Source organism: Zea mays, chromosome 9 (genome assembly GCF_902167145.1).
Source record: "Zea mays cultivar B73 chromosome 9, Zm-B73-REFERENCE-NAM-5.0, whole genome shotgun sequence".
Taxonomy (NCBI): domain Eukaryota; kingdom Viridiplantae; phylum Streptophyta; class Magnoliopsida; order Poales; family Poaceae; genus Zea; species Zea mays.
This window is the reverse complement of record NC_050104.1, coordinates 99,007,779-99,079,867: the sequence shown is the minus strand read 5'-3', so window position 1 is coordinate 99,079,867 and position 72,089 is coordinate 99,007,779. Positions and strand designations below refer to the sequence as shown.

The 72,089-nt window shown below is 46.6% G+C and overlaps 1 long non-coding RNA gene across 1 annotated transcript; it reads left to right on the top strand.

The window, feature by feature from the left end:
* The first annotated feature begins 16,838 nt into the window (after window positions 1-16,838).
* LOC103638721 (uncharacterized) lies at window positions 16,839-42,250 on the top strand. Its single transcript, XR_002264903.1, has 7 exons — window positions 16,839-16,853; window positions 26,785-26,849; window positions 38,381-38,441; window positions 40,494-40,576; window positions 41,157-41,238; window positions 41,963-42,025; window positions 42,161-42,250. It is a non-coding gene; the product is annotated as an uncharacterized lncRNA (long non-coding RNA).
* Window positions 42,251-72,089: the final 29,839 nt, after the last annotated feature.

Genomic DNA, 72,089 nt, shown 5'->3' with positions numbered 1-72,089 from the left:
GAGCACCATCGACGCGACCGTCGAGCCCACCTCGACGAAAGGGTGCGCCGAGGCTACCACCCCAGGCGTGGGGGGCGCTACGACAGCGGGGAGGATCGGAGTCCCTCGCCCGAACCACCCGGTCCGCAGGCCTTCAGTCGGGCCATCCGACGGGCGCCGTTCCCGACCCGGTTCTGACCCCCGACTACTATCACAAAGTACTCGGGGGAAACGAGGCCGGAACTGTGGCTCGCGGACTACCGCCTGGCCTGCCAACTGGGTGGAACGGACGACGACAACCTCATCATCCGCAACCTTCCCCTGTTCCTCTCCGACACTGCTCGCGCCTGGTTGGAGCACCTGCCTCCGGGGCAGATCTCCAACTGGGACGACTTGGTCCAAGCCTTCGCCGGCAATTTCCAGGGCACGTACGTGCGCTCCGGAAATTCCTGGGACCTTCGGAGCTGCCGGCAACAGCCGGGAGAGTCGCTCCGGGACTACATCCGACGATTCTCGAAGCAGCACACCGAGCTGCCCAACATCACCGACTCGGATGTCATCGGCGCGTTCCTTGTCGGCACCACCTGCCGCGACCTGGTGAGTAAGTTGGGTCGCAAGACCCCCACCAGGGCGAGCGAGCTGATGGACATCGCCACCAAGTTCGCCTCTGGCCAGGAGGCGGTTGAGGCTATCTTCCGAAAGGACAAGCAGCCCCAGGGCCGCCCATCGGAAGAGGCTCCCGAGGCGTCTACTCCGCGCGACGCCAAGAAGAAGGGCAAGAAGAAGTCGCAATCGAAACGCGACGCCGCTGACGCGGACCTTGTCACCACCGCCGAGTACAAGAACCCTCGGAAGCCCCCCGGAGGTGCTAACCTCTTCGACAAGATGCTCAAGGAGCCGTGCCCCTACCATCAGGGGCCCGTCAAGCACACTCTCGAGGAGTGTGTCATGCTTCGGCGCCACTTCCACAGGGCCAGGCCACCCGCGGAGGGTGGCAGGGCCCACGACGACGACAAGAAAGAAGATCACCAAGCAGGAGAGTTCCCCGAGGTCCGCGACTGCTTCATGATCTACGGTGGGCATGCGGCGAATACCTCGGCTCGGCATCGCAAGCAAGAGCGCCGGGAGGTCTGCTCGGTGAAGGTGGCAGCGCCAGTCTACCTAGACTGGTCCGACAAGCCCATCACCTTCGACCAGGCTGACCACCTCGACCATGTGCCAAGCCCGGGGAAATACCCGCTCGTCGTCGACCCCATCGTCGGCAACGTCAGGCTCACCAAGGTCCTGATGGATGGGGGCAGCTGCCTCAACATCATCTACGCCGAGACCCTCAAGCTCCTGCGCGTCGATCTGTCCTCCGTCTGAGCAGGCGCTGCGCCCTTCCACGGGATCATCCCTGGGAAGCGCGTCCAGCCCCTCAGACGACTCGACCTCCCCATCTGCTTCGGAACGCCCTCCAACTTCCGAAGGGAGACCTTGACGTTCGAGGTGGTCGGGTTCCGAGGAACCTACCACGCGGTACTGGGAAGGCCATGCTACGCGAAGTTCATGGCCGTCCCCAACTACACCTACCTGAAGCTCAAGATGCCGGGCCCCAACGGGGTCATCACCATCGGCCCCACGTACAAACACGCGTTCGAATGCGACGTGGAGTGCGTGGAGTATGCCGAGGCCCTCGCCGAGTCCGAGGCCCTCATCGCCGACCTGGAGAACCTCTCCAAAGAGGTGCCAGACGTGAAGCGTCATGCCGGCAACTTCGAGCCAGCGGAGACGGTTAAGGCCGTCCCTCTCGACCCCTGTGGCGACACCTCCAAGCAGATCCGGATTGGTTCCGGGCTCGACCCCAAATAGGAAGCAGTGCTCGTCGACCTTCTCCGCGCAAACGCCGACGTCTTTGCGTGGAGTCCCTCGGACATGCCCGACATACCGAGGGATGTCGCCGAGCACTCGCTGGATATTCGGGCCGGAGCCCGACCCGTCAGGCAGCCTCTGCGCCGATTCGACGAGGAGAAGCGCAGAGTGATAGGCGAGGAGATCCACAAGCTAATGGCAGCATGGTTCATCAAAGAGGTATTCCATCCCGAATGGCTTGCCAACCCTGTGCTTGTGAGGAAAAAAGGGGGAAATGGCGGATGTGTGTAGACTACACTGGTCTCAACAAAGCATGTCCGAAGGTTCCCTACCCTCTGCCTCGCATCGATCAAATCGTGGATTCCACTGCTAGGTGCGAAACCCTGTCCTTCCTCGATGCCTACTCAGGGTATCACCAGATCCAGATGAAAGAGTCCGACCAACTCGCGACTTCTTTCATCACGCCGTTCGGCATGTACTGCTATGTCACCATGCCGTTCGGTCTGAGGAATGCGGGCGCGACGTACCAGCGATGCATGAACCATGTGTTCGGCGAACACATCGGTCGCACAGTCGAGGCCTACGTCGATGACATCGTAGTCAAGACAAGGAAGGCTTCCGACCTCCTCTCCGACCTTGGAGTGACATTCCGATGTCTCAAGGCGAAAGGAGTCAAGCTCAATCCTGAGAAGTGTGTCTTCGGGGTGCCCCGGGGCATGCTCCTGGGGTTCATCGTCTCCGAGCGAGGCATCGAAGCCAACCCGGAGAAGATCGCAGCTATCACCAGCATGGGACCCATCAAGGACTTAAAAGGCGTACAGAGGGTCATGGGATGCCTCGCGGCCCTGAGCCGCTTCATCTCACGCCTCGGCGAAAGAGGTCTGCCTCTGTACCGCCTCTTAAGGAAGGCCGAGAGTTTCGCTTGGACCCCTGAGGCCGAGGAAGCCCTCGGGAACCTGAAGGCGCTCCTTACAAAGGCGTCTGTCTTGGTGCCCCCAGCTGATGGAGAAGCCCTCTTGGTCTACGTCGCCGCTACCACTCAGGTGGTTAGCGCCGCGATTGTAGTCGAGAGGCAAGAAGAAGGGCATGCATTGCCCGTTCAGAGGCCAGTCTACTTCGTCAGCGAAGTATTGTCCGAGACCAAGATCCGCTACCCACAAGTTCAGAAGCTGCTGTATGCTGTGATCCTGACAAGGCGGAAGTTACGACACTACTTCGAGTCTCATCCGATAACTGTGGTGTCATCCTTCCCCCTGGGGGAGATCATCCAGTGCCGAGAGGCCTCGAGCAGGATCGCAAAGTGGGCAGTGGAAATCATGGGCGAAACGATCTCGTTCGCCCCTCGGAAGGCCATCAAGTCCCAGGTGTTGGCGGACTTCGTAGCTGAATGGGTCGACACCCAGCTGCCGACGGCTCCGATCCAACCGGAGCTCTGGACCATGTTTTTCGACGGGTCGCTGATGAAGACGGGAGCCGGCGCGGGCCTGCTCTTCATCTCACCCCTCGGGAAGCACCTACGCTACGTGCTACGCCTCCATTTCCCGGCGTCCAACAATGTGGTCGAGTACGAAGCTCTGGTCAACGGGTTGCGGATCGCCATCGAGCTAGGGGTCAGACGCCTCGACGCCCGCGGTGACTCGCAACTCGTCATCGACCAAGTCATGAAGAACTCCCACTGCCGCGACCCGAAGATGGAGGCCTACTGCGATGAGGTTCGACGCCTGGAAGACAAGTTCTTCGGGCTCGAGCTCAACCACATCGCTCGGCGCTACAACGAGACTGCAGACGAGCTGGCTAAAATAGCCTCGGGGCGAACGACGGTCCCCCCGGACGCCTTCTCCCGGGATCTGCACCAACCCTCCGTCAAGGTCGACGACACGCTCGAGCCCGAGGCACCCTCGGCTCAGCCCGAGGCGCCCTCGGTTCGGCCCGAGGTACCCTCGGCCCCAGGGGCCGAGGCACTGCACGTCGAGGAGGAGCAGAGCGGGGCCACGCCTGATCGAAATTGGCAGGCCCCGTACCTGTGATATCTCCGCCAGGGAGAGCTACCCCTCGACCAAGCCGAGGCTCGGCGGGTAGCTCGACGCGCCAAGTCGTTCGTCTTGCTGGGCGACGAGGAGGAGCTCTACCACCGGAGCCCCTCGGGCATCCTCCAGCGATGCATCTCCATCGCCGAAGGTCAGGAACTCCTGCAAGAAATACACTCGGGGGCTTGCGACCATCATGCAGCGCCTCGAGCCCTTGTCGGGAATGCCTTCCGGCAAGGCTTCTACTGGCCAACGGCGGTGGCTGACGCCACTAGAATTGTCCGCACCTGCGAAGGGTGCCAATTCTATGCGAAGCAGACCCACCTGCCCGCTCAGGCTCTGTAGACGATACCCATCACCTGGCCCTTCGCTGTATGGGGTCTGGACCTCGTCGGTCCCTTGCAGAAGGCGCCCGGGGGCTACACGCACCTGCTGGTCGCCATCGACAAATTCTCCAAGTGGATCGAGGTCCGACCCCTGAACAGCATCAGGTCCGAGCAGGCGGTGGCGTTCTTCACCAACATCATCCATCGCTTCGGGGTCCCAAACTCCATCATCACCGACAACGGTACCCAGTTCACCGACAGAAAATTCTTGGATTTTTGCGAGGATCACCACATCCGGGTGGACTGGGCTGCCGTGGCTCATCCCATGTCGAATGGGCAAGTAGAGCGTGCCAACGGCAAGATTCTACAAGGGCTCAAGCCTCGGATTTACAACGGCCTCAACAAGTTCGGCAAGCGATGGATGAAGGAACTCCCCTCGGTGGTCTAGAGCCTGAGGACAACGCCGAGCCGAGCCACGGGTTTCACGCCGTTCTTCCTGGTCTACGGGGCCAAGGCCATCTTGCCCACTGACCTGGAATACGGCTCCCCGAGGACGAGGGCCTACAACGATCAAAGCAACCAAGCTACCCGAGAAGAATCGCTGGACCAGCTGGAAGAGGCTCGGGACAAGGCCTTACTACACTCGGCACGGTACCAGCAGTCCCTTCGACGCTACCACGCCCGAGGGGTCCGGTCCCGAGACCTCCAGGTGGGCGATCTGGTGCTTCGGCTGCGGCAAGACGCCCGAGGGAGGCACAAGCTCACGCCCCCCTGGGAGGGGCCATTCGTCATCGCCAAAGTCCTGAAGCCCGGAACATACAAGCTGGCCAACAATCAAGGCGAGATCTACGGCAACGCTTGGAACATCAAACAGCTACGTCGCTTCTACCCTTAAGATGTTTTCAAGTTGTTCATATACCTCGCACCCACGCAAAGTTTAGTCATCAAGGAAGGGTCGGCCTCGCCTCGGCAAAGCCCGACCCTCCCTCGGGGGCTAAAAGGGGGGAGACCCCCTCCGCGTCGAAATTTTCCTCGAAAAAGGATCTCTTTTTAGCAGAATTTCTTTCGTGCTTTTTGACTACTTCGAAAAGCGGATCCTGGAAACGACGGAGTACACGTAAGCAGCCAAGGCTGACCGAGCCGAGGGACTCCTACGCCTCCGGGATACGGATACCTCACTCATCACCTTCTGCGATAAGTAACTCGCGTTCGGATAAAGTGATTCCGCGGACCGAACAAGTCTTCACGTTCGGAAGCTCTTCTGCCGAGGCGGTCCTTCAAGCCTTCTCGACTGAATCGGTGACAGGGCCTCATGGACGGCCGAAAGTACGTGTAAGCGGCAAGGCCGACCGAGCCGAGGGACTCCCACGCCTCTGGGATACGGATACCTCACTCATCACCTTCCGCGAGAAGCAACTCTCGCCCACACAAACATCCCTGTTACCAACGGAAAGTCCAGATGCTCGAAATAAGAGGAAAGGAGACGCGGCTTTACGACGCAGCGAGGGTGTGTTTTCTGGCCTCGGCGGCCGCAGAAGGCACACGCTACAAGATAATCTGATCCTGCAGGCTCGGGTCTTCACGCTGGAAGGGGGCTGTAGCACCCTCGGCATCGACGACGCCTTCAGCGAGATCCGACCCAGCCTCGGACGGCGACGCGGCCCGGGGACTTCTCCGGGAATCCGGCCCGAGCAGGCGGCTCAGCCGGTTACCCCTGGGGCCTCGGCCAACCATCTTCCAAGGGCGCCAGCCCGACCCGAGGCCTCGGCTGATCGACTCCGGCGTCGGCCCCGCTGACGGGCAACCCGGCTAGGCTCCGACCAACCAGGTTCCCATTTTCGAGCCAACTTCGCCTCTGTTCATACTGATATCGCTACCCCTGGCCTCGGCTCATCGAAGAGCGGCCAAGGGGTCCCTTTAACTAAGCTAGAGGAGCCTCAGACAACAAGGCTGATCGAGCCGAGGGACTCCTACACCTCCGGGATACGGATACCTCACTCGTCACCTTGACATGGGGCGACTCATGCTTGGTGAAGCGTTTTAGATAATCAACAGGCGAGACTTAGCGCTCGAAAATAAAGAAAAAACACGGCTCCATGCCGAAATTACATACATGTTCAGGCCTCGACAGCCACAATGAACAAAAACACTGGCATTCGAAGTGCCATTACAAACGGAACTCCGGTTCCCCCTCCGCAGGAACGAACAACCCCACTCCGAGGGGGAAGGCCTGCGGAGCAACGGAAGGTCGACGAACGGCGCGCCGTCACCTGCTCCAGCAGCGGCGACGACGACGACTTCTGCTCCGGGGGGTCGGACAGCGGCAGCACTGACCTCAGGGCGAATGCCGCTGCCAGGAGGCCCCCGCCCATGCCAAAACTCGTGAGGCAAGGACGGGCAGAAGGCCGTAGAGTTGGAGGTCAGCCCGTGGCCGGCCCCGGCTATCGCGCCGGTGGAAGAACCTCTTCCAGCTGCCGTGGCAGACGCCGGCGCCGCGAGCGGCTCCGAAGCCACTCGCGCCTGAAGACCGGGCACACTGCAGCTGCCAGCGCCACGGACAACAACCGCTCCTCCCCCCCATCACTGAGTGAAGGAGCGGGCCACCGCCCGCGCAGGAGCCGACCCCAACTCGGCACTCTCCCCTCCCCAGCCTTGGTGATGAAAATCCTTGAGGCTGAGGGAGGGGCAGAGGCCGCAGCCCGGCTCGCTTTCCCCCACAATCAAGCTGGAGGTCACCATCTTGGGTGACCGCCAGCGGGGGGAAGCGACCGGGCTGCATGATGAAAATCCTTGAAGCCGAACGATGGCTGAAAGGTACCAACTCCCACGGAGTTGCGTTCCTCCAACGAGGAGGCGGAAAGACGGCGGATACCCCCCATCCGGGGGCTTGGAAGATGGAAAGACACGACGCATAAGGGAGGAAGAAGACATGGTTGCCTTCCGAAAGGGGTCGCCCTCCTTTTAAAGGCAACTCTCCCTACGTGCGCCCCCAAATGCCACGGGCTGAGTCTTCTCCAACACGCTCCAAGGCCCTCCCCTGCGGCTCGGGGGCTGGGTCCCGCATGTCATGCAAACCGGCTCAGAGCAGAAGAAGCCAAACCGCCGCGCGCGGTGCACGCGACCGCCCAGCGGTTACAAGCGACCCCCCACTTTTGCCCAGACCAACGGGCGGAAGGGGCAGGCAGCCATGCAGGCGGCATGCAACCACGCCAGGTGGACGCGCTTCTCCGACTTCTAACACGCCAGCTTGGAGGCCCAGGCCCACGCGTCACGCAACCAGCGCGCCAGTTGCTGCATGCAAGCAACCGCACCGCCACTTGCACCACCGTCGCACCTCTTCGGTTGCGGAACCTATGCCGCGACTCGAGGCGACCCAGCGCACGACCCAGCAGCGCCAGCCTGGCGCGACGGTCAATGCGGCCGAAAGTGGGCCGGCAGTAATGACGATGGCAGGCGGGCGGGAGCAGCAGTCACATCGTCAGCCAGGCTCACGTCCCATCCAGGGACAGCAAGAGAGCCTCCTCCCACGGCGTGAAGACGGTGCGCCCGTGATCCGTTCCTCGAACGGCTCGCGCACGCGCAACGGCCGCCCCGCCAACCACTCGCCCCGTCGCATTAACTCCGCGGCGGGACAGGCGGCGCCTCTGGCAGGAGCAGCGGGCGACGCTTCGCCTTCGCCGTAATAACCGCGCCAAAAAAGGTACGCCACGTCGTTCGATTTCGTATCCTTTTCCTTTTTTCCTCTTTCTCTATCTCTTGCAACAGGGACTGGGAAAGGGGGATACCCCGAAAAGGATCCTTCTCTGTGAAGGAACCAGGCTCCGAGCCCCCCCTACTGATCAGAGGTTCGAAGGCTGGCCCTCCGAAGGGTTCAACAGTCGCCTCAGATCGCGTGGGCCCGACACCCACTACTGGTCAGGGGTTCGAAGGCTAGCCCCCCGAAGGGCTCCATGGCCGCCTCAGGCTACTCGGGCTCCGCGCCCATTACTGATCAGGGGTTCGAAGGCTGGCCCCCGAAGGGTTCACAGTCGCCTCAGACACCGAGCGAGGGATGACCAGGGGTACGTTCGATACATAACCGAGGCTCGGGCTGCGCTCCCGAGGTACCCTAGGACATTTCCGAGACCAGCGGGAACGATCTTGTAACAGAATCCCATCGGAGGGAGGCATCGAGCCCTCGGACCCCGTCGCCAGGGGACCGGGTCCGGCAGATCACCCGCAGGTACTTTTGGGCGTGCCTCTGGGCCCCTAGCCGACCCCCAACGAACGGGGCACGGACGTCGACTCGGATCACCCGCTTGCAGCTCACCGGAGACACCATGTTCGGTGCCCATCGAGGGTAACATGGCGCTCTCCCCCCTCCTCCTTGTGGAAAGGCGACGCAGGGGCGTATGTAAAAAAGCCGAGTCTGTCCCTGATCGTCCTCTCGCCCTGTGCGGAGGCTCGGGGGCTGCTCTCGCAAACCCGGCTCCGGCCAGACCGTTGACAGCGTCAACATACCAGCCCGAGAGCTTGGGCCCCGACCGTGCACCCGGGCTACGGCCAGTTCGCATGAGGGAACAACCAGACCAGCCGAAGCATTACGCAAGGCATTAAGACCTCGAAGGAGTGAAACCACTCCTCCGAGGCCTCGGGGGCTACACCCGGCGGGTGCGCTCGCGCGCACCCACCGGAACAAAATGCAACCGAGAAAGGCTGGTCCCCTTGCAAAAAAGTGCGACGAAAGCCTCCAAGCGAGTGCTAACACTCCCTTCGAGGCTCGGGGGATACTGTCGGGGACCATAATTAGGGGTACCCTCAAGACGCCTAATTCTCAGCTGGTAACCCCCATCAGCATAAAGCTGCAGAGGCCTGATGGGTGCGATTAAGTCAGGGATCAGTCCATACGAGTGACTCGATCACGCTTCGCCCGAGCCTAGCCTCGGCCAAGGGCAGCCGACCTCGAGGGACTTCCGTCTCGCCCGAGGCCCCCCTTTTTAACGGCGGACGCATCTCCGGCTCGCCCGAGGCCTTGGCTTCGCTAAGAAGCAACCCTGACTAAATCGCCGCACCAACTGACCGAGTTGCAGGAGCATTTAACGCAAAGGTGGCCTGACACCTTTATCCTGACGCGCGCCCCCCGGCAGAGCCGAAGTGACCACCGTCACTCCGCCGCACCACTGACCGGCCTGACAGAAGGACAGCGCCGCCTGTGCCACTCCGACTGCAGTGCCACTCAACAGAGTGAGTCTGACAGGCAGTCAGGCCTTGCCAAAGGCGCCATAGGAAGCTCCGCTCCGCCCGACCCAGGGCTCGGACTCGGGCTAAGACCCGGAAGACGACGAACTCCGCTCCGTCCGACCCCAGGGCTCGGACTCGGGCTAAGACCCGGAAGACGACGAACTCCGCTCCGCCCGACCCCAGGGCTCGGACTCGGGCTAAGACCCGGAAGACGGCGAACTCTGCTCCGCCCGACCCCAGGGCTCGGACTCGGGCTAAGACCCGGAAGACGACGAGCTCCGCTTCGCCCGACCCCAGGGCTCGGACTCGGGCTAAGACCCGGAAGACGACGAACTCCGCTTCACCCGACCCCAGGGCTCGGACTCCGCCCGGGCCTCTACCGAACGATCTCCGCCTCGCCCGACCCGGGGGCTCGGGCTCGGCCTCGGCCACGGAAGACAGACTCGACCTCGGCTTCGGGGGAGCCCCCACGTCGCCCGACCTAGGGCACAGGCCCGCCACGTCAACAGGAAGCGCCATCATCATCCTACCCCGAGCCGACTCGGGTCATGGAGAACAAGACTGGTGTCCCATCTGGCTAGCTCCGCCAGATGGGCAATGATGGCGCCCCACAAGCTCTGTGACGACGGCGGCTCTCAGCTCTCTTACGGAAGCAGGTGGACGTCAGCAAGGACTCGACCGCTCCGACAGCTGTCCCTCCGCTAGGCTCCGTTGCTCCTCCGACAGCCACGACATCACGCCAGCAGGGTGCCAAGATCTCTCCGGCTGCCACATTGGCATGTACTTAGGGCGCTAGCTCTCCCTTCGCTAGACACGTAGCACTCTGCTACACCCCCATTGTACACCTGGATCCTCTCCTTACGCCTATAAAAGGAAGGACCAGGGCCTTCTTAGAGAAGGTTGGCCACGCGGGACGAGGACGGGACAGGCGCTCTCTTAGGGCCGCTCGCTTCCCTCACCCGCGTGGACGCTTGTAACCCCCCTACTGCAAGCGCACCCGACCTGGGCGCGGGACGAACACGAAGGCCGCGGGATTTCCACCTCTCTCACGCCCGTCTCCGGCCACCTCGCTTCTCCCCCCTTCGCGCTCGCCCACGCGCTCGACCCATCTAGGCTGGGGCACGCGGCACACTCACTCGTCGGCTCGGGGACCCCCCGGTCTCGAAACGCCGACAGATATCGCATGCCTCCTCCAAGTTGGGGAGTCACAAGGGTTCCCTGGTATGCCTGGTAATGTCGATTGCATGCATTGGGAGTGGCGTAACTGCCCAAGTGCATGGAAGGGAATGTTTATAGGTCATGGTAAACATCCATCCATGGTCCTGGAAACAGTTGCGTCGTATGACCTTTGGATATGACATTCATATTTTGGAATGCCAGGTAGCTTCAACGACATCAACGTTCTCCACCGTTCAAACCTTTTCGAAAGGCATCTCAGCGGTTACACACCACCTGTTTCATTCTTAGTTAATGGTCACACTTAAAATATAGGATATTACCTAGCAGATGGTATTTACCCAGATTGGCCAGCATTTGTAAAGACAATCCGTAATCCGTACGACGTTAGAACGCAACACTTTGCCACCATTCAGGAGTCAGCTAGAAAATATATTGAACGAGCTTTTGGTGTGCTCCGGAAGCGATGGGGTGTAGTCCATGGCCCTGCTTACGGTTGGAGTCCTGAACACATTGGGAACATAATGAAAACTTGCATCATCTTGCACAACATTATAGTAGAGGACGAAGGACCATTGGTGTTGAACACAAGTTTTGACAACATCGGAGTGGTGGCTGACACTACTCAAAGTTCAATGGAAGAGCACAACGATTTCGTCAATCAAAGGTATAACCAACTCATAGACCAAAACAAATATACTCAGCTTCAGGTTGATCTTATCCACCAACACTGGGCGCGTCTTGGCTCCGGAGTTGCATAGGCATCGACTGATCGCATGCTACTTAAATAAAATGATGGCATTGAACCAAAATGTCGTAGTGTCTGTCTTAGTCCTACTTTGTCATGTAAGATGATCGGTGTGAAACTATGCAAGTGTGTGTCATGTGTGTGCTAGTGTGTCATGTGTCCTAGTGTGTCATGTGTCCTAGTATGTGATGTATGTAGATGTGTGTGAAACTATGGTACTGTGTTTCATGTGTGGCATAAATGTATCCATGCGAAACTAGGATTGTCATGACACAACAACAACAACATCAATTCGACACATCAGACAATAAAAGACATTAAGTTTCTTAACAGCAGCCTGGCAGAAATCATAAGTCTGAAGACAAATTCCTCACACGAATAACAAGTCTCATAACAACATCTCACACAAATAAACTCTGGTACAAACATCGTGACACTAAAACCAACATGAAGTATGATAAGAACTTAAGCAAATTGTCAGGAGGAATCTCCCATTCCTTCTCGTCCGCCTCATCGCTCTCTCTCCAAGAGAGGACGAGGTTTTGGTCGGCTAGAAGGGGAGGGACCCTCGATGCCCTCACAACCCGCCCTCACCGAAGCACCTCCTTCGCAGGGTACGCTCCTTGCCAGGAGGAGGACGGAGCTTTTGACGATAAAGTCGATCCTCCGTCGTCCGACACTCTCCTCATCACCGGTCTCCACATGCATCCGGCGATCGTGTCCCAGGGACCTCATGAACCTCCGGTCGACTTCTCTTCGAAGGGAGTGTATTCCCTACAACGCTTAAGGTTCACGAATCCCACCCTCACACCTAGACATCCTGGTGTCCAGGACCCTCGGTTCTGGAACCTTTTCCATGCTGATTTTTATAATTATGTCATCATGTCCAAGAAGCACCCAGTCGTTCGACATCGTTTCATTGACTGGGAGGGGTGTGAGAGTATGGGGGAAGCTGACATGACGTCAGCTCTCTGTAACTGCGAGAGAAAGGGGTTAAAAATATAATGACTATGGAATACCCCTGGAACGACAAAATAATTGCTCAGTTCTATGCCACTCTCTGTGTAAAGAGAGTTGATGAAGAAGCTGATGGGTATGACTACCCAGTTATGTACTTCTTTATCCAAGGTGATTGGCATAAAGTTAGCTACCATTGTTTTGCCCATATCTTGGGCTTCTCTGATGAAGATATTCAGGGCGGCAACCTTAAAGTCCATGACATTAGGCTGCCAACGCGGGAAGAAACATAATTTATTCATATTTCTAAGGAGCGGGAGTTTTGGATAACTGCCAACATGCATAGGTACTATAGGTACCTTAACTCCTTATCTAGGATGACCATTCTCCCAAAGGGCAAAAATCAGATGAATGTCCTTAGGGAGAGTCGGATTCTCCTTCTTCTCCTTGCTCCTAATAGTCTTGCCCGCATAAATGTGTTTGACATGATCTAGGAAGAGATCCTTCGTGCTTCCTGGTCTCCTCTCAAGGGGTGTCTCCATGCACCCTGAAAGCATCTAGGCCCCTGGTTGCTTTTAGTGATTAATGACAACGTAATGTTATATGTGACTAATGTGTGTTTTGCAGAGACAAATGGTAAGTTAGGTCGCATTACAGGTAGAAGTACTACAACCGTGAAAACAATCCCGGAGATAAGAACTCAAAGCGACGGCTAAAACAACGAAACAAAAAGTGAAGGACTACGTAGTCCGAGTGTCAAGGAGTTGTGGACACTCGTGATTTAATTAGGTCTTTTATTCTGTTTTAGCCGTACTATAAATAGGGGTTATCGATGAGTAGTTTGACCAAGAGAGTTCTAGTGTAGTGTTGGTGCATATTCACACTCACATATAGTGCTAGGTGACACTCTAGAACATACACTCAAGTTAGAACGAAAACCGATTTGAAAAATAGCACAAAACAGAAAATAGGGTTTCTGGCCTTGGGGCACTGTTGGAGCGAAGGCGAAGACACCACCCTTCGCTCGATGCCTTCGCCATAGTCGTTGGTCCAACGGAGACAAAACAACGGGCAGGGACACCCTTTGCCCCACACGACATCGGACGAAGACCCATGACGAGGTCGTCCCACCTTGCGACCTCGTCCAGCATGGAGGCCCACGTGTAATCCGGCCCATTGTAACAGGCCCTGCGTGGCCGCTGCGCGTTACGGGCCTAATTTGCAAAGGCATCCCTATAATTACAGTCTATAACCCCGCTTTATGGGAATATTCCGGGGATAACCTAGGTGTCTGAGGGCACATGCGTCCTTAACACAGGACGCTGGGCACTCAGATACCTATAAATACCCCCGCACAGTGCCCTTGAGAGGCTAGATTAACAGAGCTTTTGCCATCTCGTGCGAGAACCCTGTTTACGTCAACTTTCACCCCCGTTGGATCCCCTTGCACCTGGTAGCAAGTTCCAACAGGCACCGAACTGTCCGGTGTGCACTGGACTGTCCGGTGCGCCCTCTGCTAGGTGGGGCCAGGCTGGCCCAGGGGAAGAGTTTCCCCACGCAGAAACCAGAGAGCGCAAGGTTCCCAAGTGGAATTTTAGTGGCGCACCGGACAGTGCATCGGACTGTCCGGTGTGCCATATGCCCAACGGCTAGCTGTCAGAACTAGCCATTGGAGTCGACCGTTGGCGCATCGGTGGCGCACCGGACAGTCCGGTGCGCCCATGCGCAGAACTTTGCTGGTAACGACTAGTTGGTGGGTGAGGGCTATTTATACCCCCTCCACCCACCATATTCAATGTCTTGCTGCCCACATTAATTCCAGCACATTGGTAGAGCATTGCAAGCACCAAAAGCCTAGTGAGGAGATTAGAGAATCTTAATCCCGCATTTGTTCATCATTAGCGCTCGCGAGAGCCACCTAGAGCACACACCACTTGCATTAGGCTTCTCTTGGTCAAGCGAAAGTCTACGACTTGTTACTCTTGGTGATCGGCATCACCTAGACGGCTTGGTGGCGTTAGGAGCTCGATGATCACTGTGAAGATCTTGTTGGTGACCCGACTCAAGTTTGTAAGCGGTCGTGAGGGATCCACCGCGCCGTAGTGGCAAAGGATCATCTCGTAGTGAGCACTTGGTTCTTGCGAGGACCAAGGGGGAGCGATACCCTTGCGCGGGTGCTCCAACGAGGACTAGTGGAGAGTGCCGACTCTTTGATACCTCGGGAAAAATTGGAGGAGTCTTCTAAACCTTGCTTTACATTCCGCACTTAATTCAAGCATTTTACATTGTGTATTTGTTTAGCAAGTATTTTAAGTATTGTTCTAGCATTGTTGTATTTCTAGTATTATTCTCTTAGTGCTAGTTGTTGGGGTGAAGTTGGCCTCTTGTTTAGGTTTTAATTAGTGTTGATTTTTAGAAAAGCCCAATTCACCCCCCTCTTGGGCATCATGATCCTTTCAATTGGTATCAGAGCCTTGTTGCTCTTAGATTAGCTTAACCGCTAGAGTAATGATGTCTAGTGGGGATGGACCTGCTCCCGTTTTTGATGGTGACGATTTTCCATATTGGAAAATTCGTATGGAAGCATATTTAGAGGCTATAGACATTGGTGCCTATAAAGCCGCCACACAAGGATTCCCCGAACCTAGAGATCGCACAAATCTTATAGGTGATGAGTTTAATTATGAGAAATGGAATGCTAAGGCCAAAAACACCCTTTTTAGAGGCCTTTGCAAAGATGTGTTCAATAGAGTTAGAAATCATAAAAATGCTCATGATTTGTGGATGGACATTTGTGCTCTACATGAAGGAACTAGAAGTGAGCGTGAGGAGAGATATCAAATTGCTATGATAAAGTTAAATTCTTTTGAAATGCTTGCTAATGAAAATGCCAATGCTATATACTCACGTCTCAATATTCTTGTAGAGAAAGTAAATGGATTGGGGCTTACTCAAATCTCACAACCGGATGTTGTGAGGAAGATTCTCAGTGTCCTCCCAATAGACAAATATGGACACATTGTCACTGTGCTACATCAAATGGATCTTTCAGTTACCACACCTACACAGATATTGGGAAAGATCAATGCTCATGAGATGTACATGCACATCAATGACAAAGACGAGTCATCTTCCAAGAGAAAGGATTTGGCTCTCAAAGCAAATCAAGAAAGAAAAGGAAAAGCTAAAGTACAAATCTATACTACTTATTAAGGCTATAAGGGTAGCCTGTCGTTCTGCCATTCTGCGATCTCAACCATCCGTTCTACTATTCTATAATCTCAGCCGTCCGATCCTGCATTTCAGTCTCGCTCCCTGATCCCGCACACCGGTCCCGCTCATGGCTCCCCGAAACCGTCGACCCAGCCTCCCTCCCCTCCCCGGCTCCCCCGATTTCAGCTGCCCCCGAACTCCATCCCCCGTTGTCCCTACCCCGATTCTGTCGCCGCAAACGCCAATGTGAGTCATCTGATCCCACCCGCAAACGCCGCTCCCCGCCTCGAGGCTCGCCAGAACGGACGCCTGGATACCGTGGCCGCAACCCACCGCCGCGCAGAGAGGTTGCGCCCGCACTAAAATGGAGCACAGGGAGGCTCCGCCCCCCACAACTCGGAGGACGTGCGGAGGCCGGAGGGCATGGGGGAACTCGTGTTGAGGTCTATGCATCAACATCTTCTTCAAGGTACACCCTGCCATCCCAATCCCTACCCCAGATTGAGCAGTACCCCCTCCTTCCATCTCTGAATCTCACCCTCTGCTTCCTTCATTCGATGTCACGCCGTCAGTGCACAAGCGCCAGCACAATGGTAACTCGTAAGCTCCCATAAGTGGCATGTCAAGGTCCTCTATGAGTTCTGGTAACTCGTAAGCGCCCCCATGAACCCTAACCCTAAACTCCCTTCTCCTCCTCCATGCCCCTCGATCGACCGGTTGATGGACCCCATGCGTGTCAAGGGTGTTATTGACCATGTCATAGAACCCGAGGTTGCTGGGGTTCAATGTCGGCTAGGCAGGGGATGGTGGGGGCGGCCAGGTGACAGAAGCCATAATCGCTTTCGGCCTCCTCCAGCAGCGCTACAAAGACGAGGTGCTCGAGGTGGCCCAGTGGGACCACGAACTGGTGACGAAACCTGCTCAACAACCACGCGCGCTTGACCTAGCCCCCACTGGAGACCCTTGTCGTGGCCTCCTGAGCCGGATCACGCCTCACCTTGAACTACATCGACGCCTCAACCTGCCGGGGCAAGGTCACGTGCCTTGCGGAGGTTGGTTGTGTGCCTCACCTAGCCAAAATCGAGGTTATTTGTTTCACCAACTCTGAATTTTTGGGCGCGGGTTGTGCGTGCAGGCTATAAGAATGCTGGGGGGTTGTACAACTCCATAGCTTGGTGATCACGGTGGAGAACTACAACAGCTCCCGCAGAAGGCCTGCCAGCTTGTTCTCCATGGACCTCAACCACAACAGGCTCGATCTCTTCTACTGACTGCTGGTGTGCATCAGCACCGTCAACCTTCATGCATCCCCCAGTTCGTGTACCGGTACTTTGGCCGCGGCAGAGTCGACATCTGGTGAGCCCCCATGCCCCACGGTGATTGTCACACCCGGTTTTAAGGAACAAAGCCAGGTGCATCTCATACATGCGCCGAAAAAGACAACATATATAATAACAGAGTGTATAGAGATAAATGTCATAAAACATCAGAGCATTTATTACATAGCGGAAGACTTATTACAAAATAAAAGAATAAATATAGAACAAACTAAGGATCGTCGAATGTCAACTGAGAAACGCCACCTAGATCAGATCATACTCCTCGCCTTGTGGCTCCTCCTGAACCACCTGTTCTTCTCCTGTGGGGGGGGGGTGTGAGACAGCAAGAGTGAGCTCACATACGTTCATCGCTCAACAAGTTGTGGGGAATAATGTGACATGAACTCACCAAAGGTGGGAGTTCATGTAGTGTAAGGCTGATCAATGAAATAAAGGCTGAAGCTGAGCATTGCTTTTAGAAGTTGGTCAAAATTTTATTAGCAGTTACTAAGTGTAATTGAATACCAAACCATAGTAATAATAAGTAAAAGTAATAATAAAATAATCCCAAATGCAATGATATGACAGATTAAGTTTAAGTTCCATAAATTAATCATGTGAGTGTCCGAGCCGCTCATGACCGTGAGCACGGCTAGTATACCAGTTTTACACTCTGCAGAGGTTGCGCATCTTTACCCACAAGTCGTGTTACCCATTTTCCACGGAGTTGATCAGACCCCATACACCTCTACCAAGGAAGCAAGGCAGGGTACCACTACGAGGCCTTTACAAAGTTCCACTAGCTTCAGACTACCCGCTACAGTTTATAGGAAGCTCCAATGCAGGGTTCTTGCCTGACCTCCATCGCAGCAAAATCAACCAAGGACCTCCCTACACTGACCACTCCCCTACTGCCCTTGCCCCTTTCGGGTAAGGTAGCCGTTCACTAGCTTTCCTAGTTAATCAGCCAAGGGCGTCCCATTAAACCCTTGTGGTAGCACTGTTTTCCCGGGTGGTTCTCCATGTTCCCATTAACATAATGATCTTATCATGAATAGTAATAATAAACAGATAATAAAAAGTATAACAATGAGTGATAAATATCTTTATACCCAAATCCACATAAAGCGATAGCATATACTACCCAAAAATTTAGTAGTAAAACCAGTGGTGAAACAAGGTATAAAGATAGTCAAAATCTAGGGTAACCTATTGGGTCCCATCAAAATTAACCTATGCAGATCATTATGATTAATAAGAACATGACTGGGTAAAAGAAGTGATCAAGGGCACAACTTGCCTTTAATGAGCTCCTGCTCAGCTATCTCTACTTGATGAACCTCAGATTCCACAGTGGCTTGCTCGTCTACTCGTATCAACACAATACATACATAGCATAGCATAAATTAACATCACATCAAACATGCAAATAGAATATACAGTAATAAACTAGACATTAAAATAGGATCACAGGAACTGGAATCATTAAATTTGGAGGTATATATTTTAAGTTATGGATTTTCTAATGTTTTATGTGCTTAATACAAGATTAAGTACTAGATAAATTTTAATGTGTCTTTCATGCCAAAATAGAGGCACTAAGTGATGGAGAATAAAATTACAAAATTTTATAAACTGAAATGGGTCAATTTGGACTACAAATGGATTTTCTATGATTTAATCAAGTTCTAGCATATATTTTTGTATTAAAAATCTATTTTCCAATTCAATTATTCAATTTCAGACTGTACTGGACTGGGCCTCATTTTTCGTGAAGCGCAAGGGCTAACCCGCAATATCGCCAAGACTCAGTGAATATACATGGACGGCGGGTTGTTTTCTGCATAGTTGAAGGGTTCTTTAGCAAAGTGCACCCGCGAAGGGGTATCCTGGATTGCTAACCATCCGATCATCAATCGAGGGCTCAGATTAAATCGTGGATGGTCATGGAGTCGTCTTCTCTCGACCAAATCCCAGCTGCCCAATCCTGAATCTACGGGTGAGAGTTTTAAGTGGACTAGATTGACTAGGGACCGCTCGATCCAAACCCACGGCCCAGATCCATTCCTCGAAGCGGTACATGGTTATCTAATCTGAACCGTTCATCCACCGAGCGACGGTAACCATGACGTCCTCCACCCCCAGACCGCACAAACGGCGGCGCACGAGTACAGACGGGTGGCGCCATGGTCAGCTACCCTCTAAGCTATGCCCCACTGCCCGAATCCCCTATCCGACGGACGCTATACGTATAGAGGCTGATTGCGAACTCGAGGGAGGTACATACCATTGACGGAAGGTAGGGAGGAAAGCTAGCCGCAGCACACTGCGGTTTGCCCGCGAATCCGAACTTCGGCGAGAAATCGCAGTGGCATCGAGACTCATCCTCACATGCTGGCGCCCCCGTGACGTTCAATGCACTCTGGCGCACCACCACGACCCGGTCACATCCTCCGAACGATGGTGGAGGTGCAGGACCACAACGACGCTCGAATTCCTCACGGATGCACGACTATGGCGTCGGTGGTTTGGTTTCGAGTGCTCAAGTCCGCGCAAGAGGGCAGCAGTAGGGAGGCAGGGAGCGCAAGGGTTCTAATTTATTCCCTAAGGCCTTGATTCAGGAGAAGAGGTGATCGCCCATGACCCCGACAATGGCGGCGAACTCCGCGCCGTTCGCTGCGGAGTGGAAGAGGGGCGACGCATGGATCTTGAGCGACAATTCAGGTCTAGCTCCATAGTCCGGTAAGGCATCGGCAGCCACTGCGCAAGCGACGGACTGGGCCCACGTGCGGGATCCGCGGCGTCTGGTTCGGCCGGCCGAGTCCGCGAGGAAGAAGCTTCTGGCGCCAGGGACCCACCACGAGGTCACTGCGCACGTGAGAAGGCCAGGGCACGACAGCCAACTGACCAGTGGGCCCAATCAGTCAGCGATTAAAGCGAAGTCAGACGCAGGGTTCGCGCGCATGTGGTGAAGGAACAGGTTTTGGGCCTTCAGGGTGGAATTAGGTCCGAGTCCTGGTTTCAGATTATTTTTTTCCCTATTTTTTGAATCTCAAATTTGAATCTAAATTCTGTTGTGTATTTTGTACTTAGACTAAATGGGAATTTTGAAATCACCAGTTTGAAAGATATTTATTCTTATTTTTATTTCATTTTATGTAGTATTTTTCTCATTTCTTTCTTCTCTTATCTAAATTCTAAAACCCCCCTTTTTTCTTCTAAATTCTATTTTGGGAATTTAACATATTTCTTCTTCAAATTATTTATGTTGTCACAAAATGCACACAAAACAAAATCCAGCATGATGCATGATTTAATTGAGTGTCTTTTATTACTTATTTATTTGTGTAAGTAATGTGTCCACATGAAATGCTACACATTGGTAGTACATATAGAGATAGAGTGATATAATTTCTCTTTTAGATCTTTCTTACAAAGTGGGTATTACAAATCCTACCCCCCTTCAAAATAATCTCGTCCTCGAGATTTAGGAAGATCGAGGGAAAAGATGGGGAAAATCTATGTGAAGCTCTTCTTCTCTTTCCCAAGTAGCTTCATCTTCTCCGTGGTTACTCCATTGCACTTTGCACATCTTAATCACCTTATTTCTTGTAACTCGAGTTAAAGTATCCAGAATCTTGATAGGGTACTCAACATAAGTCAGGTCTTCCATTGGTAGCTGCTCCTCAGGTACCCTAAGGCACTTCTTTAGTTGTGACACATGGAATACATTATGCACATCAGATAGATTATCAGGTAGCTCGAGTTGATAGGCCATCTCTCCAACTCACCTAAAAACTCTGAACAGTCCAATAAAGCGAGGGGACAATTTGCCCTTGCCTTTAAATCTCCTCAAGTAGTTGGGCAACAATAACTGAACTAACGTGCTCCTTTTGACTCAAGGCATCTGCAACCAAATTCGCCTTGCACGGGTGATAGTGAATTTCCAAATCATAATCCTTAATAAGCTCCAACCAACGGTGTTGTCTAAGGTTGAGATCCTTCTGAGTGAATATGTACTTCAAACTCTTATGATCTGTGTACACTTGACACTTAGTTCCCATAATGTAGTGTCTCCAAATCTTCAATGCATGCACAACAGCTGCCAGTTCTAAGTCATGAGTGGGGTAGTTCAATTTGTGTTTTCGCAACTGACGAGACGCATAGGCGATCACCTGTCCTTCTTGCATGAGCACACATCCTAATCCTTGGCCACATGCATCACAATAAATGTCAAATCCCTTATGTAGATCCGGCATAACCAGCACTGGTGGTGACATCAATCTCTTCTTTAATTGATCGAAGCTATCTTGGCACTTCTCATCCCACTTAAACTCTCTTCCCTTCTCCAGAAGCGAGGTCATAGGCTTAGCAATCTTAGAAAATCCTTTAATAAATCTCCGATAATATCCTGCAAGTCCCAAGAAACTCCGAATCTCCTAACTATAGTGGGTATGCTCCACACCACTATCTCCTTGACTTTAGCAGGATCCACTGATATCCCTCCATTAGAAATGATATGACCAAGAAATGGCACCTCACCAATCCAAAACTTGCACTTGCTAAACTTGGCATAGAGTTGATTATCTCTTAGCTTCTGTAGCACCAATCTCAGATGTTCCTCATGATCGCTATCACTCTTGGAATAGATAAGAATATCGTCGATGAATACTACGACAAATTTGTCCAAATACTCCATAAACACCTTGTTCATCAAGTTCATAAAATAAGCTGGTGCATTAGTTAATCCAAACGACATAACAGTGAACTCGTATAATCCATATCGAGTCGAGAATGCTGTCTTGCGAATATCCGATGGTCTAATCCTCATTTGATGGTAACCCGATCGGAGATCAATCTTCGAGAATACCCAAGCACCTCTCATCTGATCGAATAAATCCTCAATACGGGTTAACAGATACTTGTTCTTCAGAGTAACATCATTAAGAGATCTATAATCCACACACATCCGTTGTGAACCATCCTTCTTCTGTACAAACAGTACCGGAGCTCCCCAAGGTGAGGAACTCGGACGAATGTACCCAGCCTCTTATAATTCCGTTAACTGCTTCTTTAGTCCCTTTAACTCTTCTACATACCTCCTGTATGGTCGTTTGAAAGTAGGGGCAGCCCAGGTAAGAGATCTATGACAAACTCAACTCCCCTATCTGGTGGCATCCTTGATAACTCCTCTAGAAAGACATCCGGAAAATCCTTAACCACACGGATGTTGTCACCAATAAACTTCCCATATACTAAGAATGTCTCTACTCTGGTGGCGATAGTTACTGCAATTCCAACTTCAAATCTTTCTTCTTTGAAACTGGTGAGTTCTATGGTTTCTTTAGCACAGTGTATAAACTGCCTTTGCCTTTCTTAACCATGACATACCAAGGATTACGTCTATAGTGCTCTCTTCTAACACTATAGGGGTAGCTCATCTGGGTTAGAAACACAGGGTACGAAAGAAATAATTGTAGACAAGGCATGTAATTACGAGGCATGTTACTTTGGGGGATTTATTAGCTAAGTGTGTCGCCTACTAAAGCTAATTCATTACCTTATGGTGGTACATGCTAAGATGCCCGTCTATACTATTTCAATCAATCAAAGAAGCAAATCAGACATTGATCATCAGCACAATCAACCAACATTTTTAATAGATAAAATAATTTTAATTTTTGTCTTAGGTCTCCTATCTCTTAAAAAGGTCATAATTGTAGGATTCCAAGGTGTGAAATCCATCTTGTTTCAGAGTAGAAAAGATAAGAGTGATCAGAGTAGAACAGTAGAAGGTGAGACATGATCAAGATAAGTATAGAGAGAATCAGAGTAAGGTAAGCATAGAATGCATCAGAATAAGATAAGTAGGTAAGGGTTTTGTCCATTTCTATCTAGGTTTCGTCCTACAGTCAACATTTCCTCTGATACCACTTCTGTCACACCCGGTTTTAAGGAACAAAGCCAGGTGCATCTCATACATGCGCCAAAGAAGACAACATATATAATAACAGAGTGTATAGAGATAAATGTCATAAAACATCAGAGTATTTATTACATAGCGGAAGACTTATTACAAAATAAAAGAATAAATATAGAACAAACTAAGGATCGTCGGCGCAAATGGCAACTGAGAAACGCCACCTAGATCAGATCATACTCCTCGCCTTGTGGCTCCTCCTGAACCACCTGTTCTTCTCCTGTGGGGGGGGGGGGGGGTGTGAGACAGCAAGAGTGAGCTCACATACGTTCATCGCTCAACAAGTTGTGGGGAATAATGTGACATGAACTCACCAAAGGTGGGAGTTCATGTAGTGTAAGGCTGATCAATGAAATAAAGGCTGAAGCTGAGCATTGCTTTTAGAAGTTGGTCAAAATTTTATTAGCAGTTACTAAGTGTAAGTGAATACCAAACCATAGTAATAATAAGTAAAAGTAATAATAAAATAATCCCAAATGCAATGATATGACAGATTAAGTTTAAGTTCCATAAATTAATCATGTGAGTGTCCGAGCCGCTCATGACCGTGAGCACGGCTAGTATACCAGTTTTACACTCTGCAGAGGTTGCGCATCTTTACCCACAAGTCGTGTTACCCATTTGCCACGGAGTTGATTAGACCCCATACACCTCTACCAAGGAAGCGAGATAGGGTACCACTACGAGGCCTTTACAAAGTTCCACTAGCTTCAGACTACCCGCTACAGTTTATAGGAAGCTCCAATGCAGGGTTCTTGCCTGACCGCCATCGCAGCAAAATCAACCAAGGACCTCCCTACACTGACCACTCCCCTACTGCCCTTGCCCCTTTCGTGTAAGGTAGCCGTTCACTAGCTTTCCTAGTTAATCAGCCAAGGGCGTCCCATTAAACCCTTGTGGTAGCACTTTTTCCCGGGTGGTTCTCCATGTTCCCATTAACATAATGATCTTATCATGAATAGTAATAATAAACAGATAATAAAAAGTATAACAACGAGTGATAAATATCTTTATACCCAAATCCACATAAAGCGATAGCATATACTACCCAAAAATTTAGTAGTAAAACCAGTGGTGAAACAAGGTATAAAGATAGTCAAAATCTAGGGTAACCTATTGGGTCCCATCAAAATTAACCTATGCAGATCATTATGATTAATAAGAACATGACTGGGTAAAAGAAGTGATCAAGGGCACAACTTGCCTTTAATGAGCTCCTGCTCAGCTATCTCTACTTGATGAACCTCAGATTCCACAGTGGCTTGCTCGTCTACTCGTATCAACACAATACATACATAGCATAGCATAAATTAACATCACATCAAACATGCAAATAGAATATACAGTAATAAACTAGACATTAAAATAGGATCACAGGAACTGGAATCATTAAATTTGGAGGTATATATTTTAAGTTATGGATTTTCTAATGTTTTATGTGCTTAATACAAGATTAAGTACTAGATAAATTTTAATGTGTCTTTCATGCCAAAATAGAGGCACTAAGTGATGGAGAATAAAATTACAAAATTTTATAAACTGAAATGGGTCAATTTGGACTACAAATGGATTTTCTATGATTTAATCAAGTTCTAGCATATATTTTTGTATTAAAAATCTATTTTCCAATTCAATTATTCAATTTCAGACTGTACTGGACTGGGCCTCATTTTTCGTGAAGCGCAAGGGCTAACCCGCAATATCGCCAAGACTCAGTGAATATACATGGACGGCGGGTTGTTTTCTGCATAGTTCAAGGGTTCTTTAGCAAAGTGCACCCGCGAAGGGGTATCCTGGATTGCTAACCATCCGATCATCAATCGAGGGCTCAGATTAAATCGTGGATGGTCATGGAGTCGTCTTCTCTCGACCAAATCCCAGCCGCCCAATCCTGAATCTACGGGTGAGATTTTTAAGTGGACTAGATTGACCAGGGACCGCTCGATCCAAACCCACGGCCCAGATCTATTCCTCGAAGCGGTACATGGTTATCTAATCTGAACCGTTCATCCACCGAGCGACGGTAACCATGACGTCCTCCACCCCCAGACCGCACAAACGGCGGCGCACGAGTACAGACGCGGTGGCGCCATGGTCAGCTACCCTCTAAGCTATGCCCCACTGCCCGAATCCCCTATCTGACGGACGCTATACGTATAGAGGCTGATTGCGAACTCGAGGGAGGTACATACCATTGACGGAAGGTAGGGAGGAAAGCTAGCCGCAGCACACTGCGGTTTGCCCGCGAATCCGAACTTCAGCGAGAAATCGCAGTGGCATCGAGACTCATCCTCACATGTTGGCGCCCCCGTGACGTTCAATGCACTCTGGCGCACCACCACGACCCGGTCACATCCTCACGGATATGGCGTCGGTGGTGGAGGTGCAGGACCACAGCGGCGCTCGAATTCCTCACGGATGCACGACTATGGCGTCGGTGGTTTGGTTTCGAGTGCTCAAGTCCGCGCAAGAGGGCAGCAGTAGGGAGGCAGGGAGCGCAAGGGTTCCAATTTATTCCCTAAGGGCAACTCCAAAAGGATGCTAAATTTTTTACCCCAAAAACTGATTATTAAGAGTAGGCTAAAAAGTTTTAAGAGTGAATTATGATGGGTACTCCAATAGTTCCTTTAAATGTGACATGTGGCGCAATCTGTACAGTCGTCGGAAGGCTGTGGATGATCTGATACGTTGAGGAATGGATTGGGGAGGGATGGAACACACCAAAATATGAGGGAGAGGAGGCTGTGGATGCGGGATGCTAATTTTTCGGGGAAAGAATGAGGGAGCTGTTGGAGTAAGAAAACCACTATTCTTTCACTAATATCTGTTTTGGGGTTAGTTTACACGTTCTTTTGGAGTTGCTCTAAGGCCTTGATTCAGGAGAAGAGGTGATCGCCCATGACCCCGACAATGGCGGCGAACTCCGCGCCGTTCGCTGCGGAGTGGAAGAGGGGCGACGCATGGATCTTGAGCGACAATTCAGGTCTAGCTCCATAGTCCGGTAAGGCTTCGGCAGCCACTGCGCAAGCGACAGACTGGGCCCACGTGCGGGATCCGCGGTGTCTGGTTCGGCCGGCCGAGTCCGCGAGGAAGAAGCTTCTGGCGCCAGGGACCCACCACGAGGTCACTGCGCGCGTGAGAAGGCCAGGGCACGACAGCCAACTGACCAGTGGGCCCAATCAGTCAGCGATTAAAGCGAAGTCAGACGCAGGGTTCGCGCGCATGTGGTGAAGGAACAGGTTTTGGGCCTTCAGGGTGGAATTAGGTCCGAGTCCTGGTTTCAGATTATTTTTCCCCTATTTTTTTGAATCTCAAATTTGAATCTAAATTCTGTTGTGTATTTTGTACTTAGACTAAATGGGAATTTTGAAATCACCAGTTTGAAAGATATTTATTCTTATTTTTATTTCATTTTATGTAGTATTTTTCTCATTTCTTTCTTCTCTTATCTAAATTCTAAAAACCCCCTTTTTTCTTCTAAATTCTATTTTGGGAATTTAACATATTTCTTCTTCAAATTATTTATGTTGTCACAAAATGCACACAAAACAAAATCCAGCATGATGCATGATTTAATTGAGTGTCTTTTATTACTTATTTATTTGTGTAAGTAATGTGTCCACATGAAATGCTACACATTGGTAGTACATATAGAGATAGAGTGATATAATTTCTCTTTTAGATCTTTCTTACAAAGTGGGTATTACAGTGATTTAGTCGACGCAGTTGTGATTCATATTAAAATCTGCTCTTTGGTGATGTTGAACAAAAAGATTAAATGTGATACTATGCCATGTTTAATAATTTTGACATGTCAATATCTGCTATTTGGTTTGGAATGGATTTTTTTTGAGAAATCTCTGTTTGTGGTCCAAACACCTTTGCTTTTTGAATAGGTCACCTTTTTTGTGTTTGCCTCCAATTCTATATGTTTGGCACATATGCACAAAATTTTGACGTTTTTATCTTTAAACAATTGACCTCTCAGAGATATATGAGGCCTTGGAATTGAGGAATGGTGGATCTGATAATTTTGGCAAGGGTGTTCTTAAGGTTAGTTAACCAACCAATGTTTATATTTCAGTCTGAGAGTATTATACTAGCTTTATTTGCCATGCACTCGTATTCACCATAGTCATTCATGCATCCAATATTCCAATGGTTATGGTTAACTTTATATAATAGAAACCAACATTTCTATCCTCCACCTTTTATGTGCAATAAAATTTATTTTGAGAAGCTTTTGAAGTATATGCTCTAAACTTCTAGATTTAGAAAAGGAAAATTCAAGACAGTAGAGGAATCTTAATTGGACAAATTGTAAGTCCATGTGCCTGGTGTTTCATTCTATGCCTATACGTCTTCTCAAGTATAAGGCTATTAATTAGTTCTAATCTATTTGACCGCTACTTATGTCTACAAATTTTAGCTAATTTAATTCCAACCAACTATTGTGAAACGAAATCCATGTAATGACCATTTACTGCTACTATGTCATGTTTTGAGGTTTTTTATTGGCAAAATGAATTCGCCTCATCCCTGGTTAGCATTAGAAAGTTGAAGCAAACATCAAGTTTGTGCTTGTTTGACACAATTCACAAGTTCTGAACCTTTTTGCAATTTTTCTTTAATATTCTACTCCATGCGTCCCAATTTATAAATTGTTTTAGCTTGTTTATTTTCCCCTAAATGGTCAGCAAGTTTCAGTTTTGTTCACAAATTCAGCAGCGTTTGATTTTAGCCACAGCTGGAAAACCCTAGAATCTTGGATCTGTTTTTGCACTGTTTTCACTGATACAATCCTGCTACCTTTTAGTTGCATAAATTACAGTTTACAGAGGTTTATTTTCATAAATCCTGCTAACAAAACTTCTTTCTTTCGATAGGAGTAGGATCATATCCATTCTAGCATGGTTTATTAGACACAGTGAATTAGCTATTTAGAATTTATTAGTTTCAAGTGTTCAAGTGATGTAACTTAAAACTTCACTTGAAGCCAAAAGATGCAAGAGGCCAATAAAAAATGTTCTGATAACAGTGACAGAACAATATGGACTAAAATATAGAGATTTATAGACTACTAGTAATTTGTGTTCTTCTTAACTTTTAGCTTTATCTATTGTTCTTTCTTTTAGTTCTTCCACCTAACTAATCGGTGTTGTTGTTCTCACCTATTGGGTAATTCTGTAACCTGTGGATTTATACATCCCTTTAATCACAAATATATTCATCACTTTCTGTCTTTCTAAATTGGTTATTTTGTAAGTTGACCATGTTTTATCTCAAAAGAAAAAGAAATACTTAGTATAGTACCTCATCATATTAGTAATATATTCATCACTTTTTGCCTCCCACTATGACTGTCTATAGGTACCTAATGCTTATGTATTGAAGAAATGGTATTTCAAAAACCTATTGGGTTCCTTTTTTCCCTCTCCTTTAACAGTTCAATGTACATATTAGTGACCTGCAAGCAGTAAAAATCACAATATTAGAAGATAGCGGTAGGGATCCTGGCATCACATATTACAACTACAGTTTAGGTTTTTGCAACATTATAGCCACATCTACCGAAGACAAGCAGCTTTTATATTAATCACTTTTTGCCTCCCACTATGACTGTCCAGAGGTACCTAATGCTTATGTATTGAAGAAATGGTATTTCAAAAACCTGTTGGGGACTTGTTCTCAAATGCTATGAATTAAGAACAAGGCAACATAAAATGTTAAATATTGATGCCCTTCGTCCGCTGAAGCATTATCTCCCCAAGGATTTAATGAGCTTCGGACGAAGGCCGTAAGCAAAATATCACGAAGGTCATACCTTCGTGATCAGACTTGAAAAACAATATGAAATGAAATATAAAACACGAAACATTATAGAGAGACATACCGAAAATAAATAACATTATTCACATATTTTATTATATTATCCTAAATATCAAAACATAATATTTAGGTACATTTATACCTTCGTCTTGACAGAAAGCAATAATTCCGGCGTAATGTGCCAGTGATTACAAGATTGCATGAACAGTACAGGGGTACTGTTCACCTATTTATAGGCACAGGGCGCAGCCTGTGAGGAATTACAATTATGCCCCTCATAAGGGATTACAACAGCGACTCAAACATTTATGGAATAAAGGGTCATTCTACTTTTATGTCGGTTTGTAAATTCCGAAGCTTCATGAAGAGGAACCTTCGGTCATCACATGCGGACAGCTTCAGCCGAAGCTGTTTCTTCCTACCAGACCTTCGGCGACGAAGCATAGTCCCAACAGTAGCCCCTTCGCGGTGCTAGATCGTTTTTCGTAACGAGCTTGATCCGTGAAAAAAGTATCTTAGGCTTCAGGAAGCCGAAGGTCCAAAAAACACCTTCCCTGAGCTCGTTGTCGAGAAACGATTTAGTTTCTGAGCGCGTAACGGTCCCACCTTGCAGAGTTACTATTTGGTCTCTGCGGTCCACCGGGCAGCGGGTGCAAGCAGCTGTTCGCCTGGTGTAAAAATCCTGGCGATTCACCTTCTTACCTGCATCACTATATAAACAGACGGGTAGGTGTGAAGTTACCACAGCATTCATTGCTATTTGCACTGTTTTGCTGCCAACATTTTTAACCATAGCCGAAGCTTTACTCTCGAAACCAAACGAAGCTCCAGCTTGAAGCCTACTTCGTCAGAAGAGAAAAACTTCGGAAGAAAAGTATTTAGTTCCAAAAAAATCCAGAATTAAATGGCTAGAGTGCGCTCTACCGCTAGGGTTGAGCGTGAAGGAGATGAAGCTGAAGGATCGGGGACTGTTCCCATCTCCGAAGCGATGCAACGATCCGGACTGGTAATCTCGGAAGAAATCCCCACCGCTGAAACAAAACAGGCAACTGCCGAAGCGGAAGAAGGAGACATTGAGGAAACTGATTCCGAAGATGATTATCAAATTGCCATGCCAAGTAAGCCCAGCCACTTGGACTTCGGAAAGTCGACTGTCTCTAAGGCTGATTTCTCCAAGATGGTGAAGTTGGGTTATTTCAGTGAGAGTCAGAAGAAGCTACTTCGCTTCGGGGGGGAAGAAACTACCCCGAAGCCGGAGAAGGATGAAATAGTCATTTTCAAGAGCTTTCTAAAGGCTGGGTTGAGATTCCCCCTCCATGGGATTATTGCAGATGTATTAAAGCAGTTTGGGATCTACTTTCATCAGCTGACTCCTAACGCTATCGTTAGGCTTGGTGTTTATATCTTGGCCCTCCGAAGCCAGGCGGTGGAGCCGTTTGCCGACAGCTTTTGTCGAGTTCATGAGCTGCACTATCAGACGAAGGCTAGAAAAGATGGATTGCATGATAACTTTGGTTGCTATAATTTTGCTTATCGGAAAACCACGAAATTTCCTGTAATCAGCTACCGAAGCAAATGGCCGGCGGGCTGGAAGTCGGAATGGTTTTATGTGAAAGTTGACGAAGACAAAGAGAAGCTGGTACAAAGCCCTCTTGAATTGATCTTCGGAGAAACAAGACCGCGATGCCAAATGTCATTAGAAGGTCCCACTTGGGCTGCACTGGCTGAGTTTAAAATTATTTCAGAGCATATCGGCACAAGAGACCTGGTTCAAGAGTTCTTGGCCTTCAGGGTTTTTCCTACTTTAAAAGAATGGGAAATGCCGAAGCTAAAGGGGGATAAGAAAGAAGGAGAACTTGTACGGTTACCTTACTATTACAAGTTTAAGAAATACTTTAAGACACCTTGCCAAGAGTGGCTGGACACAATTGAAATAATGTGCAATGAAATACTCGGTAACTACTCCAAAAAAGAAGATCAGTTGATGACTGCGGCCTTCGGTACCCGTCCGAAGCGAAGACTGAATCGAGTGCTGGACGCCTTGGGTTTTGAATACCCTGACTACGAACAACTGAATAAAGGTGTCGAAGGCCGGAAAAGGAAAAGGGTAGCCGAAGCTTTAAATGAAGATGAGAAAGAACCACCAAAAGAGAAGAAAATACCGAAGAAGAAAAAAGTATCATCTCCGAAGCGAAAAGTATCCGACGAAGAAGAGACTCCCGCATCACGCTCTGCCACTGATGTGGAAGAGATTTTGAAGGTAATGACTGAATCCCTGCCTGTGAAGCTAAGTCCATTAGGGCCTCGACTGGTGAAGTTTTTTCAGAAGGAAAAGGAGCCCGAAAAAACGAAGGAAACAACTAAAACAAAGAGACAAAGAATCATCGCAGTGACAGAAGTCATTGACAAGACACCACCGAGGGCCTCAGCTCGGAAGGTACCAGCGGTTGAGGAAATAACAAATATTGAAGTCGCACCTTCGGAGATCGCGGCTACCGAAGCTATCCCAACCGAAGATTTGAACTTGGAAAACACAATCGAACATATCGACAAAATATTGACAGAAGAAGTTACGACTGCCGGCGAGGAGACCATGGCCGCAGTGTCTGGGAAAGAAAAGGAAATCTCTGACGAAACTTCAGAGGACGAAGCCTTCATGTTTCAAAATTTAGTTGGACAAGAACTGTCAAAAACCGAAATAGAAGAGCTCAAAGAATATGCCAAATCTTGCGGATATAGACCAGGAGCACTCCTCTTCGGGGGTATTGACGATGAAAAATTAGACTGTATCCGGGATCAAACTGGAGCTAAGATTATCGGTACTCTATCAAAGAGCATCGGTTTTCCGAAGCTAGAAACGGATATTAGCCGCTACCGACGACAACATATCGTTGGTAGTTTATTTTATTCCAATTTCAAGGTGAACTACTTTTCCCTTGACTTTTATTGTTTTTAATAACGAAGACATTTCTAACGAAGGTTGTTTATGTGCAGAGTATGCTGTTGAGTAAAGCTTTGAAAATGCAGCAGGATCTGGAAGACAAAAAACACGAGGTTATAATTGAAAATTTAGAGAGCAAATTAAAAGAGCAATCAGCTACCATTGAAAAGAAAAACTTCGAGCTTCAGACAACTGAAGGCTTATTGGCAGAAGCCAAAGCTAAAATAGCAGAATTGAATACGAAGCTTCTCTGCCAATCTGAACAGTTTGAACAAGAAAAGCAAGAACTTAATGTGAAACTTGAAGCCAAAGTCCAACAAAATTCAGATTTGAAAAAATTATTGGCAAGCCTTCAAGACAAATGTTTGAAGTTTAGCAATAATTGTATTCAACGACTGAGAAAAATCTTCCACTCAGTCGGGGCTAGCAGTGGGAAGTTCACCCCGTCAACTGAAGATTTACCAAAGACCTTCGAACATATTGAGGGTGAAATTGATGAGCTTGACGAAGTTATAGCCGGGCACGGTGACTTCTGTGCCTGGGTAGCTTCTCGGGGCACTGCTGCAGCTTTTCTGAAAGCTGGCTGCGACCATGGAAAAATTGTTAATAGGCCCAATTTCACTCTATCACCATCAATTTTAGATGATATTCCTGACCTCGCCCGAAGCATTTTTAATAGATTTGTAAAGATGATATGGACAAAAGGCAGGCGAGAAAAGGCTGGAGACGACGCTCGGAGTCATCTTGAACCAGTAAGAAATCATACCTTGTGCTTACCTTTTCCTTCAAACTTGGTTTTGACTCTCAACAACTTAATTCATGTAGGATGACGAAGCCGAGACCGATGCTTAGAGTACGACGCCAAAGCTGAGGCCCCATGAAGATCAATAGGAGTAGACTGTAGAAAAACTCAAGAAACTTTTGAAATAACTTTTGTAAATATGGCTAAACAGTTCTTAATGAATTGTGTTCATACCTTGTAATATGCTCTTACCCTTCCATTAATGTATGAGGTGCTTTGATGTGGACGAAATTATCTTTTTGAGACGAAGGCGAAAAAACACCTTCCCTTCTTTTCGTACACAGCGAAGCATAAAAAACAGCTTTTTCTTTTTGCCGAAGCAACCACTTATGCTATGACGATGGTTATCCTACATATGCCTGGATGAATGTTTATGAATGCAAATGTTATGATGTAATGTGGTGTGCAAATGAATGTCCAAACACATATCCGAAGCCATAATCACAACCGTTATTTCCTTAGAAACAATCACATATCAGCGCTGACTTTTCGCTGTAAGCCTCCCTTAGGAGCTTCTTCGCCTTTTACTTCAGCGGAATCAGCATTGACTTTTCGCTGTAAGCCTCCCTTAGGAGCTTCTTCGCCTTTTACTTTCGGCGGTATCAGCGTTGACTTTTCGCTGTAAGCTTCCCTTAGGAGCTTCTTCGCCTTTTACTTTCGGCGGTATCAGCATTGACTTTTCGCTGTAAGCTCTGCATTCCCTTTGGAACGACTTTGGAGCAGAAAACTTACACTGCGCTCCCTTTGGAGCGACTTCTTTAGTAGCTTCGTCGTGCTCCGCATCCCCTTAGGGACGACTTTCGAGCTTCTTCCCTGTTTCTTTTCGGCACTCGATGGTGCGTTCTCAGTTTTTACATTTACATCTTTGGGGGATTTTGTTTTTATAGAGCTAAAAAAGGAAATTACATGTGATGGCCCCATTAAAAACCTTTCTCCCCCTTCAGAAAGGAAAAGGGTGCCATGAAAGAAAAATAAAAAAATAAAAAATATAAAAAATTACATCGAGTTATACATAATATCACCGAAGCTCATCCGCATTCCAAGATCTAGGAATGTCGTTGCCGTTCATATCCTCCAATCTGTATGAACCGGGTCTTGACGAAGATACTACCAAAAAAGGTCCCTCCCATTTCAACTGCAACTTGCCCACTGTATCTGGGTTAGCCACTCTCCTAAGCACCAAATGTCCTGGCTCAATATTCTTTAGCCGAACCTTTCTATCACGCCATTTGATTGTTTCAGCTTGATATTTATTGATGTTCTCCACAGCTTGAAGCCTGATCCCTTCTATAGCATCTTTTTCCACAGAATGATCAGCTTCAGAATCTGATTCTGCCGAAGCTACTACTCTTATTGATCCAGTTTTAGCTTCCTCCGGAGTTATTGCTTCGTCACCAAACAATAATTTGAATGGAGTAAAGCCTGTTGACCTTGATGTTGTCATGTTGTGGCTCCATACCACTTTGATTAATTGATCTGGCCACTTCCCCCTGGGTTGATTGAAGATTAACTTCATTATTCCTGTCATTATGATGCCATTGGCTCTTTCAACAAGTCCATTTGACTCCGGATGCCTGACTGATGCAAAATGGATCTTCGTGCCAATTTGATCACAGAATTCTCTGAAAGCTTCGGAGTCGAACTGTGTTCCATTATCTACAGTGATGGCCTTTGGTACTCCGAAATGACAAACAATATTCTGCCAGAAAAACTTTTGAATGGTGGCCGAAGTTATTGTGGCTAAAGGCTTTGCCTCAATTCATTTAGAAAAATATTCCACAGCCACTACAACATATCTTAAGTTTCCTTGAGCCGGTGGTAACGGACCTAACAAGTCAAGGCCCCACCTTTGCAATGGCCAGATGAGTTGTATCAGCTGAGTTAGAGACGAAGGTTGTTTTTGATCTCTTGCACATTTCTGACAACCTTCGCACTTTTGAACTAATTCCGCTGCATCCGAAGCTGCCTTCGGCCAATAAAACCCTTGACGGAAAACTTTTCCAAGTAACGGCCTAGATCCAATGTGAGATCCACACAGGCCTGCATGTATTTCTTTCATCAATTCTATGCCTTTGGCTCTAGATAAACACTTGAGTAGTGGAGAACAAACTCCATGCTTGTACAACTCCCCTTCTATCATGACATATGGACGAGCTCTTGCCTCTATCCTCCTGTTATAAGTTTCGTCATCTGAAAGGAAATTACCCTGAAGGTAAGAGATGATCTCAGTTCTCCAGTCTTCACTATAAACAGGAGATATATTGAGGACTGCTCTTTCAAGAAGTTCCACTGAAGGTGCTTTTATTGTTTCGAAGAACACATCCGAAGGTAAGGGCAGCCCCTGTGCTGCTGACTTAGCTAGCAAATCAGCATGCTCATTTTGTCCTCGAGGGATATTTTTGACAGAAAATCCCTCGAAAGAAGCTTCAATCCTTCGGACCGTGTCTAGATATTTTTCAAGCTTCGGATCTTTAGCTTTACAGCTCTTGTCAATATGACCCGAAACAACCTGGGAATCAGTTTTAAGAATGGCCCTTCTGATTCCCATTGCTTTTAACTTCTAAAGGCCCAAAAGCAGGGCTTCATACTCAGTAATATTGTTTGTACAACTAAAATCGAGTCTTGCCGCATAACAAGTTTTAACTTTGGATGGTGAGACCAACACAACGGCGGCTCCTGCTCCGAAGGTTCCCCAAGACCCATCGCAAAACACTGTCCATACTTCGGCATCTTTATTTGTTTCTTCATCATGAGCCCCTGGCGTCCAGTCAGCAATGAAATCTGCCAACGCTTGAGACTGGATCGAAGACCTATGCACATAATCAATGCAAAATTCATTGAGCTCTGCAACCCATTTTCCAATCCGTCCAGTAGCTTCTTTATTTCTCATAATATCCTTCAACGGTTGCGAAGAAGGAACAACAATATTGTATGCTTGAAAGTAATGCCGAAGCTTCCTGGATGCCATCAAAACAGCATATAACACCTTCTCCAATTCTGTATAGTTTTTCTTCGATAAACTAAGAACCTCAGATACAAAATATACTGGGACCTGCTTCTTGACTTGGCCATCAAGCTTCTCCTGGACAAGTGCTGCACTTACCGCTGAGTGCGAAGCTGCCACATATAATAACAAAGGAGCCCCTGGTGTTGGTGGAGTTAGTGTTGTTAAATCTATCAAATATTGCTTCAGTTCCTCGAAGGCTTTTTGTTGACTTGGTCCCCATTGAAAGACTTCGGCTGATTTCAGCACCTCGAAGAATGGTAAATTTCTCTCTGCTGATCTGGATATGAATCTATTGAGAGATGCCAGCCTCCCTGTCAGTCTTTGGGCCCCCTTTCTTGTATTTGGTGGCTCCATTCGAAGTATAGCTTCAATTTTACTTGGATTAGCTTCAATTCCCTTTGTTGAAACCAAGCATCCAAGAAATTTCCCCTTCTTCACTCCGAAGACACATTTTTCTGGATTCAGCTTTAGACCAGCTTGTCTAAAACTGGCGAAGGTCTCCTGCAAATCAGCAATGTGATTTTCTTGTTTCGTGCTTTTTACAATGATATCATCAACATAAGTTAGCACATTTCTGCCTATCTGAGACTGAAGAACCTTCGCAGTCATTCGGCTGAAACTTCCTCCAGCGTTCTTGAGCCCCTCAGGCATCCGAAGGTAACAATATGTTCCACTTGGGGTTATGAAACTGGTCTTCGGCTCATCCTCCTTCTTCATCCAAATTTGATGATAGCCTGAATAACAATCTAGAAGACTCATAAGCTCTGACGAAGCTGCTGCATCAACTAAGGAGTCTATCCTTGGCAATGGGAATTCGTCCTTCGGACAAGCCTTGTTGAGATCTGTAAAATCGATACACATTCGCCATTTGCCATTGGCCTTTTTTACCATGACAGTGTTAGCTAGCCATTCTGGGTACTTTACTTCTCTGATAACTCCTGCACTGAGGAGTCTTTTGACTTCGTTCCGAGCTCCTTCGGCCTTGTCCTCAGACATTTTCCGAAGCCTCTGCTTTCTGGGTCTAAAGGATGGGTCAACATTGAGCGAGTGTTCAATAACATCCCTGTTAACACCGCAAAGATCATTGGCTGACCATGCAAAAACATCTTTGTTGTTGAACAAAAACCTTATCAAGGTTTTCTCCTGCTCTTCGGATAATTGGGAGCCCAACAGCACCTTCTGCTCTGCTATGTCCTCACATAAGAGCATGGGCTTCGGCTGATCTGCCGAAGCTGCTTTCTCCCTTCTGAATTTGTACTGTTCACAAGTTTCAGCTCCATCTATATTATGGATTGCTTTTGAGTCAGTCCAGTTTCCCTCGGCCCTTCTGGCAGCTTCCTGACTTCCATGAATAGCAATGGGTCCTTGATCCGAAGGTATCTTCATGCAAAGGTAAGCAGGATGAAGAATTGCTTCGAAAGCATTGAGGGTGCCACGACCAATAATTGCATTGTAAGGGTATTCCATGTCAACAATGTCAAACACAACTTGCTCAGTTCTGGTGTTGTTGATGAATCCGAAGGTCACTGGCATGGTGATTTTGCCCAGTGCTACAATCTGTCTTCCTCCGAAGCCACAGAGAGGGTGCGTAGCATCATGAATCTTATCTTCTGGCTCTTGCATCTGTCTGAAGGCCTTAGCAAATATAATATCAGCTGCACTGCCTGTATCAACCAAAACATTGTGGACCAGAAACCCCTTGATAACGCAAGAAATAACCATAGCATCGTTATGAGGAAAATCCTTGAGCTGAAGGTCCTCTTGGGAGAAGGTGATTGGAATGTGGGACCATCTTGACTTGATGAAGGGTCCCTGCACTCCAACATGTTGTACCCTTCTCTGCGCCTCTTTCTTCTGCTTTTTGTTGGCTGGTTCTGAGCACGAACCACCTGTTATCGGGAGCACCAGCTTCGGAGCCGAAGCAGCTCCAGCTTGATCGTTAATCGAAGCCATCAGCTCAAAAAGTGGAAGTGAGTTGACCGGAGGTGGGCGCCAATGTTGGGGACTTGTTCTCAAATGCTATGAATTAAGAACAAGGCAACATAAAATGTTAAATATTGATGCCCTTCGTCCGCTGAAGCATTATCTCCCCAAGGATTTAATGAGCTTCGGACGAAGGCCGTAAGCAAAATATCACGAAGGTCATACCTTCGTGATCAGACTTGAAAAACAATATGAAATGAAATATAAAACACGAAACATTATAGAGATACATACCGAAAATAAATAACATTATTCACATATTTTATTATATTATCCTAAATATCAAAACATAATATTTAGGTACATTTATACCTTCGTCTTGACAGAAAGCAATAATTCCGGCGTAATGTGCCAGTGATTACAAGATTGCATGAACAGTACAGGGGTACTGTTCACCTATTTATAGGCACAGGGCGCAGCCTGTGAGGAATTACAATTATGCCCCTCATAAGGGATTACAACAACGACTCAAACATTTATGGACTAAAGGGTCATTCTACTTTTATGTCGGTTTGTAAATTCCGAAGCTTCATGAAGAGGAACCTTCGGTCATCACATGCGGACAGCTTCAGCCGAAGCTGTTTCTTCCTACCAGACCTTCGGCGACGAAGCATAGTCCCAACAAAACCTATTGGGTTCCTTTTTCCCTCTCCTTTAACAGTTCAATGTACATATTAGTGACCTGCAAGGAGTAAAAATCACAATATTAGAAGATAGCAGTAGGGATCCTAGCATCACATATTACTGCTACAATTTAGGTTTTTTGCAACATTATAGCCACATCTACCGAAGACAAGCAGCTCTTATTGCTTAATTACTTTTCTGGGATGTATCGACAATTCTGAACCTTCCAGCTTTTCGGTAGATGTCTACTTAGAATTTAAGTTTTGAGGATCTTATTTACTAGATTAGACTTCAGCAATAGACATTAATTTAGAATACCCAATTTATTGCAATCTAATTATCCGTCGCATAACTCTTTTTCAATGTCTAGCTTATATACCTCTGCTCGCGCGGACAAGATATTGCTAAAGGAGGTGCTCGCAGGGAGGAGGACCTCAACGTGGTGGGCATACTTTGCAGGTTGAATTGTTTCTAACCTTATTAAAGTCTCATTCTTGAAACATGAAAGTCATATATAGTTTTCTGAATGGGACATATTTTAACTAAACGAAACAATGTTTAACACACAAATTACTTGTTTAGAGCCTCCTCTCGTTCATAAAGATTGTCCACGTTTCTAAGCAAACTACTCTAATTTCATATATTATGTTCTAGGTCGAATAGAATTTCAGGTATTCCTTAATTCTTTACACAGTTCAATTTAAAATTATGTCTCAGGCTCTCAGCTGCATATGTCGGGTAAACTTCCACACTCTCACTTATCTTGTGCTATTCAAGCTTGCATCTTTCTATGCCCTTTGATTTTGACTGCTCCATAAGGACAAATGATTATCATTGGATCAACATTTTCTAGATGTCTACTCCATGGAATTCTTTAGTTATTCCAAGATTTCGTCCACTCGTTTTAAAGGTTTTAGGCGAATTCATTGAATTTATAGGCTCTGATTTTGATGTCCAATTCGCCGATTAGATTTCAAATCGGTTGTAAATCTCAGCCTAGCTGATGAGGAGATGCAGCTGCAGGCGTTGGATTCTGAGAGTTGATTTATCAGACTTTTGTTTTTTTTAAAATGCGATCTCGGTTCGCCTTCCTTTGCACTTTTGTTAGTCGTTAAACTGATCTACAAGGTTGTCCATTCGAAAACTGTAATTTTGATTTTTTTTTCCTAAGAGGGATATTTAGGTGACAGATGGTTTTAGTAGTGCTCATGTCACTTGTCTGTCTTAATTTTTCATCATAGTGGGCTGTTATTTTGGTGCATTCTCATGCTAAGTTTGCTTCAGGCTGCAGAGATACTATCCAAGGAAGGAATCAGTGCTGAGGTAATTCCTTTTGTAAACGTTATAGTTTCACTGATCAGTGCACGCACCCAGTTACAAGTCGGATTCCACGCGCCCGCGCCGTCCGCGCAAGTTTGCATCAAAGCGCTGGGGAGGATGGAATGGCAGATTTGCATTAAACCAGCGACACCACTTCATAACCAGCAGGCAGGCAACACACTCCTTCAGATCGGTGGGATGTTCGAAAAAGATAAGCCCTTGTAACCTTTGTATGCATAGTAGGCAATCCTTGTGTAGTAGAACCCAGGGATGAACATTACAATGGCCAACATCATGAAGAAAATTCCTAATACAACATAAAGGGCCATAAGTTCAGGTAAAGGGAGTAAAAATATTCATGCATAAGCACAGCATTTCATTTGAATAAGTACTTAACTAAAACTGCTATATGAGAGGGTTCAAAATGCATCACTACTTGAAAGGTGAATCAGCATCCATGCAAATTATCAAGCCTGTGTGAGCAAATCACAACTTGTTCTACTCAACAAGCAGTTTAGTGCAAATCACAACTTGTTCTTAATATTCCCCTATCACGGGCTTCTAGCGTTGAGTATGAAAATATGTGATATATATTGCGGTGGTATTGTTTTTTGATGAAATGAATATTATTACCCCATAAGTGGACACAGGCCAGTTGAACCAATACGAACCCGATCAACTACATCAATGCATCACCAACCCAAGCATCCCAATCCAAACAACTTGTAATTTGAAACTAGAGGTACATTGTAGTACCCCTTTTCTTTTTAGGGAACTAGACTATTAAGGAACACCTCTTCTCTAGCGTGGTACAAGACTAATATAATCAGATTGTGTGACCCGCCTGAAAACTATGTTCTGTTATCAGTATTTTGTGCCGTCACAATTCAGTTAGCAGCATGCATGTTCAATTGTTGGTGTCTTTGTTAAGTTTGAGTGGAAAAGCTCAATCTAGCATGCTCTTCGCTCTATTTTACTTTCCATGATTCGTTGATTATCTATGCAGTTTCTGCACGATTACTATGAGTACGTGCTTTCATATATTGTTTACTCGATGACTTGAATAGTTTACAACGTATAATTATTGCTTAGGACCCTGCACTACTAAATCAAGGGACTCGCTTGAGTCAGAAAAACTTAGGAACCAAGTTTGCTCTCTAAGTTACTGACTTCATTTTCTACTGTTTATAGATTGCGAACTGAACTTAAATCAAATACTTCAGTATTGGTCTCTAGAGAGGAAGCTCTGCCAACCATTACTAATAACTGAGAAGGTATGGAGACACCTTTGTTTTGCTGTAATTTTAAACAAATAAGTATCCTGATGATAGTGATGTTTTGGTAGATCATCTGATAATCTCTACTAATCTATATGACCATATGCACTTGACATTCAGAAAATTGGTTTGAGATTCTCAAAAGATAGTTGCATTCTTGGCTCACTTAGTTACATTCTCAAAAGTAGTGTTTTTATTGTTTTGTTTTTACATTCTGTCCACATGTATTCTACATTTTATAAACTAATTTGTCTTTCAGCTAGGTCCTGGTGCTTCAATTTGGTTATTAGATTTAAAAAATCTTACATGGAGTCGATTGGTAAAGCCTTTCATACTAACAACAGCCTTCTATCACTTATTTCAATAACTTGTTTAATGTTTTATATCACTTATTTCAATAACTGGTTATTATATTCTCCAAAAATAATAAATTGAATTCAACGTCTTAGTCAGTTTGGTGATATATATCTGGAAGAATATTTTATCAAATATCTGAAATCTGGTATTCAGGTTTGAGTATTTGACATGAAAAAAATACTGTCAATTTTACTGAGAAACAGAATTGTTCACTTTATAGGATTTGGCAATCGCTTATCTTTGACTCAATACCTTATGACCTCGGAAAGGTTTGAACCCGTCAGGGACTAAAGATGCCAAAGGTATACTGTTTTCCTTCTCATTCTACTATGCTATAACTATTTCTCCTCTACTGTTTTTACCCTACGAACTGTGTTGCTCATCTTATTCTACACTACATCTACTTAAACTCAATTGTCAGTGTCATAGCTTTGCTGGAAGCCACATGGCATATTACTTACATGCCTTCTTAGAGTCTTTTAGTTATTTCTGTAATCTGTATTATAGGAATCATAATTAATGTTGTTTTATAACAATAAATTTATATTGTTGTTTTTTAGTCAGAAAAAATGCTTGTCATTTGGTCAATTAGCTAGCGACATGATATTAAGTGTTGTAGCATGGTCAAGGGTTAGCTATGTCTATGTGCCATGTGTTAAAAGTATTAGGCTACAAAAATCCGAAAATGTCTTGATAAAAGCAAAAAATAGTAGGACCATTGAAAATTTAAATTAGTATCATTGTTACAAGTTTACCCAACTTCGAGTATAAGAGAACACGGTTCAGCCCCTCATCTATCACTTGTATGTAAGGTGAACTATTTTGTTTTTCTACAGCCCGACCAATGTGCCTCTAAGCATATTCCCAACAGGTTAAAAATAAAATTAAACTGCAAAACACCCTTTTAAATTCTTATAGATTTGCAACATATCGTGAATGCATTAGTCAGTGTGGTACCAGGCTTTAACATATTGAAAAACGTATACATATTTTTCCCCTAGCTCATTTTGTACACCTGTTTGTCAGGTTGAAGAAGGGTCACGAGCAAAGAGGGCATTTACTATCCTTTGCAATCTTCACCGTTGGAAGGTATGGTTTGATGAACACACAACAAATGCAATATGTGATGCTTGTTTCCACCCTTCCTCTAGGTACATGTTGCAGATCATTTTTTAAGAAATCTATTCACTGCTCCCAACCTAAAAAGATTGTCATTACACGCAGGATTATGATAACTGCAATTTCATTTCTTCTTGGATATGAGCTCCACAAGAGGATGAGACCCCTCTCTTCTCCATATGTATAGGTAGCTCTTTGCCATATGCGACTGTGGATTAATATGCAACATCTGTTAGTGTGCGAATTAAAACCTTCATTTACCCTTGTATCATTGATGTAGTCATGTTGACATGGGTGCCATCAATCGGAATTTGTTTATTTGTTCATGATAACTTTCATATTATCGAAGTCAATAGCTCTTATATGAAATATCTCAACTCAGGTTTCACTACTCTTCCATTCAGGTTCAACAAAAAACTCTTTAAGAAGGAACCAGAATGGTTTTGTCTATAGTGTACATCGATAAACCACACTGTATCTCTTTTCGCAGTTAAGCATTCCATGGTTTAGTGATTTACATATGTCCTTAAACCACATTGATAAGTCCTTGGTGAAAATTAAGAGAGTTCATGGTAGGATAATGTGCTGATAATTCATGGCCTTTTGGTGTCCCCTAGGATGGTATTGCCAAGCAGCACACCTGCTCTACAGCTTTGAGTTATGTTTAGATTTATATATGATATATATGAGGTTCCTTTGCTCACATGTATTTGCCTGCACCTATCTAGGTTTAGCTCTGTTGATTACATCTTTTGTGTAGGGCTGATGAGCTATCCCCTGATGAGCTTGAGCGCCTCATGAATCATGACCATGGTTGGTTGATTGCCAACCCCCCCCCCCCAGTTCAAGGTCCCTACCTAGTTCCTCAACATGAAAAAGGACTACAAGGATGGTAGATTCTCTCAGGTTGTTTCCAACGCCCTTGACAAGAAGCTCAGCTTAGGGATGACCTTGAGAGGCTGAAGAAGACCAGGTTAGTCTATTACCATTAACATATTTCTGTGTCAAGGTTACTGATGTTTTGCGGCTATATATACATGCCAACATGCCCACATAGTTACTGTCACGAATTTGTTGAAATATTAGTTGCATTTTTTCTCTTCATTACTGCTATCGTTCATGGTTTTCATAATTGTACACAACTTTTAATAGTTGTTCAATCGGTGATGAAACTTGCTCATTTGTGTTAGGAACTGTCATCTGTATTTCGTTGTATGCACTCATTATATGACACAAACCCCTTATGGCTTGTGTTTTCTAGGAACCACCATGGTCTGTCACTACTGGGGGTCTGCTTGTCTATGGCCAGCACACCAAGACTACCGAAAGGCATGGAAAGACTATAGGTGTGTCAGAGAATAGATAAAGTCAATTTGGTGCCTACCTTGGATGTTTATTATCTGTAGGATAGATGAATCATTCTGGTTTATGAAACTTTTGTTGCATATTCCAAGTTGGTTGAATTGAATGTTCTTAAGAACCAATGTCATTAGAAAAATTAAAAGATTCAATAATTTGAAATGGTCTTACCACACGAATTTGGTATCTCATAGTGATGCTTATTGTTCCGTATCTATGTTTTATATTGATTTTTAACTTCCGTGGCAACGCACGGGCACACACCTATTTATAATATATATTGTTATCGTGTTATTATACGGTTTCGTTGCAAAGCACGGGCACTCACCTAGTTGAGGAAGAATCCTTAAGTGATGATGACCTTGATGCTAACATTGCCTTGATGGTGAGGAAGGCCACCAAGATGTTAAAGAAGCTCAACAGAGAAGGCATCAAATTTGATTCAAGAAAGAAGAAATTATTTTCCAGCAAAAGAAAGCCCATTTCTGAGATGGATTGCTACAACTGTGGAGAGCTTGGTCATCTTGCTCATCAATGTAACAAGCCCAAGAAGAACAAGTTCAAGGGCAAGAAAGAAGATGACAACGATGATGAGAAAAAGGAAAAGAGATTCTTCAAGAGGAAGGATGGGAAGCAAAAGAGGTTCCACAAAAAGAAAAATGGAAAGGCATTGTTGGGGACTTGTTCTCAAATGCTAAGAATTAAGAACAAGGCAACACAAAAAATGTTAAGTGTTAAGGTCCTTCGTCCTCCATAACGATATATCCCTTCGGGATATAAAGCATCTCGGACGAAGGTTACGAAGGACTTACCTTCGTAAGCATAACAATGAAGAATGAAGCATTCACATAAATCATAGAATATGAAATAAACATTTAAATATTGTCATAGAATTATCTCTACTTGTATTAATGAATATAAATGATTTTGAATTACAAATGTACCTTCGGTCCTGCAGAAGGCAAAAGTACAAGCGTGATGTGAAAGCAAATGACAGGTTCACATGAACAGTACAGAGGTACTGTTCATCTATTTATAGGCACAGGTCGCAGCCTGTGACAAATTACAATTATGTCCCTTGCGAAAGTTTACAGCATTGACTCAGACCTATATGTATAAAAAGGTCATTCTATCTCTATGTCGGTTTAAAACGCCGAAGCTCCATGAAAAGGGACCTTCGGCCATCTCTTGGAGACGACTTCAGCCGAAGCTGTTTCTTCGTGTGAGACCTTCGGCGCACCGAAGCACAACCCCAACAGTAGCCCCTTTCGCGGTGCTAGATCGTTCTTCGTAACGAGCTTGACCCGTGAAAAAAGCCTCTTCAGCTTCGGGAAGCCGAAGGTCCAAAAAACACCTTCCCTGAGCTCGTTGCGGAGAAACGATCCGACTTCCGAGCGCGTGTCGGTCCCACCTTGCAGAGTTACTGTTTGATCTTTGCGGTCCACTGCGCAGCGGGTACAAGTTACTGCGCGCCTGGTGTAACAATTCCGCCGCTTCGCCCTCTTACCTGCAGCACTATATAAACTGACAAGTAGTTGTGAAGTTACCACAGCATTCATTGCTATTTGCACTGTTTTGCTGCCAAAATTTTTAACCATCGCCGAAGCTTGTTTGTCAGAATTGAACGAAACTCCATCTTGAAACCTGCTTCGGAGAAAAAAGTATTAAAGTTTCACAAGTTCATAGTTAAATGGCCAGAATCCGCTCTACCGCTAGGATTGAACGCGAGGGGGAGGAGACTGAAGCTTCGGAGACCGTCCCTATCTCCGAAGCCATGCAACGGTCCGGGCTAGTGATTTCGGAAAAGATTCCTATTGATGATGCAGAACAAGCAATCGCTGAAGCAGAAGGAGAAGAAGCTGAGGAAACAGACTCCGAAGATGATTATCACCTTGCCACACCAAGCAAACCCAGCCATTTGGACTTCGGGAAATCTACTGTTTCGAAGGCTGATTTGTCCAAGATGGTAAAGTCAGGCTATTTTACTGAAAATCAAAGGAAGCTACTACGCTTCGGAGGAGAAGAGACTACTCCAAAGCCGGAGAAAGATGAAATTGTTATTTTTAAAAGCTTCTTAAAGGCTGGGTTGAGATTCCCCCTTCATGGGATTATTGCAGAGATATTGAATAATTTTGGAATCTATTTTCACCAGCTAACCCCTAACGCTATCGTTAGGCTTAGTGTTTATATTTGGGCACTCCGAAGCCAGGCGGTGGAACCGTTTGCGGACAGCTTTTGCCGAGTTCATGAACTGCACTATCAGACAAAGGCTAGAAAGGATGGATTACATGACAACTTTGGTTGCTATAATTTTGCTTATCGGAAAACTACAAAGTGTCCTGTGATTAGCTACCGAAGCAAATGGGCAGCAGGGTGGAAATCGGAATGGTTCTATGTTAAGGTTGATGATGATAAAGAGAAGCTTGTGCAAAGCCCACTGGAACTGACCTTCGGAGAAACCCGCCCCCAGTGCCACATGTTACCAGAGGGTCCAACTCAAAAAGCAATGTATGAATTCAAAATAATTGCAGAAAATATCAGTACAAGGGACCTGGTCCAGGAATTCTTGGCTTTCAAAGTTTTCCCTAGTGTAAAAGAGTGGGAAATGCCGAAGCTGGAGGGGGAAAAGAAAAAGGGTGAACTTGTACGCTTGCCTTACTACTTCAAATTTAAGAAATTCTTTAAAACTCCTTGCCAGGAGTGGCTAGATACGATTGAAGTGATGTGCAACGAAATACTTGGTAATTATTCCAAGAAAGAAGATCAATTGATGACTGCAGCCTTCGGCAGCCGTCCAAAACGAAGGCTGAATCGAGTATTGGACGCCCTGGGCCTCGAATATCCAGACTACGAAGATCTGAACAAAGGTGCCAAGGGCCAAAAAAGGAAAAGAGCAACTGAAGCCTTAGATGAAGGTGAAAAAGAGCCAATAAAGAAGAAAATTCAAAAGAAAAAGAAAACTTCTTCTCCGAAGCAACAAATGTCCGAAGCAGAAGAAACCCCCGCATCGCCTTCTGCTGCTGTTGTTGGGGAAATTCTGAAGGTAATGACTGAATCCTTACCTGCGAAGCTAAGTCCTCTAGGTCCTCAACTGACAAAGTTTTTTCAGAAGGACAAGGAGCCCGAGAAATCAAGGAAAACAATCAAGGCAAAGAAACAAAGAATCATTACCGTGACAGAGGTAATTGACAAAACGCCGCCAAGAGCTTCGGCCCAAAAAACACGAGCGGCTGCAGAGGGAGCAGATATTGAAATTGCACCTTCGGAGGCCGCAGCCGCCGAAGCTACCTCAGCTGAAGATTTTAATTTAAAGAGCACAATTGAACATATTGACCAAATGCTGCTAGGCATGGCTGCAGAAGAAGCTGCTACTGCTGTCGGAGAAACTGTGACCGTAGCGTCAAAGAAAGGAAAAGAAATTGCTGACGAAGCTTCAAAAAACGAAACCTTCGCGTTTCAAAACTTAGTTGGAGAACATCTAACACAAGCTGAAATAGAAGAGCTTACAGAGTATGCCCAATCCTGCGGATACAAACCTGGGGCACTCCTCTTCGGAGGTGTTGATGATGAGAAGTTAAAGTGTATTCGGGACCAAACAGGGGCCAGAGTTATTAGTACTCTGTCCAAGAGTATTGGATTTCCGAAGCTAGAAGCAGATATCAGCCGCTACCGACGACAGCATGTCGTTGGTAGTTTGTTTTACTCCAACTTCAAGGTAAATGACTTGTCCCCTAACTTTTATTGCTCCTAACAAAAACATGTCTGATGAAGGTTGTGTTTGTGTAGAGTATGCTATTGAGCAAGGCCTTGCAAATGCAGCAGGATCTTGAAGATAAAAAGCATGAAGTTATAATTGAAAATTTGGAAAACAAAATAAAGGAACAATCAGATGCTCTTGAGAAAAAGAACTTCGAACTCCAGGCAACCGAAGGTTTACTGGCGGAAGCTGAAGCAAAAATATTAGAACTGAACACGAAGCTTCTCCGCCAGTCTGAGCAGTTCGAACAAGAAAAACAAGATCTCAATGCAAAACTTGAAGCCGAAGCTCAGCAAAATTCGGATTTGAGAAAACTACTGACAAATCTTCAAGAAAAATGCCTAGAATTTAGCAAGAAGTGCATTCAGCGACTAAGAAAGATTTTTCATTCGGTTGGAGCTAGCAGCGAAAAATTTACCCCCTCAGCTGAAGACCTACCACAAACCTTCGATCACATTGAGGGGGAAATTGACGAGCTCGACGAAGTCATAGCTGGGCATGGTGATTTCTGTGCCTGGGTAGCTTCTCGAGGGACTGCTGCAGCCTTCATGAAGGCTGGCTGTGAGCATGGAAAAGTTGTTAACAGGCCCAACTTCGCCTTATCTCCATCAATCCTGGATGATATGCCTGACCTTGCCCGAAGTATCTCCAACAGATTTATAAAAATGATATGGACAAAAGGCGGGCGGGAGAAGGCTGGAGATGAAGCACGAAGCCATCTTGAACCAGTAAGAGATAATACTTCGTACTTACCTTTTTCTTTGAACTTGATTTTTACTCACGATTCCTTGATTTATGTAGGATGACGAAGGTGAAGATGATGCCTAAGTTATGTCGCCGAAACTGTCGCCGAAGCTGAAGCTTAATGAAGATCAGTAGAAATGTACTGTAGGAAAAAACTTAGGATACTTTTGTAACAAGTTTTGTAAATACAATTGAACTGTTCTCAAGGAACTTTGTACATACCTTGTAATATATCCTTACCCTTCGATTGGGTCGCTTTGATGTGGACGAAATCAATATTTTGAGCCGAAGGCGAAAAAACACCTTCCCTTCTTTTCGTACACAACGAAGCCTAAACGGTCGCTTCCTCTTTTTGCCAAAGCTTTTCTTCACATAGCAAAACATAAAAAACTACTTCTTTTTCCTGCCGAAGCTTTTACATAGCAAGACATAAAAGACTACTTCTTCTTTCTGCCGAAGCTTTTACATAGCAAGACATAAAAGACTACTTCTTCTTTCTGCCGAAGCTTTTACATAGCAAGACATAAAAGACTACTACTCTTATATACAACGATTCATAAAAATCCAGTTCTCCCTTATACTGAAACTTTTCTTTGTGCCAAAGCAACGAAACTTTTCACTTTTGCACACAACATAGCGTAACAAGTCATAAAAAGGCACTTCTCTGAAGCTTTTTTGCCGAAGCAGCCACTTGGGAACACAAATGCTATGAATGAATGCTTATGCATGCAAATGTTATGATGCAATGTAATGCACGAATGAATGTCCGAAGCATATGTCCGAAGTCATATTGTCAGCCATTACTTGGAAACAACCACATATTAGCTCTGCATTCCCTTAGGAACGACTTTGGAGCTTCCCTGCCTCTTACTTAGGCAATATCAGCGTTGACTTTTCGCTGTAAGCTCTGCATCCCCTTAGAGACGTCTTTGGAGCTTCTTCGTCTTTTACTTAGACGGTATAAGCTCTGCATTCCCTTGGGAACGTCTTTGGAGCTTCTTCGCCTTTTACTTTCGGCGGAATCAGCGTTGACTTTTCGCTGTAAGCTCTGCATCCCCTTAGGGACGTCTTTGGAGCTTCTTCTCTTTTTCAGTTTCGGCACTCGATGGTGCGTTCTCAGCTTTTACATGTACATCTTTGGGGGATTTTGCTCTTATAAAACTAAAAAGAAAAATTACATGTGATGGCCCCATTAAAAACCTTTCTCCCCCTTTAGAAAGGAAAAGGGTGCCATGAAAAAGAAAAGAAAAGTCAAAATTACATCGAGTTATACATAAAACCGCCGAAGCTCATCCGCATTCCAAGATCTTGGAATCTCATTGCCATCCATGTCCTTCAGTCTGTACGAACCAGGCCTTGACGAAGATGCTACTAAGAAAGGCCCTTCCCATTTCAGTTGCAATTTGCCCACTGTATCCGGATTGGCCACTCTCCGAAGCACCAAGTGTCCTGGCTCAATATTTTTTAGCCGGACCTTTCTATCTCGCCATTTAACCGTTTCAGCCTGGTACTTATTGATATTCTCCACGGCCTGAAGCCTGATCCCTTCTAGGGCATCTTTTTCCACGAGACAAGTATCTTCGGGACCTGATTCTGCCGAAGCTACCACTCTTATTGATCCAGCTTTGGCTTCTTCCGGGGTTATTGCTTCGTCACCAAATAACAACTTAAATGGGGTAAAGCCTGTAGATCTTGATGCTGTTGTATTATGGCTCCATACCACTTTGGTAAGCTGATCTGGCCACTTTCCCCTTGGTTGATTGAAGATTAGCTTCATTATTCCTGTCATTATGATGCCGTTGGCCCTTTCAACAAGTCCATTCGACTCCGGGTGCCTGACTGACGCAAAGTGGATCTTCGTGCCAATTTGATCACAAAAATTTCTGAATTCTTCGGAGTCGAATTGTGTTCCATTATCTACAGTTATAGCCTTCGGCACTCCGAAGCGACAGACAATATTCTGCCAGAAAAATTTTTGGACAGTGGCCGAAGTTATTGTAGCTAATGGCTTCGCCTCAATCCACTTGGAAAAATATTCCACAGCAACTACAACATATTTCAGATTGCCTTGAGCCGGTGGTAATGGGCCCAGCAAATCGAGGCCCCACCTTTGCAATGGCCAGATGGGTTGTATTAGCTGTGTCAAAGACGAAGGTTGTTTTTGATCTCTTGCACATTTCTGACAACCTTCGCACTTTTGAACTAACTCAGCTGCATCCGAAGCTGCCTTCGGCCAATAAAATCCTTGACGGAACACTTTTCCAAGTAACGGCCTGGATCCGATGTGGGATCCACAAAGGCCTGCATGTATCTCCTTCATCAACTCTATACCTTCGGCTCTAGACAAGCACTTGAGCAGCGGGGCACAAACTCCATGCTTGTATAACTCCCCTTCTATAATGATATACGGGCGAGCTCTTGCCTCTATTCTTTTATTATAAGCTTCGTCATCTGATAGGAAGTTACCCTGAAGGTAAGAAATTATTTCAGTTCTCCAATCTTCACTGTATACAGGAGAAATAGCAAGAACTGCTCTTTCAAGTAACTCTACTGAAGGTGCCTTTATTGTTTCGAAGAATACATCCGAAGGTAACGGCAGCCCCTGTGCTGCAGACCTGGCTAACAAATCAGCATGTTCATTTTGCCCTCGAGGGATATTCTTAACAGAAAATCCTTCGAAGGAAGCTTCGATCCTTCGGACTGTGTCTAGGTATTTTTCAAGCTTCGGGTCTTTAGCCTTGCAACTTTTGTCAATATGACCCGAAACAATCTGAGAGTCAGTTTTAAGGATCGCCCTCCTGATTCCCATCGCCTTTAGTTTCCGAAGACCCAGGAGCAAGGCTTCATACTCAGCAATATTATTTGTGCAGCTGAAATCCAGTCTTGCTGCATAGCAAGTTTTAACTTTGGACGGTGAAACCAAAACAGCAGCTGCTCCTGCTCCGAAGGTTCCCCAGGAGCCATCACAAAACACTGTCCAAGCTTCAGCATCTTTATTCGCTGCTTCGCCCTGAGCCCCTGGCGTCCAGTCGGCAATAAAATCTGCCAATGCTTGAGACTGGATCGAGGATCTGTGCACATAATCAATGTAAAATTCATTAAGCTCCGCAGCCCATTTTCCAATTCGGCCAGTAGCTTCTTTATTTCTCATGATATCTTTCAACGGCTGTGAAGAAGGAACAATAATATTATATGCCTGAAAGTAATGCCGAAGCTTCCTGGATGCCATTAGAACGGCATACAACACCTTCTCCAGTTCAGTATAATTTTTCTTTGAGACACTAAGGACCTCAGATACAAAATATACTGGGACCTGCTTCTTGATTTGTCCATCAAACTTCTCCTGCACAAGTGCCGCGCTTACTGCTGAGTGCGAAGCTGCCACATACAACAACAGAGGAGCCCCTGGCATTGGTGGAGTTAATGTTGTTAGATCTATCAGGTATTGCTTGAGTTCTTCGAAAGCTTTTTGTTGAGCTGGGCCCCATTGAAAGACTTCAGCTGATTTCAGCACCTCGAAGAAGGGTAGATTTCTTTCCGCTGATCTGGATATAAATCTGTTAAGAGAAGCCAGTCTTCCTGTCAATCTTTGGGCCCCCTTTCTTGTGGTTGGTGGCTCCATTCGAAGTATAGCTTCGATTTTATTTGGGTTAGCTTCAATTCCCTTTGTTGAAACCAAGCATCCAAGGAACTTACCCTTCTTTACTCCGAAGACACATTTTTCTGGATTCAGCTTCAGACCAGCTTGTCTGAAGCTGGCGAAGGTCTCCTGCAGATCAGCAATATGGTCTTCTTGCTTCGTGCTTTTTACAATAATATCATCAACATAGGTCAACACATTTCTGCCTATCTGAGATTGGAGAACCTTCGCAGTCATCCTGCTGAAGCTCCCTCCTGCATTCTTAAGCCCCTCAGGCATCCGAAGATAGCAATATGTACCACTTGGGGTTATGAAACTAGTCTTCGGCTCATCCTCCTTTTTCATCCAGATTTGATGATAGCCTGAGTAACAATCCAGGAGACTCATGAGTTCCGAAGAAGCTGCTGCATCAACTAAAGAGTCTATCCGTGGCAGCGGGAACTCATCCTTCGGACAAGCCTTGTTGAGATCTGTGAAATCAATACACATTCTCCACTTTCCATTGGCCTTCTTCACCATAACAGTGTTAGCTAGCCATTCTGGATACTTCACTTCTCTGATAACTCCTGCACTTAGGAGTCTTTTTACTTCATTGCGAGCCCCTTCGGCCTTGTCATCAGACATTTTCCGAAGCCTCTGCTTGCGGGGTCTGAAGGATGGGTCAACATTGAGCGAATGTTCAATAACATCCCGATTCACTCCACAAAGATCATTGGCTGACCATGCAAAAACATCTTTATTGTTGAATAAAAACCTTATCAAGGTTTTCTCTTGATCTTCAGATAATTGCGAGCCCAATAGCACCTTCTGCTCTGCTATATCCTCACACAGCAGCATGGGCTTCGGCTGATCAGCCGAAGCTGCTTTTTCCCTCCTGAACTTATACTGTTCACAAGCTTCAACTCCATCTATATTATGAATTGCCTTGGAATCAGTCCAGCTTCCTTCGGCCCTTCTGGCAGCTTCCTGACTCCCATGAATAGCAATAGGGCCTTGGTCCGAAGGTATCTTCATGCAGAGATAAGCTGGGTGAAGAATTGCTTCAAAAGCATTTAAGGTACCCCGACCAATGATGGCGTTGTAGGGGTATTCCATGTCAACAATATCAAACACAATTTGCTCAGTCCTTGTGTTATGAACAAATCCGAAGGTTACCGGCATGGTAATCTTCCCGAGTGCCACAATCTGCCGCCCTCCGAAGCCACAAAGAGGGTGCGTAGCATCATGAATCTTGTCTTCAGGCTCTTGCATCTGTCTGAAGGCTTTGGCAAATATAATGTCAGCTGCACTGCCTGTGTCAACTAGGACATTGTGAACCAGAAACCCTTTGATCACACAAGAAATGACCATAGCATCATTGTGAGGATAGTCCTTGAGCTGAAGATCTTCCTGAGAGAAGGTAATTGGAACGTGAGACCATTTTGACTTAATGAAGGGTCCCTGCACTCCAACATGCTGCACCCTTCTCTGAGCCTCCTTCTTCTGCTTTTTGTTAGCTGGCTCTGAGCAAGAACCGCCTGTTATCGGGAGCACCAGCTTCGAAGCCGAAGCAGCTCCAGCTTGAGTGTTGAATGAAGCCATCAGCTCAGAAAGGTGGAAGTGAGTTGACCGGAGGTGGGCGCCAATGTTGGGGACTTGTTCTCAAATGCTAAGAATTAAGAACAAGGCAACACAAAAAATGTTAAGTGTTAAGGTCCTTCGTCCTCCATAACGATATATCCCTTCGGGATATAAAGCATCTCGGACGAAGGTTACGAAGGACTTACCTTCGTAAGCATAACAATGAAGAATGAAGCATTCACATAAATCATAGAATATGAAATAAACATTTAAATATTGTCATAGAATTATCTCTACTTGTATTAATGAATATAAATGATTTTGAATTACAAATGTACCTTCGGTCCTGCAGAAGGCAAAAGTACAAGCGTGATGTGAAAGCAAATGACAGGTTCACATGAACAGTACAGAGGTACTGTTCATCTATTTATAGGCACAGGTCGCAGCCTGTGACAAATTACAATTATGTCCCTTGCGAAAGTTTACAGCATTGACTCAGACCTATATGTATAAAAAGGTCATTCTATCTCTATGTCGGTTTAAAACGCCGAAGCTCCATGAAAAGGGACCTTCGGCCATCTCTTGGAGACGACTTCAGCCGAAGCTGTTTCTTCGTGTGAGACCTTCGGCGCACCGAAGCACAACCCCAACAGGCATATATTGTTGGTGACTGGTTCACTGACATTGAGTCATCAAGTGGATCTTCTTCAAGTGAAGAAGAGAATGATGAAAAAGTTGCCGCCATCGCCGGAGACTTCTCTTCACCACCACCATCGCCATCATCGACTTCTCACCTATGCCTCATGGCTAGAGGTGAACGGAAGGTGAACTACAAGACTGGTGGGAGCCATTGGGTTATTGACAGTGGATGCACACAACATATGTCAGGCAACCCACGGATGTTCACCTCACTTGATGAGAATGTTGATGGACAAGACAAAATCACATTTGGAGATAATTCAAAAGGGAAAGTGCAAGGACTTGGCAAGGTGGCAATTTCAAATGATTTATCAATTTCAAATGTTCTCTTGGTTGCACCTTTGAGCTTCAATTTATTATCAGTGGGTCAACTCTATGATCTTGGACTTCAATGCTTATTCACTCCATAGAGGTTATTGTATCAAAAATGGATGATGAATCAATGGTGTTCAAAGGATTTAGATACAACAATCTCTACTTAGTGGATTTCACTTCAGAAGATGCAGACTTAAAAACTTGCCTCTTCACCAAAGCTTCACTTAGATGGCTTTGGCTTAGGAGGCTTGCACATGTTGGGATGAGCACACTCAAGAAGGTATTAAATAAGGACATGGTTAGAGGATTAAAGGATGTTGTATTTAAAAAGGACAAGCCTTGTAGTGCATGTCAAGCTGGGAAGCAAGTTGCTAATACACATCCTACAAAAGCTTTCCTGTCAACATCAAGGCCACTGGAACTACTTCATATGGATTTATTTGGACCTACAAATTATGTAAGTGCTGGTGGCAACCTCGATTGTTGATGATTTCTCAAGATACACTTGGGTGTTCTTTCTCCATGACAAATCTGAAGTTGCATCTATATTCAAGAAGTTTGCCAAGAAAGCTCAAAATGAATTTGATTGCAAGATCAAGAAGATTAAAAGTGATAATGGTAAAGAATTTGACAACACCAACATTCATGAGTACTGTGATGAGATTGGGATCAAGCATGAAGTATCTGCAACATATACACCTCAACAAAATGGAGTTGTTGAAAGGAAAAACAGGACCTTGATCACACTTGCAAGAACAATGATTGATGATTATAACACACCGGAGAGGTTTTGGGCCGAAGCTGTCAACACTGCATGTTATGCATCAAACAGGCTATTTCCTCACCGGCTGCTTGCGAAGACTCCCTATGAACTGCTAAATGGGGAAAAGCTAGACGTCTCATTCTTCCGGGTGTTTGGATGCAAATGCTACATCTACAAGAAACGCCATCACCTAGGGAATCTTCAAAGATGTTGTGATATTGGTTTTCTATTGGGTTATTCATTAAAGTCCAAAGCATATCAAGTATTCAACCATGCCACTGGCGTGGTAGAAGAAACATATGATGTGGAATTTGATGAGACTAATGGCTCCCAAGGAGCACTTGAAAATCTTGATGATGTAGGTGATGAGCCACTTAGGGAAGCAATGAAGAACATGCCAATTGGAGCTATCAAACCAAAAGAAGATGAAGAGGTGCAAAACATTGACAAGCCTTCTTCATTAAATGTACCACAAGATGATGAAAAAGATGAGAGGCATGCAAATGAAGATACATTTGTCTCTCATGAACAAGCAAGGGTACAAGCCGAAGATGTTGATGCTCCAGGATCTTCTTCCCATGTGGTTGACAGGAGAAACTCATCACTACTTCAAGCTCATCCTCAAAACCAAATCATTGGGAGTCCTTCACAAGGGGTTATTACTTGATCACATAGACATGCTTCTTTTATTGAAAATCACTCCTTTGTTTCTTGTGTTGAGCCTACATGTATAGATGAGGCGCTACAGGATCCGGACTGGGTGAAAGCCATGCATGAAGAACTTAACAACTTCACTCGTAACCAAGTTTGGACCCTGGAGAAGCCCCCACAAGATGCAAGAATCATTGGAACAAAGTGGGTTTTAGAAACAAACAAGATGATCAAGGCGTGATTGTAAGGAACAAGGCAAGACTTGTTGCAAAGGGATTCTCTCAAGTTGAAGGCTTAGATTTTGGAGAGACCTTTGCACCGGTTGCTCGACTGGAAGCCATCCGTATCCTACTTGCATATGCATCATGCTATGATATAAAACTTTATCAAATGGATGTAAAAAGTGCATTTTTAAATGGCTTCATAAATGAACTTGTATATGTTGAGCAACCACATGGATTTGAAGACCCTAGATATCCTAACCATGCCTACATGTTGTCCAACGCGCTATATGGGCTAAAGCAAGCTCCAAGGGCTTGGTATGAGCGTCTTCGCGACTTCCTCATCGAAAAGGGCTTCAAAATCGGGACCGTCGACACAACTCTATTCACAAAGAAACATAACGGTGATATTTTCATTTGTCAAGTATATGTTGATGACATAATCTTTGGCTCGACAAATGACTATCATTGCAAGGAATTTGGTGAGTTGATGTCGAAGGAGTTCGAGATGTCAATGATTGGTGAGCTAACATACTTCCTTGGCTTTCAAGTTAAGCAAATGAAGGATGGTAACTTCCTCTCACAAGAGAAGTATACCAAAGACTTCTTGAAAAGGTTCAACATGGAGAAGTGCAAACCAATCAAGACACCTATGCCAACAAATGGACATCTCGACCTAGATGAGGGAGGTAACCCGGTTAATCAAACTCTCTACCGCTCTATGATTGGTAGTTTATTGTACCTTACCGCATCTAGGCTCGATATCATGTTTAGTGTCTGTATGTGTGCTAGATTTCAATCTAATCCTAAGAAAGCTCATCTTCGCACTGTTAAAAGAATTCTTAGGTATCTTAGGCACACCCCAAGCGTTGGTCTGTGGTATCCCAAAGGAGCTACTTTTGACTTAATTGGCTATTCCGATTCGGATTATGCCAGTTGCAAAATTGATAGAAAAATTACTTCTGGGGGTGCCATTTGCTTGGGAGATCACTAGTATCATGGACATCCAAAAAGCAAAATAGTGTTGCCTTGTCAACTGCCGAAGCGGAATACATTGCCGCGGGTGCTTGTTGCACACAAATTTTATATATGAAACAAACTCTTCTAGACTATGGCGTAGTTCTAGAAAAGGTACCTTTGTTGTGTGACAATGAGAGTGCTGTTAAAATTGCTAATAATCCTGTACAACACTCTCGCACCAAGCACATTGATATCCGTCATCACTTCCTTAGAGATCATGTTGCTAAAGGAGACATCCTTTTAGGAGTGAGGTTGGAAGATCAATTAGCGGATATTTTCACTAAGCCACTTGATAAAACCCGCTTTTGCATGTTGAGAAATGAATTAAATATACTTGATCTCAGAAATTTTATGTAAGATGTCAAATGGTGTTGTCAAGCTTGCATTGCATATTTAAATTTCTTTATTGCATCTAGGGCTTGTCTAACCTAGTTGAGATAACCGCCAACAAAGTGAGTGAAAAAGCTTAACTCGGATCAAACTTGACAAGTCTTAGTTTTAAGCTTTTAGCACTTAAATTCTTATTTACTATGCAATTGGTGGTTCTTGAAATATGCATGAGGTACTGCACTTAGGGGGAGTATTCAAAACTCAAATCACTCATGAAAACCCCTAGTGCAAGGCCAAAATGCAAATTTCACCATTTGCCTATTTTCTCTAAAAATTATCTAGCCTATGACAAAATATTTTGAAAATTATGAGAAAATATATGAGGGTGCCAATACCTGTCCCAACAAGTGTTATTTTGTGTGATTATAAGTTGGAATTTGGTTTGGTTGAAAACTAGATAGAAAAATTCAAAAATTTCAAAATTTCCCTCTGTCTGGGGTCACCGGATAGTCCGGTGTGCACCGGACACTGCACTGTGCAATGTCCGGTGCACCAGCAGCCGCACGCTCAAATCCCATTTTTCTGTGCGTTGTCCGGTGGTGCACCGGACAGCTACTGTGCGCTGTCCGGTGTGCACCGGACAGGCACTGTAAACTGTCTGGTGCACCCATATTGCGTTTTAAAAAAAACACCTCCAGCCCGAGCTGAGCTAGAGGCTCTCAGTTTCCTCCCACTCTCTGGCTCTCTGCCCTCCTCAGGCGATCAGCTCTCCTCTCCGGCGACCACCTCCTCGCCGGCGGCCGTGCTCCAGTGGTAGTGCTCCTGCTCGGCCTCCCTTCCCCTCTAGTGAGCTGCTCGAGATCCTTTCCCTCTTTTTCTCTCTGTTTCACAGCTCAGTCAAGCCTCTCACCACCCCTTGTTTGATCCATTTCAAATTCTTGTGTCAATCTTGTGAATCCCAGTGCATGGTTGTGTGCCCTAGTGCTCCATTGAATCCCCTTGTCACACCCGGTTTTGGAAGGCAAACCGAATGCGAACTATGTACGTGCCAGGATCAGAACTCACGTACACAGCGATTACATAAATGAACATCATTGCACAGTGCTCGAATAGTAATAAAAGAGTATTAACTTATTACATCACAGAGTCATAGACATCCACATAGTCATCGTCTTAACAGTTAAATCAAAGTGCTAGCGAAACGCAGTAAAGACAAGGCCTTCACAGGCAGCTGACTGGGGGGTTGCCGCCAACCCACACCTAGAATTCGTCGTAGTCTTGGAACTCCTGGAAGTCTCCTTCCACGGCTTCACCTTCTCCTGAGCAGTGGTTACAATGCGGACAACCTGGTGTTTTGTGGTAAAGCAAGGATGAGTACACATCAACGTACTCAGCAAATGTCCCGTTTGGCTGAAGTGGACTAGCTTTATGTGGGGTTAGGCTCAAGCAGTTGCTTTTAGTTGGTCAGGTATTTATCATTAGTAGAAGCCAGATTTTAGCATTAACCAACCCGTAAACCATTTCCTCATCGAGGAACATCATCATCATAGTCGAACCAAAACCATAACATAGTCCTTGTATCTCGAACCATCTGTATCTCTAATCAAAGAGGATCCCAAGGCTGCTCTTAACCATGAGCACGGCTGATATACCAGTTTCACTACCCTCTGCAGAGGTTGCACACTTTACCCATGAGCCATGATTCCCTTTCTACCCGGGGAGAGCTAATCCCCATTGACCACTACCTAGGTGGTCCGGCAGGGCATCACTATGTAGCTGTTACAAAGATTCCCTAGGGATCATAGCTGCCCGTTAGGTTTCTCCAGTTTGATAAACACAGTACCCCTCCCCGCAGGAGAGTGACTAACAAAAAGCAAAACGAAAGAACCTCGGCACTCAGCCTCGGCAGAGCAAGCACTGTGCCTGGACCCCATTGACGGCACGACGGCGAAGCAACTACACCTCTAGTTCCTCTAATTAATTGGCTAAGGGCATCCCATTTCACCCTCATGGTTGCACTGTTATCCCGGGTGGTCTCTCAACGAACAGGTCCTTACGGAGAGGTACTCAGGAAACAGCCTGAGCCCCCTAGAGTATCACAAGATTATCAACATCATCAGGATAACAGTATCATAAATAGTCACATCATGTTCATTGATTAAGTTAAGGCAATAGCAGAGTGCTAACCATAACATCCCATAAGGTCATCAAGGATAAAGTAAAGTGTAAAGCTAGTCAATCCTTAGGTTTCAAGTAAGTAATGCGGGGTAGTAAGTTATAAATGAATAGGACATAATGGGACAGAGGACACTTGCCTTCACCAAACTGCTGATCAGGGACTTCCTCTGCAACCTCCTCGGGAAGCACAGACTGCTCGTTGTCTACGTAAAGTAATCATTCACACTATGCACTTGGGAAAATAACAAACAAAAAGCAACATACCAAACATATGCAGCAGAGAGAGATCACAAGTTCATAGTAGAAAAGGGATAGGCACTCTAGTGTTCCCTAGGTCTGGGGTAGAGGACTTATACAAAGTGATTCATTATCCACTAATCAGGTTTAAGTCAGTGGTGGGATTAAATCATTACATGGTTTTAAGTTCCTAAACCTAGGTGTTTAAGTCCCTAAACTTAAGTACTCCAACTTTTATTAAAGTCTACCAACTTCTAATTATCTCAAATAGGGTTCCAATAACCTTAATCCTATCCTAATGATTAATAATTAATTGGTACATGGAAACAGCAGGGAAACATTGTTTAAATAGATAGACAAAAACATCATGAGCATTTTGCAATTTGAAGCACCTAATTTGGAGTTTATATGACAAAGTTATGAATTTTACAAGTTTAGGGGTTAAAAATATACCCTAAATACCTATTTTGAATTAAATAAAAGGTCCGAGGACCTAACTGTGAGAAACCAGGGACGGCGGGTTTAAATTCCAGAAAACCGGGGGTCTCTTTAAGAAAACGCGCGGGCGAAGGGGTATCGGGCTCCTACGGCCGTCAGATCTCGGGCGGACGGCCAGGATTAGATCCGCGGGCGGGCGCGCGAGCGCGCGGCGACCGGAGCGGCTGACAGGCGGGGCCGGGTGGGCAGCGCGAGCGCGGCGGCTGACAGGCGGGGCAAGCGGGCAGCGCGGGGCGCGGGCGGGCTGACATGCGGGGCCAGCGGGCAGCGCGGGTGCGGGCGGGCTGACAGGCGGGGCCAGCGGGCAGCGCGGGCGCGGGTGGGCTGACAGGAGAGGCCCAACGGCAGGGAGGCGGGGTGTGGGGGAAGCGGGCCTGGGCCGCTGGATCTCCGGCGGACGGCCAGGATTGGGCTCGGCCTAATTAAAACGGGACCGCCCGATCTGGGACGGACGGCGGGGATCGGGTGGGCGGCCTTGGCTTCTCCTACGGCTAGCTGGGGCGGCGGCGCTCGTCCCCGCGGCGGAGGGCTCGCCGGAGACGAGGGGCGCGGGCGCTCGGCGGGTCTCTGGGGCGACCTGAGCGGCCGGGAAGGTTGGGGAGGGCACAGGGAATCGCCCGGTGGGGGCTGGGTCGGGGCAGGGACACCGGAGGGGGGCGGTTCACGGCGGAGCGGCTCGGCGGCGGCATAAAACAATTCCGGCGAGGAATTAAGCGCAGCAGAAGGCAATACGCGGGTTTGGAGGGGGCAGGAGAGGTTCTTTACCTCAAGGCGGGCTCCGGGGACTCCTCGGCGGCGGCAATGGCGCGACGGTGGCCCGGGGCGATGGTGGCGGACCTCCGAGGCTGCACGGGGAACGGCGGGTGAGCGCGGGCAGAGAGAAATAGGGAGGGGGAGGGGAAATTGGGGCGCGTCCCGGGTTGCGGACGTCGAGGCGGAGCTCACCGTGGCAACGGGCACGGCGGAGCTCCAACGGCGACGGGGAAACGAGCTCGGGACGGTGGGGGTTTATGGCGGCGGCTCTCGGGCGTGCGCGCAGCGAGGGGGAGGTGGAAGAGGGGTCTGCTGGAGCGCAAATGAGGGAGGGGGAGAGGGCGAGTGGGGCTCTGGGCTCAAGTGGCCAGGGGCGGGGCGGTTGCGAGCTCCACGCGCGATGTGGGCGCGGAGAAGGCGGCCGCGCGCAGCTCGGGCGGCGGTTACGCGAGGACGACGGGGCTGACAGGCCGGGCCCGCGAGCAGAGAGAGAGGGGAAAGCGGGGGCGGGCGCGCGGAAGGCGGCCGCGCTGACGGGCGGGCCCGCCAGGGCAGAGAGAGCGGGGGGGGGGGGGGGGGGGGGGGAGAGCGCGCGCGCGGGATGGGCCTAGCTGGGCCGAAAGGCTGAGGGGGCGGCGGGGTTGGGCTTCTTTCCTTTTCTTTTTATTCTGAAATTTGGTTTCTCTTTTCTTTTTATTTTCTCTATTTGATTCAAATCCAAATAAGCCACAAATTCAAATTAGACTTTCCAAGAATTATGCACCAAGCAAAAGTGAAATCTAGGGTTCAACATGATGCAACAATTCATACTCCCTTAGGGTTTAACCTATTAAACTATAATTACAAATAAAATAAGCACTTTTCTCCTATAGAAATGAGAAAGAAAAGAATGAGGAAGGATGAGAAAAGGGAAGTAACACCTGAATTTGTGAATATGAGCAAAGAAATTTTATACCCCCAAATTCAGGGTGTTACACCCCTGCAGGTTCTTAGCTCCTTCGGGAGGGTTTCTCCACCTCAAATAGCCTTTTCACCGAAACCCTAAACCTCTGCACACCACATGCTCGGTGAAATGCCCAAACCAGCCAAAAATGCTCCAATTGAACCCAAATTTTTCAGGCACCTTCACAACACCTCCAGTAACATATTCATCAAATTGCACGCCAATCCGATATACCAGGCTTCAATTTCACATATTTTCCTGTTTCGAGCGATCGTTTCTGAGCCGAGTGCCCAAATTCCATTTTCTTTGCCTAAATTCAAACCAAGCACACACTTCACTCATATTCACCCATATAAACCTATTCATGAAGTATCGGCTCAATTCCACGTCATTTCATACCTCAATTTGAATTCCAAACCTCCTATGGCACTATTTCTCGTTCAAACGCCGTTTTCGCGTCGTTTGACCTCTCGATCACCATATATTTCGTTTTTTGTGCCATAATTCTCTGTGTATGTATTTATTCACATTTCATATACTTATGACTATGTGACTAATACGTGCTCACCTCTTCTGTCATTTCAGTGACCTTGCCTGCTCGTGAGCCGTCTCATGTCCTGCCTGGATTTTCACCTCTCCTGACATCCACTCTTTTGATATTCTATCGACTATTATCGACTTGTGCTTAGCTTCTCTCTCTCATTTGCAGTCGTCAGGTCAGGATGCCGCGCACAAAGAATGTGTCGGTGCCAGGGGGAGGAGATCACGAGGACCCTCCTTGCCCCTTTAGGCAGGTCAAGAGAAAGATCATGTATTTGGAGCAGCAGGAAGGCCGCAAGAAGCGGTGTCTGGACAGAGCAGCCCGAGCAGCGGTAGCAGCAGCAGCAGCCGCTGAGCAGGCAGAGCAAGGAGATCAGCTAAAGATTTCTTCAGATCAGATTGCCTACCGAGTTCGTCGTCATGCCTCTCGTCCTCGCTCCTCCGCTCCTACCACTCCCACCACTGCTACCACTCCTCCACCCACTTCGCCTGCCCCTGTCACTCCTGCGCCATCCACCACCTTAGCCATACCCACCACCTCTACTACTCTAGCTTCCACTGCTCCTTCCGCTCCCCTTTCCGCTCCACCTATCCCACCTGCTCGCTTCTGGAAGCGTGATGAGACTGAGGTGCGACCACTTGCTGCGGATCCCAGGTTGTTTGATCTTCAGCGTGCTACAGCGGCATGGGTACATCAGTTCAGATACGTACCCGTGGAGTCTTGGCTACCTGCACAGAGAGACCCTGCAGCGGTAGATCCTTTTAGCACCAAGATTCAGGAGTCTTTCTACAGAGCACAGTTGTCAGCTCAAATTGCTCTGCGAGCGCACTGGCTTTTGGATCTCCCTGCCTTCCTACTAGCCGCCGGTGCCGACTCTGAGGTTCACCTCTCATATCTGCCTGGACTTCTCTCTCTGTTGACTACCAGCGACAGATATGTTGAGGAATGGGTCCGAGTTTTCTATGCTACTGTATGGATCGACCCTGATCACCACTGGATGAGATTCTGATTTGAGTGAGAGGATGTTACTATTCATGCCAGTCAGATTCGTCAGGTGTTTGGATTTAACGAGTCATCGACTCGTCTTCACAGCATGTGCTATGGCACCTCTGACCCTCCTCGTCGCCCTCACGGCGGAGTTGCTCCTAGTACAGCTCACGTCGCGGCTTTGTTCCGACCGCCCTTCTCAGATGGGTCGCGACGTTCTCCGGCAGATTTCACCACAGCGGCCAGATTTCTATATCAGCTCATGAGACGGACGCTTCTGCCACGGATGGGCTACAGGGAGGCTGCCACTCATATTCAGCTTTGGCTCCTTGGTGCCCTAGTTTCTCACTCAGAGTTTGATGTTGTGGATTTTCTCATTTGTGAGATCGAGGACACAGTACTAGATGGTCTACGTGCTCGTCGATAGCTGCCTTATGCTCACTATCTGTGTCACATCTTTGCTCAGCTGATTCGGCCCCCATAGTTCCAGAGTGCTCTTGAGGCCTCTCGCCTCATCTTTGGGTCGTACCGTCCAGCTCCAGAGGATCCTGTGCCGGCACCTGCTCCAGTGATTGATACTCAGGCCGAGGATACCACTTTTCACCAGTTTGAGACTCAGGACGCAGCAGTCCATGATGATGATGATGATGATGATGATGACTTTGGAATTCCTCCTCCGCCTCCGCCTCCTATGCCTCCTTGCACATATGATCATGAGGCTGGGAGTTCTAGTGCTGCCCCAGCTGCCCCTCCAGCCATTAACCCTGCTCTTGCTGCGATTCTCCAGACTCTTACTCAGCAGCATACTCACTTGGCAGCCGAGCAGGCCCGTCAGGCAGCGGTCCAGCTGCAGTTGTCTGAGAGAATGCTCTCGATGTTCTAGACGATTCAGGACAGGTAGGATTCTCTACAGCAGCAGCTTCTCCAGGACCGGGCTAAGAACAGGGCTTTTATGACTCTCATGCTTTAGCATACTGGTGTATCGATTCCCCCAGTTCAGTCAGCACCGCCTCCACCTCTTCAGGCTGCTGTTGTGCCAGCCATTCAGGCAAGACCTCCTCTTCCTACAGTTTGTCCTTCTTCCTCTCCGCTCCGGCCGGTCACCCTGGTTTCGTCAGCCCTCAGCCGCCAGTGCCACCAGCTTCTGCTGTTACCACTGCTGCTGTGGTGGTGTCTGTGACTTCTTCGGCTCCGGCAGCTCCTGCAGCACAGCTTCCGTCTGTGTCAGTACCAGCTCTAGCTTCTACAGCAGATCCTAGATCCGAGACTGACTCTGACCCACAGCTGGCGTTCGCTCTACTGCCTCGACCGCAACCGGATGCACCTCCGCCACCTTCTCCCTCTTCTGATGTGTAGGTTCGGGTTCCCTTTTGGTGTTTGACGTCAAAGGGGGAGAGATATGAGTTGTGAGAGCTAGGGGGAGTTAGGGAGTTAGTAGAGAGTCATTTTGATGTAATATATGTGCTTGTTACTCTCTGTACTAGCTTCACTTTTGTATGATGCTTTTGGCTCACAAACTCTATTATATACTCTCGATGCTTATGTTGACTGTGTGTATTATGTTTTCACCTTATATTTTATCACCAGTCTTCTAGTTCTTGTTCATCGATTTGATTTCACTTTTATATGAACAAGAAACTTACGATGTGTATGCGCTCACTCTTATTATTTTGGTACACACTCTTTCTGTCAAAGATTACTGAGTATAACTAACCATCTTCTCTATTGACAGAAATTTCAAAACAAACTACTCTCACAAATCTTGTAGGGTTGTCATCAATCACCAAAAAGGGGGAGATTGAAAGCATCTAGGCCCCTGGTTGGTTTTAGTGATTAATGACAACGTAATGTTATATGTGACTAACATGTGTTTTGCACAGACAAATGGTAAGTTAGGTCGCATTACAGGTAGAAGTACTACAACCATGAAAACAATCCTGGAGATAAGAACTCGAAGCGACGGCTAAAACGCCGAAACAAAAAGTGAAGGACTACGTAGTCCGAGTGTCAAGGAGTTGTGGACACTCGTGATTTAGTTAGGTCTTTTATTCTGTTTTAGCCGTACTATAAAGAGGGGTTGTCGATGAGTAGTTTGACCAAGAGAGTTCTAGTGTAGTGTTGGTGCATATTCACACTCACATATAGTGCTAGGTGACACTCTAGAACATACAGTCAAGTTAGAACGAAAACCGATTTGAAAAACAGCACATAACAGAAAATAGAGTTTCTGGCCTTGGGGCACCGGACTGTCCGGTGCGCCCTCTACCAGGTGGGGCCAGGCTGGCCCAGGGGAAGGGTTTCCCCACGTAGAAACCCAAGAGCGCAAGGTTCCCGAGTGGAATTTTAGTGGCGCACCGGACTGTCCAGTGTGCACCGGACAGTGACTGTTCACTTTCTGGTGTGCCATCTGCCCAATGGCTAGCTGTCAGAACTAGCCGTTGGAGTCGACCGTTGGCGCACCGGTGGCGCACCGGACTGTCAGGTGCGCCCATGCGCAGAACTTTGCTGATAACGGCTAGTTGGTGGGTGAGGGCTATTTATACCCCCTCCACCCACCATATTCAATGTCTTGCTGCCCACATTAATTTCAGCACATTGGTAGAGCATTGCAAGCACCAAAAGCCTAGTGAGGAGATTAGAGAATCTTAATCCCGCATTTGTTCCTCATTAGCGCTCTCGAGAGCCACCTAGAGCACACACCACTTGCATTAGGCTTCTCTTGGTCAAGCGAAAGTCTATGGCTTGTTACTCTTGGTGATCGGCATCACCTAGATGACTTGGTGGCATTGGGAGCTCGGTGATCACCATGAAGATCTTGTTGGTGACCCGACTCAAGTTTGCAAGCGGTCGTGAGGGATCCACCATGCCGGAGTGGCAAAGGATCATCTCGTAGTGAGCACTTGGTTCTTGCGAGGACCAAGGGGGAGCGATACCCTTGCGCGGGTGCTCCAACGAGGACTAGTGGAGAGTGCCGACTCTTCGATACCTCAGGAAAAATTGGAGGAGTCTTCTAAACCTTGCTTTACATTCCGCACATAATTCAAACATTTTACATTGTGTATTTGTTTAGCAAGTATTTGAAGTATTGTTCTAGCATTGTTGTATTTCTAGTATTATTCTCTTAGTGCTAGTTGTTGGGGTGAAGTTGGGCTCTTGTTTAGGTTTTAATTAGTGTTGATTTTTAGAAAAGCCCAATTCACCCCCCTCTTGGGCATCGTGATCCTTTCACACCCTTTATTATGAAGATGATCGAAGTGGTCACCCAGACTCGCTTCAAGAAGCCTGTCAAACACTCCCGCTATGTACCATACTGGGTTGACTCCAACAACCCAGCTGCACGTCCAAAGCGGGCTCCCGCAGGGTCTGGAGGCCCTGCTTCTTCCGATGAGCCGCCTCCTTAGTCTCCTCATCATGAGTCCTCCTCTCACGCCGCCGCTGCTTCACGTCCGATGGACCGCAGCGGGAGAGGTAGAGGTCAGGGCCAGGGACGGGGACAAGGCCGGGGACTGTTTATTCGTCTGGCCAAGGGCATTGCTAGCGCCTTCGCCATGTGCCGCAACCGGGCCATCGAGGAGTCCGTGCATAGGCGCCGGACTAAGGCGCTGCATTAGGACTTTCGTCGATATGCCGCCTCCATGGGTCATCCCCTTCCTTCTGGGTCTCCTCCGCCTCCGACCCCCACCTACCTTGAGAATCTTAATGAGTTGCACCAACAGGAATATGGTGGGCCATTCATTACTCCTGAGGATGAGGCAGAGGAGTTTGATGACTCCTACTATACCTCGGCTCCTCCTCCTCTCTATTCGGGTCAAGGACCCATTCCTAGTGACCCTAGGCCACCTGGCCCCGGTCACTTTCCCCCTCCTCCCTATTTGGGTCAGGGACCCATTCCTGGTGACCCAAGGCCTTCTCGCTCTGGTTACCACCATCCTCCTCCTCCTCCTTATCAGGGCCCGTCTTCCTCATCCGATTTTCCCTCTGGCGATGAGCCTCCTCGGGACTCATCATACGAGGAAGACATGATGCGAAGTTTTTTCCCAGACTACCCTTCCTACCCTCCATCATATCTTGCTCCTTCGGGAGGGTATTGATTCATGTGCTCTCTCTCTATCTCTCTCTCCTCGTTTTTGGTCCTTGCTGCCAAAAAGGGGGAGAAAATCTAAAATCCAAGGATAGCCAAGTCATTTTTTATTTTTCGTTCTTGCTTATTTTTTGTTTTTGCCACAGTTGTGGTCTGTATCTTTTCATCAATGGATGTAATAAAACATTTGGTATATTATTCATTGTGTTATGATGGTCTTCTAGCCATCATCATTTGCCCCATATGTTTGTGATATTTATGTTGCCATGAAATACAAATGATGGGTGTTTAGAAGTAGTCATATGCATCACAGTTTTCTTGATGACACTCTTGCACCCCTCGGATGATTGTATTTAGTGTGGACTTGGTCACTACCTCTAAATGTGTTGCTTATTTGACATATTATGTCAACACACTTGATTCAAAATTTGTGCACACATTTAGGGGGAGCCATATACATACAATTTTTCAAAAGAACCTTACCACTTCAAATGTTTATCCTTTTGACCTTATATGTTTTGGCATCAATCACCAAAAAAGGGGTGATTGTAAGTGCAATCAACCCTAAGTGAGGATTTTGGTGATTTAATGACAAAACAAATAAGGGTACTAATGAGTTTGTTCCCAGTATATGTTTAGAATGTACAAGAACTAAAGGAAGTATCAAGGACTAAAGAAACACATATGCAGTTCCCTTGAAAGGTCTCCATGCGACGGACATATAAAACTTTATGTATATCTTGAGTCGCATGATGTAATTCTTCCTTAGTAGTTTTCGGACAGGTAATGGTGTTTGCTATAGCTCACGCCTTCAAATTCAAAAGCTATTTTTGAAAACCAAAAATCTCTTGAACGTTCTATGGTTGGCCGTGGTTAGGTTTGAGAAACTAGGAGTGTTCTTGTTGAAAAGCAGTTGAACTTCTTCAGCTGCAGTTGAGCTTTTCAGCTGAACTAAACTTCAGTTGAGTTGAGCTTCTTCAGCTGCAGTTGAGCTTTTCAGCTAAACTAAACTTCAGCTGAGTTGAGCTTTTTCAACTACAGTTGAGCTTTCTCAACTCCAGCTGAACTTCAACTTCAACTATGAACCTCTTTGACCATACACCAGTTGAACTTGCCTCTGGGCAGTTGAACTGGGGTTTTCTCTCCTAAACTCTCTGGTCAAGGTCGGTTGAACTGGTCCTAAGGGGTAGTTCAACTGGTCTCTGACCCCTCTGACCCCTCTGACCTCTGACCAATAGTCTGTCAGTCAGACTAGCAAACAGGTCGACAGAGTCGTCAGGGGCGGTTCAAGACAGACTGGCAGACAGTCTGTCTGACCTACCAGGGGCGGTTCAACCGGTTTTAGACGGGGTCCTGGCTCAAACGGCTAGTTTTTGAGCCGTGACTATAAAAGGACCCACACCCCTCTCTTTAATGCTGCTGAACACACCCACATTCATTGCTCACCTAACTTGAGACAAAAGCACTCCTTTCCACTCTCTCACACTTAAATCTTGCTCTAGATTCAACTTGGTTGAAGGAGTCCTTTGGTGTGAGGTTTGTGCTTGTGCTCACGAATTTGGTTTTCCTCTCCCATCTCATTTAAGTTCTTGAGCTTGTTGCAAACACCTCTTGTGCATTCTCGATGTTCTTGAAACCCTAGGTTTCAAGACAATTTGAGGTTTCTTGGGAGTCTCCAAATATGTGGACGACCCCAAGAAGTTTGTAATCCCGCTCTTGTGAGCAACATTTGAGATAAGGAATCCCTTGACCTTGGTTGTTGGGTTTTGGAGGATTAGGTTTGAAAAAGACCCGGCCTTTGTGGGCTCCTCAATGGGGAGTAGGACACCTTTGTGGTGTGGCCGAACCTCGAGATAAATCTTGTGTCTCGTGTTCTTGCTTGCTTTGTACTTGAGATATTTTGTTAGCAAGATAGACATATAGATTTTTCCCGCCATGTGGATCATGTGGTGAAATAGCTTTCATATCTTCACTCTCCACACTTTGACTATTAGTTACATTCTTCTTCTCGAAAGGATTCACAACATACAATTTCGCTTAGTTTATAGTCTAGAGTTTGCAAAGCAGTTGGATTGGTTCAGAGTGGTTCAACTTACCCGCGTAGCAGTTGAACTGGCCTGCACCAGTTGAACTGTAGATTTAACAATCTTTCGAAGTTTGTTTTGAAAATTTTCAGATTAGCCTATTCACCCCCCTCTAGGCTACTTTCATACATACACCAAAGATAAGTACTGGACATATCGGATTTCAATGTATTTGTGTGCACCATCAAAACCTAAACCTAAAGCTGTTTTGAAATACAAGGGAGATGAATTTGAATCAAGAGTGTGTTCATCAATGGAAGGCTACGGATCTGGGAGAACAGAAAAGTTGTATCACCGTAAACCTAAACCCTAATGGCATGGCCGAAATACGGTAAAGAAAACACATCGCATAACAAAATACGGTCATAAATCGAACGTATACGTAATCGAAATATGTAGATCCAACCTAGTTCTGCTCGAATCTGGTGTGGTCGACCGAATCGGAGAGGATGAGGACGGCGGCGAAGAGTTGTGCTTCCTTTTCTCGCCAACCTTCGACGAAGACGACGGACGACGAAGACATTTGGCGATGGCGACTCTCCTCCGAGGAGCTCGGGCAACCTCGCTTCCAACTGCCCTAGCGACGGCTTGCTCCTCCTTGCTTGCAACAGTCGCGACCGGTCCACCGCCAGACCTGCCCACGCAACCTCTCTTCTCTCCCAGCTTCCTCGATGCCAGCGGCGAAGCACGCCGGATCAAAGCTCCGCCACGGGAGACGCAGTCGCTAGCGCACTGAGGGAGGAGGTGGATGTTTCAGCGCGGCAGGAGCTCGATCCGTCACGTGGATAGCGCACAGTCGGGAGCCTCCACATTTATGATTCCTGGCTGGTGCGCTATAATTTAGGGGACGCTATAGAGGACCTTGTTGGACGAGTAGGGGACCTGACAGACCTCTACGTTTAGGGTACAGGTCCATATACTGAACCTTGTTGGAGACAACCTTAGCCTTTACAAAGATTCTCCAAAGGTATAGTTATCTGTTAGGTTTTTCTAGTTGATTAAACACAATACCTCTCTCCAAGGGGGTGATTAACAAAAGCAAACAAAAGAACCCCCGCACCCAGCCTTAGCATAGCAGCACTATGCCTTGGATCCAATTGATGGCACACACGTGAAGCAAACTACACCTCGGATTCCTCTTATTAATTAGCTAAAGGCATTCCATACCACTATCATGGATGCATTGTTTTCCTAGGTTGTCACTCAACAAACCAGTCTTATAGAGAAGTACTCAGGACGTAGCTCAAGTTTCCTTGATATCACAAAATTATATATGAAATCTTAGAAATGTTGTATCATAAAAGTATCTCATGATGTTCATTGATTAAGTTCAAGGGCTAGCATTAAAGCAAATCATCACAGCATAAACCCATTGGTAAACAAAGACAAAGAAAACAGAAAGCTAGTCAATCCTTAGGTTAAATCATGTTGTACGAAAATGAAAGTTTTCGTGTGAAGTAGGACATAAATACGTCAAATGACACTTGCCTTCACTAAATAGCTGCTCGGAATCTTCAACAGTAGCTCCATCGGTCTACAAGAACGGACTATTATCTATGCGATTGCAAACATACATTGAACATACTAGAAATAGAACAGAACAATACACCATATAAGGGTAAAGATCATTAAAATATGCATCTCGAAATAGAGTTCGTTTCTACGGTCACGAGAAAAATGCAGAAATTAGAGCTACAATTGAAAAGATATAACTTCCGAAAGATTTATGTGATTAAACGGGTAAAACTATATTTTTAAGTTGAATTTAATTGATATAACTATTTTTGGTTGATCCAAATTATAATTTGATTTGAAATCACATTTTAAAACTATATAAATTATAATTATAGATGTGTCGGACTAAAATATTCTATTAACTTTGATTGGAAAAACTAATCTGAATAACATAGATTAAATAAATAATAAATTATTTTGAAAATATATGAAATGATAAAATGATGTTTTTACTATGTAGGCAAAATAAATATGAACCAAACGCGGTTTGAACGGATTAAAACAAAAGTTTAACGTGAAAGATATCATATACTCAGTAAACAATTGACCTTTCCAAAATTAAACATATATTTCAAGGGTAGCAAAGAACATTCGCAAGATTCGGAAAATAGTACAATAATTTTGTACAAGGCTAGGGTTTTGTGCAAAAGGATAAGGTATGGCTGGGGCTGGGCTGGGCAACGTGGTGTAACGTGGTTGGTTAGAAGGTCATCACACAGATGCCCACAAAGTGTGGGGGCACAGATGATCCCACGATCTATTATGGGGGTCAATTTCTTCTCCATACAGTCACACACACATGAGTGGTTTTCTCCTTCCTGCTCTGCATGACGATGCTCCAGCACATCATGGGAGGGAAGGAACCACATGGGGCTTTGTCGGTTGGGAATCGTGCAGGGGAGGGGGCACGCTGGTGGCTCGCCGACCAAGGGCAACACAAGCCAAGGTACCACAACGACGGCGGTGAGCTGTAAGGCCTACGTGCAACCCTGGCAAGGGATGACACTCACATGAGGACTTCGGGAGTCGGGACGACACCGGCTAGGGTGGGGCAGGGTCGTCGGATGACCGGCTTGGCTGCGCAGGAAGGGGAGGGAGCGGGCTAGCAGACAAGGTAGGTTGTTGTGGCTTGCAAGGCACGAGCAGCTTCGACGGGGC